The sequence below is a fragment of the Lacerta agilis genome, chromosome 9 (genome assembly GCF_009819535.1).
Source record: "Lacerta agilis isolate rLacAgi1 chromosome 9, rLacAgi1.pri, whole genome shotgun sequence".
In the NCBI taxonomy this organism is placed as follows: Eukaryota; Metazoa; Chordata; class Lepidosauria; order Squamata; family Lacertidae; genus Lacerta; species Lacerta agilis.
Window position 1 is genome coordinate 72,760,825 of NC_046320.1, and position 71,361 is coordinate 72,832,185.

At 45.1% G+C, this 71,361-nt stretch overlaps 2 protein-coding genes across 5 annotated transcripts in view; both read left to right on the forward strand.

Moving 5' to 3' along the window:
* The first annotated feature begins 2,167 nt into the window (after positions 1 to 2,167).
* LOC117053410 lies at positions 2,168 to 47,542 on the forward strand. Of its 4 annotated transcripts, none has more exons than XM_033161114.1 (11): positions 2,168 to 3,351; positions 4,830 to 5,002; positions 7,764 to 7,825; positions 13,780 to 13,821; positions 14,833 to 15,020; positions 16,115 to 16,437; positions 17,787 to 17,848; positions 19,932 to 20,161; positions 20,969 to 21,430; positions 25,325 to 25,456; positions 45,852 to 47,542. In XM_033161114.1, exons 1-11 carry the CDS (start codon positions 2,394 to 2,396, stop codon positions 46,457 to 46,459), a joined length of 3,240 nt encoding a protein of 1,079 aa, XP_033017005.1. In that variant the 5' UTR covers positions 2,168 to 2,393; the 3' UTR covers positions 46,460 to 47,542. The 4 variants fall into 4 exon arrangements, with proteins under 4 accessions (XP_033017005.1, XP_033017006.1, XP_033017008.1 ...); XM_033161115.1 differs by lacking the exon at positions 7,764 to 7,825 and adding an exon at positions 13,129 to 13,190; XM_033161117.1 differs by lacking the exons at positions 13,780 to 13,821; positions 14,833 to 15,020; positions 16,115 to 16,437; positions 17,787 to 17,848 and adding an exon at positions 8,631 to 8,669.
* An 18,507-nt stretch (positions 47,543 to 66,049) lies between these two features.
* LOC117053411 (zinc finger protein 638-like) overlaps positions 66,050 to 71,361 on the forward strand; it is a 13,328-nt gene continuing 8,016 nt past the window's right edge. Inside the window, exons 1-2 of the mRNA XM_033161118.1 lie at positions 66,050 to 66,891; positions 68,002 to 68,063. Of these exons, the coding sequence (XP_033017009.1) occupies positions 66,067 to 66,891; positions 68,002 to 68,063 (887 nt within the window). The 5' untranslated portion in view covers positions 66,050 to 66,066. The remainder of the gene's footprint in view (positions 66,892 to 68,001; positions 68,064 to 71,361) is intronic.

Below are 71,361 nucleotides of genomic sequence, written 5' to 3' on the forward strand. Positions count from 1 at the left end.
TCCTAGTCCTTTCCTGCTCCTGCTGCTCAGCAGCTGGCCTTGCTAACATCGAGGTAGACTGCCTCTGGAGCTGGAGATTGTGCTTGGCTATCCTAGAATACTTCTTTCATTCGTTTATTTTGCCTATTTCCCACGTTTCGTCTGTAAACCACCTTGTGGCCCTCGGATAAAGGGCAGCATATAAATAATAATAATAATAAATAATAATAATAATAATAATAATTCCCACGAAGGTGCTGTGCGCAAGTCTCCTCCTCCTGAGGGGCAGTGGCCGGGCGCCGTGCTCCCACCCAGGGCGTTTCAGGGACCGAGGGCGGCAGGATTCGAACTCTGGTCTCTTCCAGGTCCCAAACGCGACCAGCACTCTAATTCCCCAGGGCCAACAGCAGCCTCTGGTACGCGAGACAAGGAAGAGCCCTGCGGGCCCCGACCCCTTTCCCGCAGACGCCGCCAACCGGTCCCCGGAGATAGACTGCCTCTGGCCACGAAGGCTCCACCAGGCAGCAAGCAGGGGAAGCGGCGGCGCCTACAGCGCACGCGCAGGAAGTAACACGCGTGGCGCGCACGCGCACTTTCTCCCGGCGAGAGAGCGCGCGCACGCGAGCGCATTTGGTCGGCACCGCTCCCTCTGCCCGCTGGCCAATCCGCAGCCAGGGGCCCTCCGCGCACGCGCAGTACACCCCTCTCAGCGCCTCCGACGGCGATTGCGAGGGCTGGAAGAGGTCTCGTCTGAGGTAAGCTGTGCAAGATGGCGGCCGGTTAGGGGGCCGGAGAGGGAGGCCTCTTTCTCCTTCCCCCGCTCGCCGCCTTGGCTCCGAACTCTTCGTCCTCTGCCTGTGGGGCTTCTAGTCCTCAGGGAGGGAAAGAGCGGGCCCTGAATGGCTGCTCCGGGTAGGCCTTTCCCGTTGCCGAATGGCTGTCGCTGTAGTATTTATTATTATTATTGAAACAAAATAGAAAATTCCTTCCAGTAGCACCTTAGAGACCAACTGAGTTTGTTCTTGGTATGAGCTTTCGTGTGCATGCACACTTCTTCAGATTATTATTATTGTTATTGTTATTATTTTTTCCTCAGGGTTTCCTCAGCCACGCTGGGCGGCTTCTAACAAAATATTAAAATACTTATAACAATTCATTAAATATTCCTCAGGCATTAAAAGCTTCCCTAAACAGGGCTGCCTTATTGATGTTATTGTTGTTATTATTTATTGTTTTGTTGTTGTTACTACTACTATTACTACTATTAATGGCCCTCCAAGTTTCCCTGATATGATCCTGGAATCTCCCATTTTCCCTTAGGACAGTGGTGCCCAAACTATTTCTAAAGAGGGCCAGATTTGATGAAATGAAGGGCCATGAGGGCCAACCAAAGTTCTTGACCTTTTTTAAGGGTTGTAGTTGTTGAGGTTTTTTTAGGGCTGAAATTGTTGAGTTTTTTTTTTTTAGGATTTCACCCCAAGAAATAAACTGTCACATGGGCTGGATTAAACCGACCAGCGGGCCAAATTAGACCCCCGAAACGGACTTTGGACATGCCTGCCTTAGGACGTCCCAGTTTTTGTGGGAGAAATGTTGGAGGGGCTGGAGTTATCTGACCCCAGAGCCGTCTGAAAGCAATCCTGTAGAGGGAAGTTAATGATTTGTTATTATATTATTTACATGAGAGCAGGGTCTTTTCTGCAGAGGCCCTTAACTTTTGGGATGCTGTCCCCAGGGAGGCTTGCCTGGTGGCTTCCTTATTTTAGGCTCCAGGCAAAAAATTTCCTCAGCTGCTAAGACTTTGGCTGATTGACATCTGATGCCCTTTTAAACTATGTGTGGGAAATTATTGTTTGTTTCTTTGTTTTTATATTGTCAACCGCCCTGTAATCCTCCGATAAAGGGTAATACAGAAATCTAATAAATAACAGTATTAATAACTACGCACTGGAGACTTCATAGAGCTGAACAATACTCCTACCTTTTGACAATGGCCACCCAATTAGGGGAGCCTCATTGTCCACAGCAGCAGGGGAGCTATCATTCTGGCCTCAGAACCCAGTAGTGAAATGCCCAAATGCCACATCCCTCACCCTCTCTGCCTCTCTCAATTTCTCTACGTCAGCCACCCTGGCCTCAAGGACAGCCGATAGTCACGCATGCGGCGCACAGTGCAGTACACTGGAAAGCCTCTGCACCCCTCCTTCCTTTCTGATTACATTTTGTGTTTTTACTTTCAGCTTGGTGGTGATGTCTGCTGTGAATTGCTGCAGATTTGGCATTTCCCTCTGTAGTGTCCTCCTCTGCAGCTTGTTGAGTTTAAAACCAAGTGATCTCAGTGGTTGAACCCTGTTGCTTCTGACCATTCTGCCACACTTCATCCGTCCTTAAATTTGTCACCGGTGTAATTAGCCATGGTCAAGTCTAAAAAAAAGAAAAACCAACAGAAGAAGGGGGATTGCTGGGATTACAGCTGGGGACCTGGAGGAAATATGCCCCCATGGATGGGAGGTCCTTGCCCAGATGCCATGTGGGGACCTGGAGGAAATAGGCCCCCATGGATGGGAGGTCCTTGCCCAGATGACATGTGGGGACCTGGAGGAAATAGGCCCCCATGGATGGGAGGTCCTTGCCCAGGTGACAACTGGGGACCTGGAGGAAATATTGCCCCGTGTATGGGAGGCCGTTGCCCAGATGACATGTGGGGACCTGGAGGAGATATGCCCCCATGGATGGGAGGTTCTTGCCCAGATGACACATGGAGACCCGGAGGAGATATGAGCCCATGGATGAGAGATCCTTGTCCTGATGACATGTTGAAACCCGGAGGAGATACCGGTATGAGCCCATGGACGAGAGATCCTTGTCCAGATGACACATGGCAACCTAGAAAGAGGAAACACGGAAAATATATGCAGCCAAATATGAGAGACCCCTGTCCTAATATGGGTGAGCCTAGCGAGCCCATGTCTTCAGGACCTAATGCACCTGACCAAATGCAGTGTAGGACTTTTGGCGGGCCAGGAAAGAAGCAGCAGCCGATGGACCAATGTGGCACTAACAGTCGGGAGAATGGTCCATTGCCGCCTGGTAATTGTAGCTCAGATCAGACGGCTGCAGGAAATGCTTCAGATACTCAAAGGCATTACACAGAAGAGGGTGCTGCAAGAATTCTATCAAACTTTGGCTTATCTACTAAAGATTTGGAGGAATTTGGCCACTATTCAGATGAGCAGCTGAAGCCTGAAAACATGGCTATGATTTTGAGGGATATTGTGGAGCGCAAGAAGGCTCGTCAGTTGCCCACTTCATCTCAGGGCAAAGAAGAGGAAACCTCTGGCGGACATGGTGGATCTGATTCCCTGATGAAAAGTAAGTCCAGTTATGAATATGGAAGGAAGTGTGTAGAAACCAGGCTAACCAGTAATTCCATAGTTCCAGTTACAGGTAGGTAGCCGTGTTGGTCTGCCATAGTAAAAAAAAAATAAAAAAAAATTCCTTCCAGTAGCACCTTAGAGACCAACTAAGTTTGTTCTTGGTATGAGCTTTCATGTGCATGCACACGAAAGCTCATACCAAGAACAAACTTAGTTGGTCTCTAAGGTGCTACTGGCAGAAATTCCATGAAGACTTCAGGGTCAAGCTGGCATTTTCTACTACATGATGCAGTGACAGCCACCATTTGGATGGCTTCAAAAGCGGATTAGAGATATTCAGAGGGAACGACTTGTTATGATGGTTGCTTTTATGATGAGGGATGCTGCCTCCAGGACTGGAGGATTGGCACATCTGCATACTAGTTGCTGGGGAACAGAAGCGGGCAGTGCTGCTGACCTCTGTTCTTGCTTGTGAGCTCCGCAGAACTGGCTGCTGGACTAGATGGGCCGCTGGCCTGATCCAGTAGCTGGGCTCTTTTTTAAGCTCCTACAAACACTGGTGGAGAAGAAAGACAACAGATGGGGTTCCAGGAAAGCACCGTAGATATCTAGCCCTTTCACATACCCGTGGGTACTATAGGCAAGGAGGGGTTTTTCGGGGGGGTGTTTTTTGTTGTTACAGTTACAGTGGTTAAGTACGCATCAGGTTAAAAACTCCGCTTAAGATCAGAAATCTTGCTCTGGTGGCGCAGCGGCAGCGGGAGATCCCATTAGCTAAAGTGGTGCTTCAGGTTAAGTATGCTTCAGGTTAAGAACGGACCTCCAGAACGAATCAAGTTCTTAACCTGAGGTACCACTGTATTTATATCCTGCTTTTCTAGATCCTTATCCTTCCCGGTTGGTTTACAGGTGATGTTAACCTACCTTTTTTTTTAAGATACCTGAGTATAGAATCCCAACAATATCCTGCCTACTGGACAACGTCTGACAGAATTATTTCTTAGTTTATTTATTTCATTTCTATCCTTTTTATCCAAGGACCTTAAGGGAGCATGCATGGCTCTCCCTCTCCTCTTTTAGTTCTCACTACAACTCTGTGTGATAGGTTAGGTCGAGAGGCAGTGACTGGTCCAAGGTCCCTTTGCAAGCTTTGTGACCGAGTGGGGATTTGAACCCTGGTCTCCCAGGTCTGTGTCCGACACTCCCACCACTACACCACAGTGGCTCTTCAGAATGGCCCTGGAGGATGGGAGGGGCTCAGCTGAACGGACCCTGATGCATTATTTGCTTACTGCCCCCTCTACTGGGCACCTCACTGCACAGAGTAGTTGATGGGAAATGATCTTTTTGGGGGGCTGGAAGGGGATATCCAGTAGGAGCAAGCTCCGAGGTGGCCGTTGCCCTTGTCCCTTTCTCTCCTGGAATTTGGTTGGCATCCGTTTCCATGCTTAACAGAATCTTGTCTTCCTTCAGCAGGACCTCTGGTACCTTCAGCAGCTCAACCCGCAACAACACCTGCGGCTTCGGTTTTGCCTCAGTCTTCAGTATCTCCATCTCTGTCAATGATGAATGATTATCATGCTGTGTCGCCAACTGTACTTCCACACCTGTGTACTCTGTGTCAAATAGAATGTGCAAATATGACGGTGAGTTCTTAGTTTTGGCACAAACAAAAAAGTTTACACGGTTGTATTGAGCCCAGGAGGAGTGCATTTTCCACTCTGGGTTTCAAGCACATCTTACGCCATGATGACTGGTTGATATTATCCTGGGGAAGTCAACATGGTGCCCTCCAAATGTTATTGTACAGCATTACTGCAGCCTGTCTCCCCTCCCCTAAGCCCCAGTGCCCAATTTTTTCCCCAAGAGGGCCAGATTTGATGAAGTGAACATGCGTGAGGGAGTTTTTTAAGAATTGAAATTCTTGAGCAGGGGTCGGTAAGCTACGGCTCACAGGCCGGATCCGGTCCAATTGCCCTCAAGATCTGGCCCGCGGACGTTCCGTGGATCCTCACACACCGCAGTGCCTCCTCCCTCCCTGCTCCTGGCTTCTCCCCACCCTTCTCCCTGCCCTGCATAGAGCAGGAAGGGGGCTGAGCTGGCTGAGTGCCATTTTGGGCAACGCCTCTCCGGAGCCAGCCAGCGCTTTCGGGCCCCTCGTCCCTCCGCTGCCACCGCCCGCATCTTCCGCTCGCAAGGGCAGGCACAGGACCTGCAGTTGGCACAGCGCAGTGGCAATATGTTGCAGCCTCAGCTTCAGGATCTGTCCTTCCAGTGAGCACTCAGTGCTGATTTCCTTCAGAATGGATGGGTTTGATCTTCTTGCAGTCCCTGGGACTTCTTGCAGGCCATGGGACTAGGATAGTCTAGACCCAACCAAACTTTCGTATTTGAGCCCTGCTTGTATAATCATTTAAGCATTCCCATTGTTTTTCAATTACGGTTTTTGATTTGTGCCTTATTAAATCAGTCAATTTTGTCAACTCCAGGTACTCGCATAGCTTACTTAACAGTTCCCCCTTTTTTGGGATATACTGTGGTACCCCGGGTTACGTACGCGATCCGTTCCTGGTCACGGTACATAACGCGGGCGTGCGTATAACGAAAGCATCCCCAAAAAAAACCTCTGGAAGAAGCGCGATTTGAGCGAAGTGCGCAGAACACTTCTGTGCATCTGGGGGTCGCGCGCGCTCCGGAAACACTTCCGGGTCACAGGCGTTCACATCTCTAACATCTGCAACACCGGGTGTGCATAACCTGGCGTGCCACTGTAATTTCCGTTCCAGTGACTGGCTACCAACGTTCTTGCTGCTGTTGTTGCATACAGAAAGATGTTAATTTTATCTTTGGGGATATCCTTATTCAAAATTCCTAGTACATACACTTCTGTGCTTTTGGTATATGATACTTTTATCAATTTTTTAATCTCTTCATGTATCATCGCCCCCCAAAATTGATCTCTGGACCTGTCCACCACATATGGTATAGGGTTCCTATCATTCTATTACATCTCCAGCATTTGTTACTATTTGATCTATTCATTTTGGCCAATCTGTCTGGGGCCAAATACCATCTGTGGTGCATCTCTTGATGAGTAGCAGGCCTTAAAGTTTATATTTTTTTATCCAGAACTTTTTCCAGTCTTCATATTCAATTGTATACCCTAGACCTCGTTCCCACTTAAGCATGTTTCCCCCTTTGACTTCTTGGTCTGGGAGGACTTTATCTAATAATCTATACATTTTAGAGAGTGTTTTTTGATTATTTTGTAAAACCTCTTTTTCTAGTTTTGATATTCTATTCCCAAATCCCTTAGTTTTTCTGTCTTTCCATAGCTGTCAACCTTTCCCTTTATTTGCAGGAAATTCCCTTATTATAGCATTGGGAAACAGTTGGGAGTGTTGACAGCTATGGTCTTTCTCATATGTAGCCTTAAGCTGGGTTGCCACCTTTCTGTCTTTCTCATATGTAGGCTTAAGTTGATTAAAAAATTCCACGAATCAATGTCAAATGCCTTTTTGGCATCTACCCGCAGCATTGCTATTTTCTTACTTGGTTTCATTTCCACATATTCTAATAAGTCTGTAATTACTCTGTAATTACTCCGGCTTGATCTTTTCTTATTATTATTTTTAACAAAATTTTAATTCTACTTTCTAAAACACCTGTGAAGATTTTATAATCTATATTTAATAGGGAGATTGGTCTATAATTTTTAATTAATTTCAGATCTGCACATTGTTTTGGGAGTAGGGTTATTAGCGCTTCTTGCCAGGATACTGTTATCTCTCCTTTTTTCTAAAATTTCATTCATGATCAATTTTAATATAGGTTCAATTATTTCTTCCAATTTTTTAGAGTATGTTACTGAAATTCTGTCTGGGCCTGGTGATTTCCCTTCTTTCATATTTTTTATCACTTTTTTGATAGGGTATTAGTGTGTGAAAACTATCGCGATCCAGGGATCCCTAGGTAGGAACCTCCAGGTCATGGAGATGTCAGGTGCCATCCTGGCATCCAGCCATCTCCACTTAGTTGTAAGTGTCTGATAGCGAGGTGCAAAATGTGCTTGGCACCTGGCTGGTTTTGAACACTGCCACGGACTATCATGAATTTAAATGACGGGATTATGCAGTTTTATAGACGGAAGCCCCATCAATGGGTATTGGGCATATAACTAAGTGGATCTTAGTGTTTTATGTTTATAAAAAATGTATATACCGCTTTAAAAAGAAAAGTTGCTGGTGGGAGAAGCAGCAGCTGAGGACAGCCCTTCTGTGCGTTATTCAGAAGCATCTGGCTGACTGCCGCAGGAGATGGGATGCTGGACTAGGTGGCACTTGGTTCTCATCTAGCAGCCAGGCTTTTTTGTGTTCTCATCCTGATTTCTTTCCTCCCTCTCTGTAGGGCTGGAATCTGCACGTGGGCACTACTGCACACTCTGAGAAATGTGATCAGCTACGCCAGCAGTAAGGCCTTTCATTTTAATTTATTGGGAATAGATAGAGAATTTATATAGTTTAAAAAAAGACTGCCTGGGTACCTCAGGACTTTGCTAAAAGCAACAGAGCCATTGCTTACATGCCTTGCCACAAACCTAAGCCAAGGAAGTTGTGGGAGCTCACCTTTGAAGGAACGGTGCCTGCTCATGTATAAGTGGTCTGTAGGCCGATTATGGAGCTGAACCAGGGAAGAAGGCTGAAGCTCAGTGGCATCTCATCTTGTGTTCTGTGGCTTTTAGATGCCTGTGGAGCATGAGCAGAGTTTTAGGAGGTGTGGCTTCAGGACAAACTAGTTCTTTGGGGAGCTGGAACCTGAGTCTCACTCCAGGGAACTTTTGGAAACCTGGGTCAAAGAGTCAGGGAACCCTTGTGGAATTCACTTTTAAACTGCCCCAGAATATCAGTACAGTTGTACCTTTTTTTGCGACTGGGATGCGTTCCGGAGCTCCGGTCGCTAGCTGAAAAGGATGCTGGACAAAGCCACTCAGAGCGTTTTCTACTTTTGCGCATATGTGAAGCGCGATTTAGCTTTTTTGCACATGCCTGATCGGCGAACCCAGCGGTAACCTGTTCCTGTACTTCTGGGTTTCCCACGGACGTTCGCCGGAATGGACGCTCGACGGGGTGGACTTAAAATGACGTATGGCTGTAGTAAGAAATCAATAATTTGGACGAAAGGGAGAGAAATAAGTGACTGAATGAGAATTGAATGGAGTACATGTACTGTGTCAAATGAATAACACAGCGGTTTTGCTGGCTTTTCTTGAAACAGGTATCCTGACTGGAATCCAGACTGCTCGTTGTTACAGAGGTAACCTTTTAATCTCCACATGAATAGTTGACTTCTGTTTACAAAAAATAACATCTTGGCATATTTGATTTCTGCTTTTACATTTGAAAAGGAAATGTCATTCAAATCCTGTTTTTTTCTGCCTCTTGCAGACATGAAGGTGACAAGAAAGAAAAACATATTCAACTGCCATGCTCTACCAGTTCTAACCCGAACGCTTCACAACACTCAGTTCCTGGCCATGCCTTGAGTCAGACTCGGTCACAATCTAGGACTAGGTCCAGGTCTTCGGAGCGACCGAGCTCCCCCAGCTCAAGTTCTCAAATGTCTTCTAGCCAGAAGAGAGAACAGGGAACATCAACTAGATCTCCAGGTAAGGTTTATGTTACAGATGCTTCAGTGACTGGGCTTTGGTTTTTTGTAAACAGGATTGTGTGTGTGATAATGGCAGACGTGTTGCAGTGGCTTTAGCTCAGTGAATAGTTTGTTCTGGGTCCCGTCCCACGTCCCCCGGATTTGTCATTGTGTCAATATAATGCCTGCCAAGAAGACCAAGTTTGTTGCTATATTGGATTGTGTGAGTGACTCTGCAACCCATTTCAAAAGGGGATGTTGGTTGATCTCAGCCATTTCCCTGCTCTGGAGTGTCCCCCACCCGCTTTGTAGTTTTTACAGTAGCTTAGTACAGTAATACCTCATGTCACCAGCGCTGCAGGTTACATGTATTCGGGTTGCGTTCCGCCCTTAACCCGGAAGTACTTGAACCGGTTACCTGCGGGTTTCGGTGCTTGCGCAGGTGCAGAAGCGCTAAATCGCGCTTCGTGCATGCTCAGAAGCGGCGAATCGTGACCTTCGCATGTGCAGATGCGGTGCTGTGGGTTGTGGGTACTGCGGGTTGTGAACGCGCCTCCCGCACGGATCACGTTCGCAACTCGAGCGTCCACTGTACAATGATCCTCTTTCATTCATGCTATGCAGGGTAGAACTTTGTTGCAAATTCAGCTGTGACTAAGGATCAGGGGAGATACTCTGCTGCTTCACTGCAGTTCAATTATACCTTGGGTTGCGTTAGCTGCAGGTTGCATTCGCCACGGGTTACGAACGCGCCACACTCGGAAGTACCAGAACAGGTTGCTTCCGGGTTTCGGCGTGCGTGCGTTCGCAGAATCGCTAAATAGTGCTGCGTGTGTGTGTAGATTTGGTGCTTCTGATTGTGGACCTTTCAGTTTGCAAACAGGGCTTCGGAACGGATCCCGTTTGCAACCAGAGGTACCACTGTATTGTTGCCAAAGGTAGACCTCAAGTTGTTGCAATAGAGCGTTGATGAACTGCAGGGAGGAACCAAAATTGGTTTCATTTTGTCCTTGTTTTTGTTTTGTACCTTTTGGGTTTTTAATCTTGTATTTTTATGTTGTGAACCGCCCTGAGATGTATGGATGGTGGGCGGTATACCAATTTAATAAATACTACTGCTAATAATAATAATAATAATTATGAGCCATTGCTTTTTCTCCCCCTCCTTAGCATCCTCTGCAGAAGCAAGAAGTTCCAGGCAACCTCCAGCCAAATCTGATGTGGCAGAACAACCACCCAACAAGTCAGAAAATCCACTGCAGACGAATCCCGGCCATCAGGACCTGGCCAAGAAGGAAGTAGCAACGCAGGAAGAAGGAGACCGGCAACCCCCAGCCAAATCTGATGTGGCAGAACAACCATCTAACAAGTCAGAAAATCCACTGCAGACAATTCCCGGCCATCAGGAGCTGGCCAAGAAGGAAGTAGCAACGCAGGAACAAGGAGACCGGCAACCTCCAGCCAAATCTGATGTGGCAGAACAACCATCTAACAAGTCAGAAAATCCACTGCAGACAATTCCCGGCCATCAGGAGCTGCCCAAGAAGGAAGTAGCAACGCAGGAAGAAGGAGACTGGCAACCCCCAGCCAAATCTGATGTGGCAGAACAACCATCTAACAAGTCAGAAAATCGACTGCAGACAAATCCTGGCCATCAGGAGCTGGCCAAGAAGGAGGTAGCAACGCAGGAAGAAGGAGACCGGCAACCTCCAGCCAAATCTGATGTGGCAGAACAACCATCTAACAAGTCAGAAAATCCACTGCAGACAATTCCCGGCCATCAGGAGCTGGCCAAGAAGGAAGTAGCAATGCAGGAAGAAGGAGACCGGCAACCCCCAGCCAAATCTGATGTGGCAGAACAACCATCTAACAAGTCAGAAAATCCACTGCAGACAATTCCCGGCCATCAGGAGCTGCCCAAGAAGGAGGCAGCAACGCCGGAAGAAGGAGACCGGCAACCCCCAGCCAAATCTGATGTGGCAGAACAACCATCTAACAAGTCAGAAAATCCACTGCAGACAATTCCCGGCCATCAGGAGCTGGCCAAGAAGGAAGTAGCAATGCAGGAAGAAGGAGACCGGCAACCCCCAGCCAAATCTGATGTGGCAGAACAACCATCTAACAAGTCAGAAAATCCACTGCAGACAATTCCCGGCCATCAGGAGCTGGCCAAGAAGGAAGTAGCAACGCAGGAAGGAGGAGACCGGCAACCTCCAGCCAAATCTGATGTGGCAGAACAACCATCTAACAAGTCAGAAAATCCACTGCAGACAATTCCCGGCCATCAGGAGCTGGCCAAGAAGGAAGTAGCAATGCAGGAAGAAGGAGACCGGCAACCCCCAGCCAAATCTGATGTGGCAGAACAACCATCTAACAAGTCAGAAAATCCACAGCAGACAATTCCCGGCCATCAGGAGCTGCCCAAGAAGGAGGCAGCAACGCCGGAAGAAGGAGACCGGCAACCCCCAGCCAAATCTGATGTGGCAGAACAACCATCTAACAAGTCAGAAAATCCACTGCAGACAATTCCCGGCCATCAGGAGCTGGCCAAGAAGGAGACAGCAGCGCAGGAACAAGGAGACCAGCAACTTCCAGCCAAATCTGATGTGGCAGAACAACCACCCAAAAAGTCAGATGCCAAGAAGAGGAAGAGATTGCTAACTCTAAGAATATTTACACATGTGTGTTCTCTGTGTAATGTTAAATGTAGAAATTTGAAGGTGAGTCACTCCCCCCCCCCCCGCATGATTACATACTTTTGTACACAACGTGTTCTATGTACTGGGTTTAATTGACTTCTGGATATCTGTCAATTTTATTCCCGTAAGATGTCCAAAAGTTAATAAGTTTGTGAATAAATACTGTGTGTTTCTGATTTGCACAATGTGACTGGCTATTTCTGCAGGTTTCACCCGTAAAAGCTGCCTTATGATAGACATGTTCTCATTTCACTTTGGATTCCCAGTTCTCTCTACTGCTTCCTCTGTCTATAATTAAACTTGCTCTAGTAGCTTCTAGGATCAAAGGAAGTTGCACTTAAAGTAGACAGTGGTTTAAGGTTGAAATCTAGTCAGAAACATTGGTAAAGAAGACATTTACTATAGTGTTAGTATGATAGAAGACTATGTCTTATCTAACTTTGAGCTGCTGTTGTCTATTTGAATATTAAATGCATTGCACAATATTGAACATTGTCCAGTATTAAACTCATACACATGATTGAAGGGTGCGTGAGTGTGTAGTTCTACTCTGCTGTGGAAACTCTGATATATAAGCTAGGTGACAGATGGCTACTTAAATCAAGGTTGCAGTTGCCAAAACAGAATGTCCAGTTGCCATTTTGGGGCCAGGTGGATCTAAAGTCTTATTTTTCAAAAGGTGGGCTGACTGATTGATTCTCAGTTAAACATCTGGCTAGCTCAAGTAACAACCTTGAGCCAGGTTCAGAACTTTGAGAACTTAAAGAAGAAAAATCACTTGATGCAGGGACAGTCAAATATATATACCAGCCTATTCCGACCTCCTTTTCTGAATGGTGTCATGGACTAAAATATAACTATAATAAAATATAAAATAAAAAATTCCTTCCAGTAGCATCTTGGAGACCTACTAAGTTTGTAACTGATAGAATTCTACAAGAAGTGGTGTTGGTGTGTGAAAAATGTCGCGATCCAAGGATCCCCAGGAGGGCACCTCCAGGTTGTGAAAACGTCAGGTGCCATCCTGGCACCCGGTCATCTCCACTTGGTTGTAAGTGTCTGATAGCCAGGTGCAAAATGTGCTTGGCACCTGGCTAGTTTTGAACACTGCCACGGACGCTCTTGACCTTAAATGACGAGATTATGCAGTTTTAGAGACGGAGGCCCCATCAATGGGTATTGGGCGTATCACTAAGTGGAACTTAGTAGTTTATTTTTATAAAAAATGTATATAATGCTAGTAGTTATTTTAAAACAGTTGCTGGTGGGAGAAGCAGCAGCAGAGGAGAGCCCTTCTGTGGGTTTCTCAGAAGCATCAGGCTGACTGCCGCAGGAGATGGGATGCTGGACTAGGTGACGCTTTGTTCTCATCTAGCAGTCAGGCTTTTTTGTGTTCTCATCCTGATTTCTTCCCTTCCTCCCTGTAGGAGTGGAATCTGCACGTGAGCACTACTGCACACTCTGAGAAATGTGATCAGCTACGCCAGCAGTAAGGCCTTTCATTTTAATTTATTGGGAATAGATTGAGGATTTGAAATGGTTTGACAATGACTGCCTGGGTACCTCAGGACTTTGCTAAAAGCAGCAGAGCCATTGCTTACATGCCTTGTCTCAAATCTCAGCCAAGGAAGTTGTGGGAGCTCACCTTTGAAGGAACGGTGCCTGCTCTAGGTTCTGTTGCATGTATAAGTGGTCTGTAGGCCGATTATGGAGCTGGATCAGGGAAGAAGGCTGAAGCTCAGTGGCATCTCATCTTGTGTTCTGTGGCTTTTAGATGCCTGTGGAGCATGAGCAGAGTTTTAGGAGGTGTGGCTTCAGGACAAACGAGTTCTTTGAGGAGCTGGAACCTGAGTCTCACTCCAGGGAGCTTTTGGAAATCTGGGTCAAAGAGTCAGGGAACCCTTGTGGAATCACTTTTAAACTGCCCCAGAAGATCAGTAGTAAGAGACCAATAATTTGGACAAAAGGGAGAGAAGTAATTGACAGTTTTAGAAACTTGCCTGAATGAGAATTGAATGGAGTACATGTTCTGTGTCAAATGAATAACACAGCTGTTTTGCTGGCTTTTCTTGAAACAGGCCTCCTGACTGGATTGCAGAAGACTGCTCTTTGTTACAGAGGTAACCTTTTAATCTCCACATGAATACTCAGTAATGAGAATTAGGCTGCAGAAATCTCAATTCCCTGTTGTCCCCGATGGTTTGGGTTTTTGGAGACATTTTGAATGGGAAATATGCATCAGGGCATGCTGCACTTTGATATTTTCTGATGCTCCAGAAAGTGATCTGTGAGCTAATTCTGGTCTTTCATTGTATTTAGTAGAGAAAACTGTAAAGTGAAAAACTGTCAAGTATCTGCAGTTGGCCCCGTTCACTGCTGCTTAGGGACTATGTAACAAAAAACACTTCTGCAGAAAAAGTAACACAACACCCACACACCCCCGGATAATATTTTCCGCCCCAGGTTACTGGTTGTCACTGACCAGTACATGTAGGAGCTGCTTAACTCAGACTGCAGTCCCTCGTGTCTTCGTTCTAAGGCTCTGGGGGAGGCATAGGCAAACTCCGGCCCTCCAGATGTGTGGGACTACAATTCCCATCAACCCTGACTGCTGGTCCTGTTAGCTAGGGATGATGGGAATTGTAGTCCCCAACATCTGGAGGGCCAGAGTTTGCCTATGCCTGCTCTAGGGGCCAGCGGGCTGAGCAGCTGTGGGTTGCACTGGAGCAAAGCCACTAGCAGGCAGGTAGCCATTCCCTGTGCAGGTGGCAGCCATAATTATCTGGTATGATGCTGGGCATTCTGTTACCAGCATCTGAGTTCCTTTAGTCATTGGATGCTGCAGGCTCATGAGCCTGGAGCAGTCGAAGTGCAGAGATGATTTTTTTGGGGGGGTGGGGTGGGTGGGCTTTCCATGTTGCCTCTCTGTTTTTTAAACTTTAAGGAGTTAAATGGTTACTAAACACTGCAGCCTTATTTTGTAGGCTTTTGATGCTTTTAGCTTTAACTCTAAGAGTTCCTACTTCTAGTTGCTTTCTGTTTGCAAAAATAACATCTTGGCAGATCTGATTTCTGCTTTTCCATTTGAAAAGGAAAAGTCATTCAAATCCTGTTTTTTCTGCCTCTTGCAGACATGAAGTTGAAAAGCAGGAAAAACATATTGCAATGTCAGCAGTCCCTGGCCATACTCGGTCACGATCTAGGAAACGCAAACGCAAACGTAAGTCCAGGGCTTCAAAGCGACCGTGCTCCCCCTGCTGGAGTTCTGAAATGCCTTCTAGGGAGAAGAGACAACTGGGAAGATCAACTACATCTCCAGGTAAGTTGGATGTTACAGATGCTTCAGTGACTGGGCTTCGGTGTTTTGTAAACAGGATTGTGTGTGTGATAATGGCAGACGTGTTGCAGTGGCTTTGGCTCAGTGAATAGTTTGTTCTGTTCTGGGGGTCGTCCCCCCACCCCCGGCTTTGTCATTGTGTCAATATAATGCCTGCCAAGAAGAGCAAGCTTGTTCCTATATTGGATTTTGTGAGTGACGCTGCAACCCATTTCAAAAGGGGATGTTGGTTGATCTCAGCCATTTCCCTGCTCTAGAGTTTCCCACCCCAACTTCATAGTTTTTACAGTTGCTTAGTACAGTCATGCCTCATGTTGCGAACGCTGCAGGTTACATGTATTCGGGTTGTGCTCCACGCCGAACCCGGCAGTACTGGAACTGGTTACCTGCGGGTTTCGGTGCTTGCGCACGTGCAGAAGCGCTAAATCGCGCTTTGTGCATGCTCAAAAGTGACGCATCGTGACCTTCGCATATGCAGATGCGGTGCTGGGGGTTGCGGACGCTGGGGGTTGTGAACGCGCCTCCCGCATGGATCGCGTTCGCAACTCGAGCGTCCACTGTACAATGATCCTCTTTTGCTCATGCTATGCAGGGTAGAACTTTGTTGCAAATTCAGCTGTGACTAAGGATCAGGGGAGATACTCTGCTGCTTCACAGCTGTTCAGTTATACCTTGGGTTGCATTAGCTGCAGGTTGCATTCGCCACGGGTTACGAACGCGCCACACTCGGAAGTACCAGAACAGGTTGCTTCCGGTTTTCAGCGTGCAGAGAAGTGCTAAATAGTGCTGCACGCGTGTGCAGATTGGGTGCTTCAGATTGCGGACCTTTCAGTATTGTTGCCAAAGCTGGACCTCAAGTTGTTGCAATAGAGCGTTGATGAAGTGCAGGGAGGTGGGGGGTATTGGTTCCATTTTGTTCTTGTTTTTATTTTGTATCTTTTGGGTTTTTCATCTTGTATTTTTATGTTGTGAACTGCCCTGAGATGTATGGATGGAGGGCGCTATACCAATTTAATAAATACTAATGCTAATAATAATAGTAATGATGAGCCCTTGCTTTTTCTCCCCCTCTTTAGCGTCGTCTGCAGAAGCTGGAAGCTCCTGGCAACCTCCAGCCAAATCTGATGTTGCAGAACAACCACCGAACAAGTCAGAGCATCCACTGCAGACAATTCCTGGCCATCAGGAGCTGCCCAAGAAGGAGGCAGCAACACAGGAACAAGGAGACCGGCAACCTCCAGCCAAATCTGATGTGGCAGAAGAACCACCCAACAAGTCGGATGCCCAGAAGCTGAGGACATTGCCAACTCCGTCGATGATGAATGACTACTATGCTGCATCTCCGAGAATATTTCCACATGTGTGTTCTCTGTGTAATATGAAATGTAGACATTTGAAGGTGAGTTACTCCCCCCCCCCCATGATTACATACATTTGTACACAATGTGTTCTATGTACTAGATTTAATTGACTTCTGGATAGCTGTCGATTTTATTCCCGTAAGATGTCCAACATTCAAGAAGCTTGGGAATAAATACTGTGTGTGTCTGATTTGCACAATGTGACTGGCTATTCCTGCAGGTTTCACCTGTAAAAGCTTCCTTATGATAGACATGTTCTCATTTCGCTTTGGATTCCTAGTTCCCTATGCTGCTTCCTCTGCCTATAATTAAACTTGCTCTAGTAGCTTCTGGGATGAAAGGAAGTTGCACCTAAAGTGGACAGTGGATTAAGGTTGAAGTCTAGTCAGAAACATTGGTAAAGGAAGCATTAATTATAGTGTTAGAATGTAACATAAGAATGATAGAAGACTCTGTCTTATCTAACTTTGAGCTGCTGTTGTCTATTTGAATATTAAATGCATTGCACAATATTGAACATTGTCCAGTATTAAACTCATACACCGGATTTAAGGGTGGGTGAGTGCGTAGTTCTACTCTGCTGTTGAAAGTCTGATATATAAGCTAGGTGACAGATGGCTCCTTAAACCAAGGTTGCAGTTGCTAAAACAGAATGTCCAGTTGTCATTTTGGGGCCAGGTGGATCTAAAGTATTTTTCAAAAGGTGGGCTGACTGATTGATTCTCAGTTAAACATCTGGCTAGCTCAAGTAACAACCTTGAGCCAGGTTCACAACTTTGAGAACTTAAAGAAGAAAAATCACTTGATGCAGGGACAGTCCACATATATACCGGCCTATTCCTACCTCCTTTTCTGAATGGTGTCATGGGCCAAAATATAACTGATAGAATTCTACAGGATGTGGTGTTAGTGTGTGAAAACTATCGTCATCCAAGGATCCCCAGGCAGGCACCTCCAGGTTGTGGAGACGTCAGGTGCCATCCTGGCATCCGGGCATCTCCACTTGGTTGTAAGTGTCTGATAGCCAGGTGCAAAATGTGCTTGGCACCTGGCTAGTTTTGAACACTACCACGGACGCTCTTGACCTTAAATGACGAGATTATGCACTTTTATAGATGGAAGCCCCATCAATGGGTATTGGGCGTATCACTAAATGGAACTTAGTGTTTTATTTTTATATAAAATATGTATATAATGCTAGTAGTTATTTTAAAACAATTGCTGGTGGGAGAAGCAGCAGCAGAGGACAGCCCTTTTGTGCGTTATTCAGAAGCATCAGGCTGACTGCCGCAGGAGATGGGATGCTGGACTAGGTGGCACTTGATTCTCATCTAGCAGCCAGGCTTTTTTGTGTTCTCATCCTGATTTCTTCCCTTCCTCCCTGTAGGAGTGGAATCTGCACGTGAGCACTACTGCACACTCTGAGAAATGTGATCAGCTACGCCAGCAGTAAGGCCTTTCATTTTAATTTATTGGGAATAGATTGAGGATTTGAAATGGTTTGACAATGACTGCCTGGGTACCTCAGGACTTTGCTAAAAGCAACAGAGCCATTGCTTACATGCCTGGTCACAAATCTCAGCCAAGGAAGTTGTGGGAGCTCACCTTTGAAGGAACAGTGCCTGCTCTAGGTTCTGTTTCATATATAAATGGTCTGTAGGCTGATTATGGAGCTGGACCAGGGAAGAAGGCTGAAGCTCAGTGGCATCTCATCTTGTGTTCTGTGGCTTTTGAAAGGGAAATATGCATCAGGGCATGCTGCACTGGGACATTTTCTGATGCCCAAGAAAGTCATCTGTGATCTAATTCTGGTCTTTCATTGTATTTAAAACTGTCACAAGAATTGACATTCTTGCTCAGTGCCAAACAGCAGACAAGTTAAGATGGCATACATATATCTTAGATCAGCTACAAAAGCTCATGAATGCCTCAATGGAAGGAAGAATGCAAATACATCCGTACCTTGGTTTTTGAACAGATTAGGTCTTGAATGCAGGAGCTTCCTGCAGCCAATTAGAGGCCGTGCTTTGGTTTCTGAACGTTTTGTAATTCAAACCAACTTCCAGTACGGATTCTGTTCAACTTCCAAGGTATGACTGCATATCATTGTTTCTGCCCCTCAGTGGCTTAGCCTGAGTTCCAGACAAACTACTTGGCAATTAGGCAATTATGTGGCTGCATCTATACATCTGAACTATTTGATACACAAGCCTTGGCCCCTATTTGATACACAAGCCAGTTGGCCCCTGTTCACTGTTGCTTAGGAACTACGTAACAAAAAGCAGTTTTGTGGGAAAAGTACCCACCCACCCCTGCATAATGTTTTATGTTGGGAAAAGCCAAGGCCAATGCCTCTCTCCCAACGCAGCTCTTCCCGGTTTGATTCATCACTCCTGTTTCCCATCGCGCTGATGTGGCCCATACCCAAGGACATGAGCACACGACACTAGCAGAGTCCTAACAGAAGCTGAGCTTTGAGGAGTGACATCTAAGCCTAGTTTACAGTGTATTATGTACAAAATCATTCGTAACCAAACAAAGGAAACATGGCTCCTCTCTTTCTTCCACGGAGAGAAGAGTGAAAGCAAAAGCAACATGGAACGGAAAAGTGTATCTGAGCTTTCGTTCCCAGGACTCCCAACAATCAGTGCTGGAACGCACAGCAAAGACATGTGATGATAACAATCCCACACATCTGCAGCATGGAGGAATGAAATTCCCAACATTTTCCACCCCAGGTTATGGGTTGTACATGTAGGAGCTGTTTAACTCAGGCTGCAGGCCCTCGTGTCTTTGTTCTAAGGCTCTAGGGGCAAGCTGGCTGAGCAGCTGTGGGTTCCACTGGAGCTAAGCCACTAGCGGGCAGGTAGCCATTCCCTGTGCAGGTGGCAGCCATAATTTTCTGATATGAAGCTGGGCATTCTGTTGCCAGCATCTGAGTTCCTTTAACCATTGGGTGCAGCAGGCCCATCAGCTTGGAGCGGTCAAAGTGCAGAGATGATTTTTTTTGGGGGGGGAAGAGAGCTTACCAAGTGCCCCTCTCTCTTTGTTTTTTAATCTTTAAGGAATTAAATGTTTATTAAACAGCACAACTGTATTTTGTAGGCTTTTGATGCTTTTAGCTTTAACTCTAAGAGTTCCTACTTCTAGTTGATTTCTGTTTGCAAAAGCAACATCTTGGCAGATTTGATTTTTGCTCGCATTCTCTAGGGCCTGATTTAACGCCCTGCCCTCGGCGTTACTAGCCAGCAGATACCATCAGACACCGATAGATCAGAGGTTATGCCCTAGTGATAACGAGATTGAATCTATTGGGCATGTCCTTCTACATTGCACATTGCACCGCGACACGAGGAAGGAGTTGATTGAGCCGCTCCTAATGAAGTATATAGACATTACTGTATCTATGAATTGAATTGTTAACTGTTTTGCTGGTCTTCAACCGTATTAAAGATTTATTATTATTTGATTTCTTCTTTTACATTTGAGAAAGAAAAGTCATTCAAATCCTGTTTTTTTCTGCCTCTTGCAGACATGAAGGTGACAAGAAGGAAAAACATATTCCAATGCCATGCTCTACCACTTCTAACCCGAACGCTTCACAACACTCAGTCCCTGGCCATGCCTTGAGTCAGACTTGGTCACAATCTGAGAAACCCAGATGTAGGTCCAGGGCTTCAAAGCGACCGTGCTCCCCCAGCTTGAGTTCTCAAATGCCTTCTAGCCAGAAGAGAAAACTGGGAACATCAACTACATCTCCAGGTAAGGTGGATGTTACAGATGCTTCAGTGACTGGGCTTCGGTTTTTGGTAAACAGCATTATGTGTGTGATAATGGCAGATGTGGTGCAGTGGCTTTGGCTCAGTGAATAGTTTGTTCTGTTCTGGGTCGTCCCCCCCCCCCCCCGCCGGTTTTGTCATTGTATCAATATAATCCCTGCCAAGAAGACCAAGCTTGTTCCTGTATTGGATTCTGTGAGTGACTCTGCAACCCATTTCAAAAGGGGATGTTGGTTGATCTCAGCCAATTCCCTGCTCTGGAGTTTCCCACACCAACTTCGTAGTTTTTACAGTTGCTTAGTACAATGATCCTCTTTCACTCATGCTATGCAGGGTAGAACTTTGTTGCAAATTCAGCTTTGACGCAGGATCAGAGGAGATACTCTGCTGCTTCCCTGCAGTATTGTTGCCAAAGGTAGACCTGAAGTTGTTGCAATAGAGCGTTGATGAACTTCAGATTGCAGACCTTTCAGTTTGGAAATGGGGCTTTGGCACGGATCCCGTTTGCAACCAGAGATACCACTGTATTGTTGCCAAAGGTAGACCTGTAGTTGCTGCAATAGAGCGTTGATGAACTGCAGGCAGGTGGGGGGTATTGGTTCCATTTTGTCCTTGTTTTTGTTTTGTATCTTTTGGGTTTTTAATCTTGTATTTTTATGTTGTGAACCGCCCTGAGATGTATGGATGGTGGGCGGTATACCAATTTAATAAATACTACTGCTAATAATAATAATAATAATAATAATAATAATAATAATAATGAGCCATTGCTTTTTCTCCCCCTCCTTAGCCTCCTCTGCAGAAGCAGGAAGTTCAGAGCATCCACTGCAGACCAATCCTGGCCATCAGGAGCTGGCCACGATGGAGGCAGCAACGCAGGAACAAGGTGACCGGCAACGTGAAGATCTGTTGCGCTTGGCGTTGAGGCCTCTTGCAGAACAAAGTGTCATGCAGGCACTGTCACTGCTGCAGTCTGGAAGCGCAGTGGGTGCTGGACTCACCCAAGGAACGAGCTTGACACCACTTCCTCCTGTGCAGATCGATCCAGCATCCCTATCCCTTGTCTCCCTGATGCAGCTGGTTGCAACACAGGTGGTGCAAACTGTCTTAGCCTCCCAAGAGGTCTCATGTGTGCAGGGAAGCCCAGGTGTGGCTGGCCCCAGCCCCCAGTTATGTATTCCTGCAGGAAGAGAAGAAAAGAAGCAGGAGAGCAGTCAGAGAGTGGTGCCAGGAGTCGCTCCTTCTTGCTCAGGTGAGGAATTGTTGGGAAAGGGGCTGAGGGTGGGTCTGGCTGTAGAGGGAAGCTGTTCTGTGTTGGAGGTCTCCGTCAAGACTTGCATTGGTGATATAATGGAAGAGAAGCTTGCATGTGTAGCACAAACCCTGATCAAGTTGAGGACTGCCCTGAGATCCATCCGGCTTCTCTGGTAGTGGTGAACACACCTGTGCTGTTGCTTCTAGGGTGCAGGGATCTTGTCTGCAGTTGAAGAGGATTGTAAATGCACCAGAGATCAAGAGCCTCATGGCCTACCAACTGAGCTACATAGGCTGTACTCAAAGGGGTACTTGGAGGCATCAGTGGTGGCATCATGTTGACTTTGTTTCTGTTTGGTTGCAGCCCCTGCCCTTAAAGTTTTCTGGACACAGTTTTGTGCTGTGCAAGGAAGTGCATTCTGGCGTCTGGGAGAGGATCCCACCTTGGGCTGGGTCACAGGCTGCACGTCATGTGGCTGGGTTAGGAGGACATGAATTGGGAGCGACTGGTGCCCCTGCTTTGGCAGCAGGCAGCGGCCCTCCAGATGTTATTCTCCTGCAGCTGGGCGATAATAACTTGGGCACCCAGAAAGGCATAGATATCACCTGAAACATACAGAGGGACTTGGTCTGGTGCAGTGAGCAGTTCCCAGGAGCTGAGATCATCTGGCCTGATCTGTTGCAGAGGCTTTGTTGGAAAGACATCAGTGCGCAAAGATTAATCGCGCACGGGGAAAAATCAGGGCGATCGCGTTCTTTGTGAAGTCCCGTGGCTGGGGTGTCATTCAGCAGCCAGGCATTTATTTTGATCGGTCAGAACTACATGGAAGGTGGCTTCCAATCTCTCAGACAAGGTCATTGACATATGGCTGAAGAACATCTGTTCTGGTCTCTTGGAGCTCCTATAGCTTCCATTGGTGAGGCGTCAGCCCAGCTTGGACGTTGGGAAGAACTATAGTGGTGCTGCTGGGTATTGTGCATAGGGTACCTGAAGATGCCAAGGGAGAGGGATGCTTCCTTAAGGAGCCGTGGCACTTTGAGTACTACATGGGTTGGGAAAGTGAACAGCCGCAGTGAGGGGATCACAAAACATTCTGAATCTCTGAAGTCTGATCTCGTGGGAAAGCTGGACACCCAAACAGCTAGGAAGCTGCCAACGAGAAAAACATGGTCTTTTCCAACCAAGCTCTGGATTCCTCTTTCTTTCTTTTTTTTTGCATTTAAATAAGTCTTTATTTCAAAATGCAAGAAAATACAGAAAACAAAAACAAACATAAAATAAACATAAATGTAGAGAACATAAATACAAGCAAGTCCCCCCCTCCCACCACCCTATGTTAACTTCTAGCCTTTTTCTTGATTGTGGTTTATATATTGTAGTTCTTATGTATACCTATATATTTCCTTTTTTCTTTTAATTATTTTTTGAGCCCTTCACCCGTCTGCTAGAAGTTCGACTTTGTCTACAAAATTTGCTAAATATTCTTTAAACATTTTCCAATCTTTGTCTATTTTTCGGTCAGATATTCCTGGTTGTTTTTTTTGCTAAGTTTTGATATGTTATCAATTTGATTTGCCAATCTTCCTTTCTTGGTACTATATCGTTTTTCCATTTTTTGCGATTAAGAGTCTAGCGGCTGCAGTTGCATACATCATTGTACATTTATATTTTTCTTTAATTTCCTCATTTAACATTCCTAATAAGAATATTTCTGGGTCTTTTCTGAAGGAGTATTTAAGTATCTTTTTCAATTCTTTTTCAATTTCTTCCCAGAATTTTTTGATTTCTTTTTTTTTTTAATAAGATTTTTATTATTTTCCAATAAAACAAGAAAAAAACATAACATAACATAAACACCAACATTAACACAATAAAAAACACATTACATAAACACAATCGACAAAGAGAACAATTAGAACAAAACCAAAACCAATACATACCTAAACTGGAACACCAATCTATCTCTTACTACTTAACGAAATCTAGTTTCTGGTCTTCTAAAGGGACCTCCCCCGCTTTCCCTCCTCTGCCTTCAATACTAATATACTTTGGTAACATCCATTTATAACATTACAATTCATTATCCAACCTTTTACACTATCATAAAAACTTAACATCTTATAGTATCATGAAATAATTCTTAAATCAATCTTATACTTCTTTTCACTTAAACTGCTGCTATTAGTCAGTTACATATCTCTTCACTAATTCAAAATTCCCAAAATCGTAACATCAAAGTCTTAAAACTTAACATCAAAATCCTAAAGTCTTAACACGCTATCTTCAGGGTACCATAAATCCGTCCTAATTCAATTTTTATCATTTTCACCCTATTCCCCTTCTTACCATTTTTCTGCTCTCTCCCATGCCCCCCCACCATTCATCTTTACATTCCCCTCTGTTGTCCTTGTTCAGTGTCATCTTATAGTTTATAAATCTCCTCCTTGGGAGCCTCAAGAGGCACCAACTCTCCTCTCCCAGCAACTCCATTTCGCAATTTTGATTTTCTTCCACTTGTGTCTTCAGAAATCTTCTCACCTTCATCTCTGGACTCCCACTCCAGAGACAGGATCTTGTAGCTCCAGTCAAAACATCAGCCCTGTGTCTCTCACTACGCCAGGGCCGTCCATTTACCTGGGGTTGCTGAATCAGAATTTTTTGATTTCATTACATTGCCACCAAATGTGTAGGAATGTTCCAATTTCTTTATGGCACCTCCAACATATATTAGTGCTACCTTTGTATATTTTCGCTAGTTTCACCGGGGTTAAATACCACCTATATTGCATTTTAAATACGTTTTCTTTCAAATCATAATTTGGCGTAAAATTTGCATCCCTTTTCCATAATCTTTCCCATCTTTCTAACATTATTGTTTTCCCCAAATCTTGTGGCCATCTAATCATTACTTCTTTTATCTGCCCATATTTTGTTTCCCATACTAATAACAATTCATATAGGTTTTTTATATTTGCTTTTACCCACTAATAATATTTATCTCCAATTTTCATATCTTTTTGAAATCTTTAATTAATTTGGAAATATTGTAGCCAAACATTCAAATGTGGTTTTATCTCATAATATTCTCTCAATTTTAACTTACCTTATTGTTGTGTTTATCAGTTGTTAATGAGTTTGGCCAAACTGCAGGAGGCAGTGGAGGATAGGGGTGCCTGGTGTGCTCTGGTCCATGGAGTCACAAAAAGTCGAACACGACTGAACAACAACAACGAGGCATTAGGAGTTCTATTGCTGATTGTGAGCAACTGAGCTTCCTAAATTCTGGCTCTAGCACTGATTAGTTCTTGGGGTTCAGAGAAGACTAGAAGAGTACTCGCACCTTAAAGTGGCTAATTTGGCCTCCTCAGATGATGCTCAATTGCAACTCCCATCATCCTCACTTCTTTGCCTTGCTGGCCAGGGCTGTTGGGAGTTGAAGTCCAGCAACATCTGGAGTGCCAGAAATTAGCTACCCAGGTTTAGGGCCATGGCTGTAATGTAGATATTCTTGGAGAAGCTAGGCACCTGCATACAAACCCCTGACGTAAAACTAAAATGAGAGAGAAGGCACTTGCTTTTCTTGCAAAAGGCCTCAGGTTAATGCTTAATTATCCAGTTTGTTTGTGGGTTGGAGTAGGACCTGTGTAGGCCCCCTCCTGCAGTTACTTGCATAGTAGAGGGATTGTGATGGCATCTCGAGAAGGGAGCAGGAGGCAAGGGAGGCAAGGGCAATGCTCAAAAGCAGACCACCAAACAGCCTCAGGATTCTTCTTTCGAAGAGGAGGGAGGCCGAGACATGAGGTCTGCGGGAGGCCACGGAGTGGGTAGCGAGTAAGAAACCTTCCAAATCAAATAGAACGCCTACTAAACCACCTTTGCTTGATATTGCAGCATGCGTGGAAAGACCGGGGGCCTCAGGTAGTAAAGGGGACTTAACTCCCTCAACCTTGTCCACCGTGCCATGGCTTCAGAAGAAAGATGCAAGACCTCCGAAGCAGAATCTTCCAGCGGAGATACCTGCAGGTGAGGAGAATCTGGCACCCACCTACATAGTGGTGGGGCTGGCTGGCTTGGAGCGGGGCCCACGGGGCTCCTGTTGCTGGGGAGAAGGGATTATGCAAATTTGGCCATTGCCACAGCCAATTTAGGGGGAGGTACCAAAGGATGGGACAGAGCTGACTGAAGAGACGTTACTGGTGCAGCCAGGAGATGTGCGAGGAGAACTTTGTGCAGCCACCCAGACCGACAGAAAGTCAAATGGGTGCAGTCAGGTAAGAAGGTGGATCCAGTTATGACAGGTATCCCATACGGGGAGGCCTCGAGTGGGCCTGGATATCCTTTACTGTCTGCCACCAATGAGTAAATATGAAAAGGGGAGTTTGTGGGTGTGTTTGTCCTCTCTTGAGTTATTTGTGTTTTTTTCTTATTAAACATATTTGTCACTTTCTTACCAAAATAACTAAAAGCAGATTGCAATGTTTACGCAAGCAAGCAACAGAAACACACACACACACACATTTTAAAAATCTATGTTTACTTATAGGTGGTCTCTATATTTAGGGTAGCAGGACACATGAATAAAATCAAAGAGAATGTGAATGAGGAAATAAAAAGAAAAAGATGTATAGAAATTTATTTATTAAATTTGTATGCCACCCTTCATTCAAAGATCAAAGGCACCTCACAACATGAAAAATACAAAATGAGAATGCAAAACAGAAAAATGAGTCAACCTGGCCAGCAGGATTTTTGACACCTGGTGGAGCGATATGGAGAAACGGCCCAATAAAGGAAGAGTCCTGATGAAGTTGCTGCTGTTCAGTCGTTCAGTCGTGTCCGACTCTTCGTGACCCCATGGACCAGAGCACGCCAGGCACGCCTATCCTTCACTGCCTCCCGCAGTTTGGCCTGATGAAGTACATGGGCATAATATTGAGGGCTTATAATGAATTGGTGAGCCATTTAGGATGCAGGTAGCCTTGGGTGGTAGTTTTGTTATGGGATAGGCACAGTGTTCCAAGCTCCCATTGTTCTAGGGAATTTCATTAGCGCAAGCAGTTTCTGAGCTCTAGGTGCAATACTTTGCCTAAGATTTCAGATTAAAACTGCAGAGTGGAAGGAAAGGAGGGCCTTTTCCTGCCTTCCCACTTGAAGACTGAAGAAGAGACCCTGTTAAGAATATTAGGGAGGTGAGCAGGGGAAGGAGTAGACCATTTGAAAAATGAACATAAACCGAGGGGGCAGGTTTACTCGTTGTTTGGAGACTATCCCTGCTTCCAGGTCTGGTCCTGACCAGAAGGTTACAGGTATCAACATATGACCTTAAGGTGCTGCTGTTCTATGCCAGCTGAATGATCCAGAAGACCACTGCCCTCCATGACTTGATCGTGGATGGAGGACTTGAACTGGAATGTGTAACAGAACTTCCCCTTGTGCACAGCAGATGATGGCTGAACATTCCATCGCTCCGACTCTCACGGGGTAGAGGCTGAGGTGGGAGTAATCAGCCTCTCAAATCTTCCCAGGGGTAAGGAAAGACACTGCCTCATCTGCAGCTGCCCATTAACTTGGCTCCAAATTCCGAAGGAAGGAGGGTCTGGGGGGCCAGGATGGAAACTCCCCGAGAGGGTCCGGCTCTCCTGGACGCTATCTCTGCGGCACATGAGTTCCAATTCTTAAAATGAAAAATTGGATATAAGATTTGGACATGCTTCAAACAAGAAGGAGGAAAATACTTTGCTAAACAACCCAGCCACTGAGATGCTAAGAAAGATCAAGAGGAAGAAGATTCAACATCTAATCGGTATGTGGGAATGGAATGGAAATAGAGGGGAGCCTAATCTCTGTTATTGTATTTGTTTTTATTATATTACATTAATGGGCAAAAAAAAAACCTAGAAGAGCCGCTTTCATCATTTATAACAAGCAAGATTTGAAAGACTGGTAGTTTGATATTCATGGGCATAATTTGGCTCCAAAACTATAAACTGTGTGGAAATGAAAATATATAGCAGCAGTACCGTCCCTTATTTGTTGATATTGGCAGAGACAGAATCTCCTGACCACTGGATGTCTTTTTAGAGGATTTTGGATGGTTTCCCGGACATTCTTTGGCTTTGTGTGGTGTAGTGGTTAAGAGCGGTAGACTCATAATCTGGTGAACTGGGTTCGCGTCTCCGCTCCTCCACATGCAGCTGCTGGGTGACCTTGGGCTAGTCACACTTCTTTGAAGTTTCTCAGCCCCACTCACCTCACAGAGGGTTTGTTGTGGGGGGAGGAAGGGAAAGGAGAATGTCAGCCGCTTTGAGACGCCTTTGGGTAGTGATAAAGCGGGATATCAAATCCAAACTCTTCTTCTCCTCCTCTTATGGGCAGTGACACAGTTTTAATTAGGAATCTGCCATGCTGATGACGAAGACCGGGCTGCAAAACTTCAAAGCCATGGGGGGAGGCGAGCCTTTAAAAATATCCCATTATATGCAAACATACATTCTGATTTGGCAACCCTCCCCTGGAAAGGCTTGCTGTAAGTTTGATGCAGCCGGTTTGGAAAAGTTACTGCGCAGACGCTTTGTTTGGATTTTATCGGGACTGAGTGAAAATGGCGGCTGCTTGCAGTTGGACTTTTGGATTTGATAGAAACACCAGTGTGTCAGGGGGTACTGGAATTTTATGAAGGAGAACTATGGATATTAAATCCACACAGAAATACAGTTTGGTTTGTTTTATCTTGCTTGTTGGAACAACTCAGAGGCTGCGAAAGAAAGAATGAAGGATAATATCAGGAAGGATATGGGAATTATCGGAAGGACTATGGATGGCAACGGAAAATCGATGTTGATCAGAACTCAAGTTTGAAGCATGGGAAGTCCCAACCAAAAAAAATAATAATCGGCAGATTATTTGCAGTATTTGATATTCATATAAATAATTCGGAATATATAATGTGATTTTGATTGGTTTAAGTGGAAAATTTAATAAAAATGATATATATATAAAAAGAACTGGAATGTGTAGCAGAGACTTGGTTGGACTAGGCATATGAGCCTCTTCTTGCTGCTGTTTATCTGCCACGCTTCCCCGCCGGCCTTTGACAGCGCAGCGCAGCACCTCTCTCAGTCCTGGCTCCGATCTCTTGCGAGCGTCAGATGCGGGGGGCAGGCGGACGCTTTGCTTGCTTTACAGCGAAGTGAGTGAGCATCAGGAGCAATGGCTCCGGCGGCAGAGGCATCCCTCCGCTTGCAACTGCAGTGGCAGCCGAGGGATCCCGCTGCCGCCCAGTGCCTTCGCTCCATCAGACGCACAGACTTTCCCCCTTCCTTTTTAGGAGGAAAATAGTGCGTCTTATGGTGCAAAAAATACGGTAGTTCCAGGAGACTCTTCCAGGTGGTCTGGAGTTTAACAGATGCACCTTCACCATCTGAGTCCAGTGCGGACTGCAAAGGTCTCCTGTGATGACTTGACAAAGTTTTTGTGCAGATAAAAATCACTCGGATGCGGAGGGAGGTAGACGCCACCATGTGGCAGGCTTAGGGTGGGAGAGTGCCAGTGCTCTGTCTAGTCATGTCGCATGGGAGCAGTTCCAGTCTGTTACATCTGAGGATGTGGACAGGCTGCTTGGACGAGTGAAACTGACCTCCTGTTTCCTTGATCCTTGCCCATCCTGGCTTATAAAAGAGAGCTGGGAAGGGCTGGGCGATGGGCTGGGCAGGGTGGTGAATGCTTCCCTCTGTGAGGAAATCTTCCCAGACCAACTTAAAGAAGCAGTTATTAAACTGTTTATTAAAAATCTATCTTTGAGCCCAGCCATCATGCCAACTATCGCCCAGTCTGAAGTCTTCCATTTTTGAGCAAGGTAATTGAACAAGTGGTTGCTGAACAACTCCAGGCACATATGGAGGATGTGGACCATTTGGATCCCTTCCAATTGGGATTCGGGCCTTATGGGAATGAAACTGCCTTGGTCGTGCTGGTTGATGATCTCCAGCAGCCTAGGGCAGTGTTTTTCAACCTTTTTTGGGCAAAGGCACACTTGTTTCATGAAAAAAATCACGAGGCACACCACCATTAGAAAATGTTTAAAAAAATTAACTCTGTGCCTATATTGACTATATATAAAGTAATTCTCTTGAATTTTTCAATTTTTCCCACGGCACACGAGGCAACATCTCGCGGCACACTAGTGTGCCGTGGAACAGTGGTTGAAAAACACTGGCCTAGGGAAAAAAGTGAGAGCTGTTTCCTAGTTCTGCTGGATCTCTCAGCGTCCTTTGACACCATTGACCATGACAACCTTCTGGACCGACTAGAGCAGGCATGTCCAACAGGTAGATCTGGACGCCTGCGGTAGATCACTGGTAGATCATTGGCTCCCCCCAAAGAAGCTGAACAACTGTGGCTCCCCTAAAAAAAGCTAAACAATTTACCTCCTCCATAAAAAAGCTGAACAACTTTGACCTGAACCCCAAAAAAGGGGTTCACTGCCAGTTTTTAACTCTGTGAGCAGATTGGTAGATCACAGTCTCTTGGGAGTTGGCCACCCCTGGTCTAGAGGGGCTGAGAGCTGGGGGCACTGTTATACAGTGGTTCCGCTCCTTCCTCCTGGGCCATGTCCAGAAAGTGGTGTTGAGGGATGAATGTTCAGATCCCTAGGCACTCACTTTTGGGTGCCTCGGTTCCGTCCTCTCCCCCATGCTTTTCAACATCTATTTGAAGCCGCTGGGAGAGATCATCAGGGGGGTTGGGCTGGGAGTTCAGTATGCGGATGATGCCCAACTCTACCTCTCCTTCAAATCAGAACCAGTGAGAGTTCTGTGTGAGGGTCTGGAGGTGGTTGGAGGATGGATAGCGGCTAATGGATTAATGTTGAATCCTGACAAGACAGAAGTATTGATTTGGGTTGACAGGGTGGGCAGTTGTGGGGGACTCCCAGGTCCTGAATGGGGTAACTCTGCCCCTGAAAAATGAAGTGCGCAGCCTGGGTGTCATTTTGGACTCACAGCTGTCCATAGAGGCGCAGTTCAATTCTGTGTCCAGGGCGGCTGTCTACTAGCTCCATTGAGATCCTCTCTGCCTGTGCCCTGTCTCACAAGAGTGGTGCATGCTCTGGTTATCTTCCGCTTGGACTACTGCATTGCGCTCTACATGGGGTGACTCAGAAACTACAACTAATCCAGAATGCAACAGCTAGACTGGTGAGCGGGAGCAGCCTCCAAGGCCATATAACGCCGGTCCTGAAAGACCCACATTGGCTCCCAATACACTTCAAAGCACAAAGTGTTGGTGCTGAAATTTAAAGCCCTAAACAATCTCAGTCCAGTATACCTGAAGGAGCGTCTCCAGCGCCAAGGCCCTTCTGGCAGTTCCCTCACTGCGAGAAGTGAGGTTACAGGAAACCAGGTGGGGGCCTTCTCATTAGTGGTGCCTGCTCTGTGGAACGCCCTCCCACAGATGTCGAGGAGATAAACAACTATATGTTTTTAAAAGACTTTTGAAGGCAGCTCTGTATAGGGAAGCTTTTAAGGTTTGTTCGTTTGCTAAGTTTTTTATGTATTCTGGAAGCCTCCCAGAATGGCTAGGGAAACCTAGTCAGATGAGTAGGGTGTGAATAATAAATTATTGTTACTATTACATGAAATGGGGAGGCTTTGCCACTCCTGTGCATTCTGAGATTGCACATCCGCGACTACCAGGTTCCAGCGAGAGATCCCAAGAGGTCTGTGAGACCTCCCTGTAATCTGGAAGCCACAGCCACTTCTTGTTGTTTTTCTGGTGGAGCACTTCTTTGCCACAGGAGAAGTGAGGATCTATCTTGCTAGTGTTCTGTAGGAGCAGGCGGGGTGCCTTTGCAGTATTCCAGCTCCTTTGGAGGCTGATCCCTGCTCAGTGACTTTCCTCGAGGAATATGCAGAGTGTAGAGGCAACTCTCCAGGGATTTTAATTCATCATGCGCAAGGCCATCTTTGTCCAAAGTTTCAGTTCTGGACAGAAACTAAGAAAGCACTTGAGCAGCTTGTTCTGGTTGTGCTTGAGGCCCTTTGGGCCTGTTCATTTAGGATTATGGTGGCCCCAACTGCAGTACACCTGGAAATGCCTTTGAGAGGCATACAAAATATAAACAGGTCATGTTTAGCATCTTACCAAGCACCGTTAGGCATCTGAAAAGCCGGGGGAAAGGAAACTGTCCGGAGTTGCAATTTACTGATATTTTTTTGTTGACAGGTGGCTGGGACGGAGACAAGCGTGTCCAAGTCCTCATCGCAGGCCACCGTGTGGTTTCTCGGGCCAGACGTAGAGCACTACGCTCCATTCTGGGAACTGACTTGGGTTTGAGCCAGATGGCCTTTATTCACTGGTTTTACAGGAAGAAGTTGCTGTGTGGTCAAGTGTTGCCCACCTTGTTCCACAAGGCAGTCCGGCAGAAGCCAGACATGGTGGTTCTGCAGGCGGAGGACAATGAAATTGGGGTGATGAAGACTGAGGATATAGTTTGTCAAGTGGTAGCGGATTTGGAGGCGATTAGGCTAAGGTGGCCGGGGGCCCTTATCCTTTGGTCCAACATCTTGCCCAGGAGAGCCTGGAGCGACATCCCAAACATTAAGGTATTAGGCCAAATGCGGAGAGATGTTAATAGACAAGTGAGAATGGCGCTGTTTGCAACGGGGACGGAGTAATATCTCACCCCCAAATTAATCCCAGTAGGTGTGAACTTTACGAAAATGATGGGATTTCCTTGTCTGCTGCTGGAAACGACATTTTCCTCTCTAACCTCCGCACTGAAATAGAAGCACATATTTTGCGGCGGTGGGGGAAGAAAGACTAAGCCAAGCTATATCCTCCTGCGAACGGGGAGAAGTTCGCAGAACTGATGAGTACCCCAAATCACACTTCAGGTTGCTAAGCGGCTCCAGAGGGACCTGTGGGGCAGGAAAGGGATCTCTCTTGAGGTTGACCTGTGTCACTTGCTTGGATGTGTGGGGCTCCAAGGGTGCGCTCTTAAGGGGTGAGGTGGGGGGAGAGGAGGGCAATGGAGACCACCTTCCTCCCTGCAAGGTAGGCTTAGCCAATCACAACAGGATTTGGAGTCTCACAAGAGACTTGGACTCCTGCCCACACGTCGCCTCCTTTCCTGCCTGCGGTTTGTAAGTCAGCTGTAGTTAATAAAGTGACCCCCTTAAATCGCACACTTTGTGTCTTGCCTCTTTAGTCATGGCCTCCTCATACAGCTCATACAACTGATCTAGATCCGAGACCTACCTCTGACTAACAACAACAACAACAATTTTATTTTATTATTTGTATCCCATCCATCAGACTTGGTTACCATTCTGGGCTACTTCCGACAAATATAAAACATAATAAACAATAAACATTAAAAACTTCCCTATACAATTCTGCCTTCATGATAATCAACTTTATTCTTTATTCACACTTAATAGTGTTAACCATACGCCTTATTAATCACACAGAGCAATATAAAATAAAAAAATTCCTTCCAGTAGCACCTCAGAGACCAAAAGAGCAATGTACATCGTGGTACCTTAGTGTTAGGGATGTGGGTGGCGGTGTGGGTTAAAGCACAGAGCCTAGGGCTTGTCAATCAGAAGGTTGGCAGTTCGAATCCCCACGACGGGGTGAGCTCCCGTTGCTTGGTCCCTGTTCCTGCCAACCTAGCAGTTCGAAATCACGTCATAGTGCAAGTAGATAAATAGGTACCGCTCAGGCAGGAAGGTAAACGGCGTTTCCATGTGCTGCTCTGGTTCGCCAGAAACGGCTTAGTCATGCTGGCCACATGACCCAGAAGCTGTACGCTGGCTCCCTCAGCCAATAAAACAAGATGAGCGCCGCAACACCAGAGTCATCCGCGACTGGACCTAATGGTCAGGGGTCCCTTTACTTTTTACCTTAGTGTTACGTCTAAATAAGAACCCATGATTTTTATACTTTGCCAAAAGACTGGAAAGCATTTTAAAATCGGCCCTTGATATATTTGGCGATGGCTCTCATATATCCTCTCAGTCTCCGCTTTCCCAGGCTAAATATGGCCAGCTCCTTCAACCGTTCCTCATATGGCTTGTTTTCCAGACTCTTGATCATCTTGGTTGCCCTCTTATGCACATGCTCCAGCTTGTTTATATCTGGTGCCCAGAATTGGACACCGTATTCCAGGTGTGGTCCGACTAAGGCAGAATAGAGTGGGACTAGGACTCCCCTTAATCTGGACCCTATACTTCTGTTGATGCAGCCTAGAAGAGTGTTGCTGCTTGATTTCTTTTCGTTTGCCATTGTTCACTGCTTCAGGCTGCAGGAAATGTTTGCATTTTGGTCAGATGAGCAGGCTGAGGTCCTGACCTTGCCTCTTGGATGTTAAATCTACAGGAGGGCAGAGGGTATTTTTGCTGGAATCCCTTAGGTATCTTGTTGGCTACTGTGAGATCAGGATGCCGGTCTAGATGGGACACTAGCCTCATCCAGCAGGCTTCTCTCATGCAGCCTTAACAGCATCAACCTAGGGAGTATTTAGAACAGGGCAGCTGGCAGCTAAATTGGACATTCTGAGTGTGCCCTGCAATCGGGTGGTGTGTCCCATTTCCTCGCCTGAAATGAAATGGGGAGGCTTTGTCACTCCTATGCCAATACCTTGCATTATGGAATTGCGTGTCTGCAGGTTCCACCGATATATCCCCAGAGGTCTGGAATCTGGAAGCCACAGCCGCTTCTCCTTGCATCTCTGGTGGAGAAGTGAGGAGATGCTGCAGCCATGGTGCTATCTTGCAAGTGTTCAGTAGGAGCATTCAGTAGGCCTTTGCGGGATTCCAGCACCTGAGGAGGCTGCCTCAGTCCGCTTCATGTGTTGTCTGGCCCTGCCTATGATTTCCCGGTCTGGTGTTCTTGGAGGTTGGGGTTCTACTAAGGCCACCATCGGATACTGACCGAAGAGCTCGGTGGTGCCGTTAAGCCCATGGTTGGAGGCTGATCCCTGCGCGATGACTGTCATCAAGGAATATCCAGAGGGTGGAGGCAACTCTCCAGGGATTTTCATTCCTCGTGCGCATGGCCATCATCTTATGAAGTTCCAGTTCTGGACAGAAACTAAGAAAACACTTGAGCAGCTGGTGCTGGGTGTATTGGAGGTACTTAATGCCTGTATGTTTAGGATTGGGTCTCAATTTGGAAACACCTCTGCGAGGCTTCTGGAGCGTTGGACCTCTGAAAAGCTGGGGAAAAGAGAACTGTCCGGAGTTGCAATCTACTGACGATGTTTTTTTCTTGACAGGAGGCCTGGTTGGAGGCAAGCATGTCCGAGTCCTAATTGCAGGCCACAGTATTGTTCTTGGCGCCAGCCATAGAGCGAAACACTCCAGTCTGGGAACTGACTTGGGTCTCAGCCAGATGGCCTTTGTTCAGTGGTTGGGCAGGAAGAATTTGAAGTGGAGTCAACTGTTGCCCACAATCTTCCAGGACAAGGCAGTCCAGCAGAAGCCGGACATGGTGGTCCTGCACGCAGGTGGCAATGACCTTGGGTTGCTGAAGTATAACCAGTTGCTTAAGAAAGTGATAGAGGATTTGGAGGCGATTAGGCAAAGGTGGCCGGGGGTCGTTATCCTGTGGTCTTACATCTTGCCCAGGAGAGCCTGGAGCGGTATCCCGATCATGAAGTTATTGTGCAAAGTGCGGAAAAAGATTAATAGACAAATGAGAATAGCGCTGTTTGCAACGGGGGATGGAACGATACCTCACCCCCAAATTCATCCTGCTAGGAGCGAACTTTACGGAAAGGATGGGATTTCCTTGTCTGCTGCTGGGAACGATGTTTTCCTCTCTAACCTCCACACTGAAATAAAAGCACATATTTTGCGGCGGTGGGGGAAGAAGGACTAAGCTAAGCTTTATCCTCCTGTGGATCGGGAGAATTTGGCAAAACCGATGAGTACCCCAAATCACACTTCAGGTTGCTAAGCAGTTCCAGGGTCTTGCCCGCAGGGCTATGGGACCTGTGGGGCAGGAAAGGGATCACTTGAAGCTGACCCGTGTCACTCGCCTGGATTTGTGGGGCTCCAAGGGTGCATGAGCCAGCCAGAGCTCACCTTAAGGGGTACGGTGTGGGGGAGAGGAGAGCAATAGAGACCACCTTCCTCCCTGCAGGGTAGGCTTAGCCAATCACAACAGGATTTGGAGTCTCACAAGAGGCTTGGACTCCTGTCCACACGTCGCCTCCTTTCCTGTCTGCGGTTTCTAAGTTACTCACCTGTAGTTAATAAAGTGACCCTCTTTAAATCCCACACTTTGTGTCTTGCCTCTTTAATCTTGGCCTCCTCATACAGATGTCTTCAACTGATCCAGATCCGAGACCTACCTCCGACTAATAATAATAATTTTATTTTATTATTTGTATCCCATCCATCTGACGTGATTACCATTCTGGGCGGCTTCCAACAAATATAAAATGTGATAAATAATCAAACATTAAAAGCTTCCCTATACAGTTCTGCCTTCATGATACTCAACTTTATTTTTTATTCACACTTAAAATAGTCTTAACTGTACATATTTTTACTCGTACAGAGCAATACACATAGTGCTACCTTAGTGTTACTTTTAAATAAGAACCCATTATTTTTATACTTTGCCAAAAGACTGAAAAGCATTTTAAAATCAGATTTTTTATTTTTTGTTAAGAGTTGCCATTTCAGTGGACAGTTTTGTATCAATACGGGATGTTATTAAAAAGTCTAGTGATATCATGCATGTGCCTTTGCTGTGCTTTCCCCCCAGTCTGGTAAAATAATCTTTGCATATAGGCAAGCCTACCTGGATGTTCATAAAGATGGTGCGAGTTTAAATTTGTTTCCGTTTGAGATTTCTCAAAGCCTTAAATTGTTAGTAATTCTTCTTACTGATCATTTTATCATTTTAGCTTTTTCCGCTGTGTTTATTGGTTCGTACAATCGGACGGTGTGTACATTTTATGAAACAAGCAAATAATTAATAGATTGTGGGGTAGGTGTTACTGGGGAGAAGTGTGTCTGACCAAAAAGCAACAGCAAAGAAAGTTCTTGAGCAGGTTTTATGTCAGACCCAAAAACTGTTGTGGGCAGACGTGTTGCTAAGCTGAGTCAGTCAGAGTTGTGAATGACAACCCTGAACTGTAGCCTAGTGTGGCTCTTCTGTTGTGTTCCCATTGTAGTGGCATTGCACATTTGAACCAGGCAGTGGTGAACATTTTGGCAAAGCAGTCTTCACGCTCCAGCAGAGTCTCGGTCCTCTTACACGCTTTTGTTCTGCACTGCTTAAGGTTCAATATTGTGTTTTCTGCCTGGTTCATTCTGGGAGCTTCTGACAACATTGCTGATGCTCTGTCCCATTTTCATATTGATTGCTTCAGGTCCCTGGCTCCGGAAGCACAGCAGCTGCTGCCGAAGTTTCCCCTGGATCATCTATGGAACCTTGGCAGCATTTAGTTTTACAGGCAGTAGCAGCTTCCGTTTCCCGTTCTACACTTAGGTCTTATAAGAAAGCCTGGACTGACTTCTTAGCCTTTCACTCACAGTCCTTGGCTATCGATAGGAGTTTGTTCCCATCTATTGAGCAGGTGCTGCAGTATTTGGCGCACCTGTTGCAGCTTGGTCGTGCCATTAAGACTATCAGGATTCAGTCCGCTGTAATTTCATTTTTTAGCAAAACACTATTTTTTTTAGCAAAACTATTTTCATAGACGCTGCCACAACAGCAGCACATTGGGGCCTGTCGGTTGACAGGATAAAAAATATGGGATGCTGGAAGTCTGACGCTTCAAGGGTTATGTCAGGAAGCGTCACCAGCAGTGTGTGTTCTGATGCCTGCTTGTTATTCCCTTCTCAGGTCTAGCAGCCGTGCGTGTTTGGATTGTCGGCCACAGCATTGTGCACTTTGCCAGGCTGCGGGCTGTGAAATCCGGGCTTGGGAGCCGTCTTGGCCTTCCTGACCATGTGAGCGTATCCTGGATGTGCAGACATGGAATGCGATGGGATGAATTTCTCCCAATGGTGCGGGCGAAGGTGTCCTGTGAAGGACCTCCCACAGCGATGGTGGTGCAGCTGGGCGAAAATGATTTGGTGTTGGTGCACAGCTTAAGTTTGCGTTGCCGTATTAAAGAGGACTTGGAAGAGCTGGCGGCCGCTCACCCCGGACTCAAAATCTTTTGGTCGCAATTGCTACAGCGACGTGTGTGGCTTGGTAGCCACTGCCCAACTGCCATCGAAAGGGCCAGGAAGCGGACGGATGGCGCCGTGTCCAATAAGGTTCTTGAACTGGGAGGCGCTCTTATCCGCCATCCGGGCATTACCTTCAAGGATGTTGCCATGTACAAGGCAGATGGTGTAAATCTTTCCATTGCTGGAAATGATGTTTGGCTGAGCGAGGTGTCTGTGGGGTTGATGGGTTGGTTGCAGGTGTGAGTGGTTTGGTGGTGAGCACGGGTGTTCGTGTGGCAGTTAGGCGTTGGTTCAAGGTGTGGTCAAGGGGAGGTTGTCACACCTGCCCCTCCCTATGCGCAAAGGGGTATTCTGATAAAGGAATCCAGGGGCTTGTCTTGCTTTGGTCCGATTCCCTTTCAGGGGTTAGGGCCACGCCAGAGCCCATGGGAGCATTTGGGGTGAGCTTGAGACTGTGCCTGGTCCAATGCTGTGAGTCAATGTGTGAGTTTTTCAATGGGAACAAGCATCTATTGTATGCCCAAGAGTCTGAGGGTTTATATAGACTGAATTTTCGCACCTAATCACAACCACCTGTAAATTGCAGAGCAGCACAGTCAAGATGGGTTGAAAAATGTAAGACCACATTCCAGATGTGTCCATTAAGCACATAGATTTTTAGGACATTTGAATTTGCTGATGTAATTAAGACAAAGAGTATTGTTAATGGACTTAAAACCATGTAAATACTTTATGCAATGTTTATCCTGTTGCAAGAATAAGATTAGGTTTGCACACAAAGGTAGGTGATCAAATAGGAAGGTAACTGAGCCATTCGAGTGTGTACATTGTGATTTAGTTGAGGCACTCCCATAACCATTAGGAGGTTCTAAATACTGGCTTACTCTGATAACCAGTATAGTAGATATTGTTGGACTTATGCAATTGCTGAGAAATCACAAGCATTTGAGAAGTACAAAGTTTTTTGTAGCTGGATCAAAACGCACTTTAACAAGCCTATTAAGAACCTGTTTCCTGACGGGCAGGGAACTTGCTTCTGAGGATTTTCAGAATTTCCTGGAAGCGCAGGGGACTACTCATGAATTATCTTGCCCTGAGGTCCCTGGCAAAATGGGCTTGTTGAAGTTTTGCTGTGTGACCTGCAGGCAGATGTTTAAACATATCTGCATGATGCTAATCTGCCCAGATTTTTTTTTGGACTGAAGCTCTCCAAGCTTTTTGCTATGTCAATAATCATAGCTATCATTCCCGTTATAGATGTCACCCCCTATGGCATGTTGTTTAAATAACTCTCTAATCTGAAATACCTGCACATTTGGGGTTCAGATGTTGTTATGCATTATCCCACTAAGCAGAAATTGGGTGAGTGTAGTGTTAAGGGAAAATGAATGGGCTACCAGCAGGAGGCGTACAGAATTTACCGTACATACCAGCAACTGGCAAATTTCATATTACCAGATGCATGATACAAACTAAATTGGAATGGGGTTGCTGTTTTCCAAGATACTGACGGTATAGATACAGTGGTACCCCGCAAGACGAATGCCTCGCACAACGAAAAACTCGCTAGACGAAAGGCATTCACTAACGAAAGGGTGACTCGCAAGACGAATTTGTCTATGGGGCAGCCTCGCAAGACGAAAATTTCAATGCATTCCTATGGGAATTAAATTCCTATGCATTCCTATGGTCGTGCTTCGCAAGACGAATTTTTCGCAATACGAAACGACTCTCGGAACGAATTAATTTCGTCTTGCGAGGTACCACTGTAATACAGTGGTACCCCGTGTTATGTACGCGATCCGTTCTGGGTCGTGCCACGTAACCTGGGCGTACGTAACACAAACGAACCAAAAGAAAAAACCCGGAAGTTTGCAGGTTTTTGTGCTTCTGCGCATGCGTGAAGTGCACAGAATGCTTTTGCACACCCGCGCGTTGTGCGCGCTCCGTGGAGGACTTCCGGGTTGCAGAGGTGCGTAACTCTAACGTATGCAACACTGAGCGTATGCAACACGAGGTATGAGTGTACTGAGGAAGAAAGGGAAGATTATTCAGCAGGAGGAGGAGGAGGAGGAGGAGGGAATAATAGTGATTCTGAATTAATGGAAGAAGATGAAAAGCCTGTTGAGTCTGGTAATTTGAGGATTTAAAGTTACAGGCACCCGAGGGGAGGTTAAGTTCTCTCGAGTTTTCTGACCCTGAGCTTAGCCTACAGGCATCTCTTCAGTCTGACAATGATGATTTAAAACCTGAAACTAGTAGTTTACTTAGTCCCATTAAGTCTGAAGAGTCTAACTCTCCTTCCGGACTGAGATGTTCAAATAGAAAGAGACAGGAGCCACGTTTTACAGAGGAATATTTCAATACAGTCATACCTCAGGTTGCGATCGCTGCAGGTTGCGTTTGCTATGGGATACGAACGCGCAGAACCCGGAAATACCGGAACGGGTTACTTTCAGGTTTCGGTGCGCACGCATGTGCAGAAACACTAAATTGTGCTTTGTGCATGCGCAGAAGTGCTGCATCGGGCAGCACACATGCGCAGATACGGCACTTCAGGTTGCAGTCCTTTCATGTTGTGAACGGGCCTCCAGCACGGATCCCATTCACAACCATAGGTACCACTGTACTGTGTATGCCAATAAGGTGATTTTTCAGCCAAAAAGCTACAATGATGTTCAGAATTTACCTAAGCACCAAGCTGTGAATTGGTATAAACTAAAGCTATGAACTTTGAGATAGCTTCTTTAAAAGACCATAAAACTTGGTGTCTTGTACCATAAAGCCCAGATATGAGATGTATTGATTCAAAATGTGTTTATAAAGTTAAAATGAATGACAAAAATGAAGTTGTAAGGTACAAGGCTAGATTAGTTGCTTGGGGTTTTCAACAAATTCCAGGCGAAGATTATGATTTGTGTTATTTACCACGTGTAAAATATGAAAAAGTTAAGCTTTTGTTAAAAGATGCATCACAACATGGACATTCTGTTCATCATTCGGATATAAAAACTGCATATTTATTTGCAGATTTAAAATAAAAGTTTTTTTATGTGTGTTTCTGATGTCATAGACGCTGTTGAAGGATTGGTATGCAAATTAAATCCATTTATGGTCTGCACCAGAGCGGAAGGAATTGGCACCAAACTTTAGCGAAAGAATTGTTGGATATTGGTTTTCACAAGGAAGGGCAGACAACTGTGTGTATATTAAGGAAAGGGCAAACTCTGTAACAAAAATATGTGCGTGTGTAGATGATGTGTTCACTTCTACAAAGACTCAACAGGAATATGAACAGGTACTATCACAGTTGCAGAAGAAATTTGATGTCGAATTAGTCATAGCTAAAATTACTAATCCATGCAAATTGAGGAAGGCAAAAATGGATCTTTTCTGTTTCATCAAACTGTAAAAAATGATGATCTCAAAATGTTATGTTTAGAAAATGCAAATAGGAATGAAACACCTATGGTGTGCTGTTTCACATTTACAGGTGAAGATAAGCCATTTCTTGACAAGGCTTTGTATCGTTCTGCTATAGGCAAGCTAAATTTCATTCAAAGAATTTCGAGGCCAGATATAACTTATGCTTTTCACTTTCTAGCAACATTTGTGGAAAAGCCCACTATGCAATATTTCTTTGCTCTTAAGAGAGTTGTAATTTACCTTAAACATACCAAACATTATAGGTTGCTGTTTACGTCAAGTATTGACAAAGGTTTTGAAATTTTCTGCAATGCAAACTGGAACAAAATAATTACAGGGGTGTGTCTGGTATGGTGTTCTGTTATAATGGGTGTCCATTTGAATGGGAGTCCCAGAAACAAACCATTATTTGTCTCTCCACAACAGAGAGTGAATTATGCGCATGCATTCAGGCCATTCGTGATATAGAATGGGATCTATAAGTATTTGCAGATCTTCAGATGCAAGTAACACTACCAGTAGAAGTTTACCTTGATTCCCAGAGCGGACTCACTATCCTGTGTTCAGAGACCAATATGCAGCGCACTAGAATCTTAAGATTACGTTTACAGTTTGTAAAGAAACTGATTGCTGACAAAATAATTGTATTTCAATATGTTCCAGGGGACAATCAAATTGCGGACATTTTTACTGAAGCACTTCCGAAGGTTACACATGAAAGACATGTACAAAATGTGCTTTACGTTTTTGTTCCACAATAATGAACTGCAAGGGAAATGTTGAATGGTTTAAATATTAAGGTTCCTTATTGTTTCACAAGATGTGTATCTCTTTAAAGGCCAGAGGAAATATCATGACTTAGTTTTACAGCTGTGAAGCAGTATAGCAAGTGCTGTTAAGTTGTGTTAATGAAGCTGCGTCAGCAATGTGCCTCTCTCAGTACCCTGGTGAATGGGTTGAAGGAGTAAAGCCAAGCAAAAAATATTTTTGCATTTCTTCATTTTTTCCTGAATGTGTGGTCTCCCCAGCACGCTTTCTGCAGTGCAATTAATCTGCTAAATATGCAGCAGTAGCTGCTGCACACTAGCTGCCTTGGCGAAACACAACATAATCTCCCTGCTCCTCCTGGCAACCATGGACTGAGAGCAGAGGCTTAGAAGAGGGGATCAGGGTGGATAGGAGACGTTGATGGGTGAGGGGGCAATGTGCTTTGCAGCATGTTAGAGAGCCACACCCTGAGATCCACATAATGGTCACCGCCTTGGCCAGAAAGTGCCAGACCACTGCCAGCGTGCATTGAGCCTAGTTATGCTCTTACTTGGAGGTGACGCTCTTGAGGAGTTGCCAGCTTGCCCACAATCTCCAAATTGCTCTGGAGATGTTTTAGAGAGTCCTGCCGCGCTCCTGCCACCTTCATTTATGGCTCTGCAAAACAGACAGCTAAAAATAGCCAGGGGCTGGACTTCCGGCGAGGACGCCATTGCGGGCGGTCGTGGGTCGTTTCGGTAGCGAGACGACCCTGGCCTGTCCCGGGGGTAGGAGCTCCGCTACCGCACAGCGGGCTCCGCCGAACCGCGGGTCGAGCGTCCAGCGGGCCCACTATGGTGCTGAACCCTTCTCCCGTTCCCCTTGTAAAAGGGGTGTGGGAGTGAAGGGACAACGGCGCTGGGCTGTGGAGACTATGCCCCAACCGGGCAGGCGAAGTGGCGGCTGCCGCCTGCAATGAGCGTGTCGTTCTTACCTGATTTGAAGGGAAAAAAAGAACCCCGTAAGCCGTAAGTACGGAGTTAATTGGATCTAAAAATTTTGCAATTGGCACTCCGGGAGGAACATAAAAAGGAAGCCCGTTCCTCTCTTTGCTGAATGAAGAAAATAACAATGTTTCTAGCTGCTGCTGCATTAGCGGATACAATGTCTCTACGGAGCTTTTTGACAAGTGAGATCGGCTGAATCCCTGTTAGGGGAACTAAGATGTTGGAAATATTTCTTCTTTGAAGTTGTTGGATTATAATCTTTTCACCCTGATTCGGGGGGAAATGGCGGCTGAAACTTGTGGCTAAAGATGGAAAAGTACTGAAACTTGATACCATCTGCCTACTTCTACCATGCTTGGTTTCGTTTTTAAACTGGCTTTAGATCCGGGTATAACCCATGGACAAAGGATAATTCTTTTGAAGTTAGAACTGTTAAACCAGAAATTAGAATTGTTGAAGCAGAATGTTGAGGAAAAGTTTTATGCAACAGGAAAGACTCTTGAGAACTTTGCTAAACTGAAAGAAAACCTTGCTAGGGAACTTAAGGAAATATTTGAGGAACAAAATATAGTGACTATGCAACTCCAAGAAGATGGAAAATCCTGTTGGTGTGAGAGACCCAGGGTTGAAAGACAATTTATATCCGATTTCTGGGGTGAGAGCCTAGAAATGAAGGGAAAACGACTTTTGAAATTGCAATTTGAAGATGACTGGAACTTTGGAATGGAGATGCTGGAAGGTGATGCTTTGTGTTCCCTGGAGTTCTCTGCAAGGATGTTTACGGACTGCGGTCTGACTTTTGGCTATAAAGAAGAAGAGGACATTCTGGACAATGATGTTGGAGGGAGGTGGAGAGATTTCTGGTGGGTGATCCCGAGATGGCGAAGGAAAATGGTTAGAAGGGGGATAGGGTGAAAATACTTAAAATATAATTAGGACGGCTCATCATGGTACCCTGAAGTCAGTGTGTTAAGAATTTATGATTTTGAATTAGTGAAGAGATATGTGAATTGATTTATTTAAGTAAAGTAAGATGTAGGATTTGATTTAAGAAGTAATATGTTGTATTATGAAGTAAAAATAAATATTAAGAAGTTATATCTGGATATTTTGATGGTGATAGATTTAAATTTCAGAGATGAGAAGTTATAAAAGTAAATTAGAATTGGAAGCAAAGGAGAGAAAATGGGGGAAGTCCCCCAAGTAGATTCGAAACAAGACTTTTTTTATTAGTAAAAGGAATCTTGGTATTCCAGTCTAGGTTTGTATCTTTGTTTATTTTTGTTTTAGCTGTTGTATTTGTTGATGTTGTATTTGTTTTACTGTATTGTTTTTTGTCTTTGTGGAAAACCCATAAAATCTTTGTAAAAAAAAAAAAAAAAGCCAGGGGCTGGTGGTGATGAAACTGTAATTGCTCATTGCATGAAATGCCAGGGTATTCTGCCAAGGCGCTGAGCGCCCCTCGGTTCAAGACCTGGGGAAACGATTTAGAGTGAAGGGTTTGCAATAGGACAAGGTGTCCGGCCTCTGCTGGGTTATTTTAAGGCATAGCCAAGCAGGCGGCCCCGTCAAAGAAGCTGAGACGGCCTGGGTCTGGAGACTCCCAAGTTGGTCACAATGTTGAGTTCTTCTGCAAAGCTGCCTTTTAGGTTTTTGGTTTTCAACCGAAACTAAAGCAAAACACAGAAGAAGGCATTCTTCATCTGCAGTTTTTGAATCCCTCTGCAGGCAGCTAGGTAAATTGCACGTTAGATTGGGATCTGGAAGACAATGGAGGGGGTGAGGTCAAGCTGTTGGCAGGTTGCAGCATCTGCTGTGGTTGTAGAAGCCGATGCAGGAGAGACATGTTTTGTTGCAGCTGGGGCAGGTGAAGGCATCTGACAGATGCACCAGGGTGTTTCTTCTCTCTCTGCTCCTCCCAGTGGTCATTCCTCCTCTGTTACAGGTGGGTAGCCGTGTTGGTCTGCCATAGTCAAAACAAAATCGAAAATTCTTTCTAGTAGCACCTTAGAGACCAACTGAGTTTGTTCCTGGTATGAGCTTTCGTGTGCATGCACACTTCTTCAGATACACTGAAACAGAAGTCACCAGATCCTTAAATATAGTGGGGGAGTCACCAAACTTAAAACCATGGAGAAACCTGGTTTGAACAAAGACATTGGATTCTTATCTCATTATACATAACAAAGCCATCTTTAGCCATCTCACCCCTTGCCTTTCCCTGCAAGACTAATTGCAGCCGTTTAGAGTCGTCAACAGGTTTTCCACACTTATCAGCCTATCACCCATTCCCACCACCCTTCTGAGTAATACCCCTCCCCACTCCCCCACTATATTTAAGGATCTGGTGACTTCTGTTTCAGTGTATCTGAAGAAGTGTGCATGCACACGAAAGCTCATACCAGGAACAAACTCAGTTGGTCTCTAAGGTGCTACTAGAAAGAATTTTCGATTTTGTTTATTCCTCCTCTGGTCACTGCTTTGGATACACTGCTGCCTGTCTACAGTCACTGCAATTGTATCTCTGATGGTGGCAACTCAAGGAACTCCAAGGGCTTCCTCCTGGTGGGTGGGTGGGAATCGGGGAGGTGGGTAATTTGTGTTCTTTGTTCTGCTACATGCAAAGCCCTCTGTGTCCTTGGAGATAAGGGGGGTGGGGAGCTTAGTCCAGTAAGAAGGGCAAGCTCCTGAGATGCTTCTGCAGCCTCTGTCCTCTCCTCCTCTGCAACATTTGCTGAGTCTGAACCGCTTTCTGCACCTGGCTCTTCCGGCTCGAGAAAGCCTGTTGCCTCTTCATCACCTAACCATTCCTCTCCTCCTTTTCCCTCTGACCTGTGCTTGTGCCCCACCAAAACTCCCCAGGCTTTGAGCCTTCCTCCTCTGCCCGGCTGGTGCCTCCCACCACTGCTCATCAGCCAACCCCCCACATCACCACTAATTGGGGCTTACCAGCAGATAGAATTAAGTCCCTCAGGAGGAGGCATTCCAAGGCACACCTGCGCCCCTGAACTCACACTGTCTTGTTGATTTTCTTGGTTTTTTGAGGATTGGCCACCAAGAAGGTATGGATTTGCGGGCACAGCATTGTGTATTGGGCCGAAGTCCGTGCCGTTTCGTCCAACTGGGGCAGCAACCTGGGCTTCCCCTCGAATATAGACGTGTCGTGGATCGGCCAGAGGGGAATGAGGTGGCATCAGCTCCTACCATTGCTGACGGCTCGAATCTCCACGGTTGGCCCACCTGATATCATCATCTTTCAGCTGGGTGAGAACGACCTGGGCGAACAAAAGGACAACGACCTGATCATGGCTATCACTGAAGACTTGAAGACCTTGCACTTTCTATACCCGCATACCAGCCTCTGTTGGTCCGAGCTACTAGACAGGCAGTACTGGCCTATTATTCAGAAGCATGGCATCCCAGACCCGACCCCGGCAGCCGTGAACAGAGCAAGGAGCAGAACAAGGAAGAAAGTGAACCGAGACATAACGTACAATGTGCAGCTGCTGGGTGGCTGGGTGATCCGGCACCCTGACATCACATTCCAACGAGAGGCCTTATTCCGACAGGATGGCATAGACCTCTCCGATGAGGGTCTTGATATTTGGTTGGCTGACCTGGTGGGAGGCTTAAAGTATTGTTTTCAGATGTGAGCAGTTTGGCAGCGAGCATTTGATCGAGGGCTGGTTGAGGCATTGGATAGGCATAGTCAACGATGGAGAGGAGGCTGTAGCCTCTGCCTGCCCGCCGCTAAAAAGGATCCTGGAGAAATGCTTCTCCCCGGACACCCAGCTGGGGGCTAGGGCCACAGCACTCCCCAGGTACAATCCAGCAAGGGACTTACTTTTTGATGCAGGTCAAGAACTCGCTCACTTCCTGTCGACCCCAGTCTTTCCATAAGTAGTCAATAAAGTTGTGACCTGATTTGACCCAAATACTAGTTGCCTTGTCTTTTTATTCATTTAATTTGGGGTGGGGTAGTCCATAGGACAGGGGGATGCATGGGCACACAAGTCCACTCCCTGTCCTTGGTTGGTACCATTGAGTGCCGGCACTTCACCATGAATGATCCGATTAAAGAGACCCCTTGGGTCACTTTGTGGGTAGCAAAGGAGGTCCTTGGGCTGAGCTTGCTGCCCGGGAAGTGGATCCTGGCCGCTTGCTCAAGCTAGGGGGCAGACTCAGTCCGATCCCTGGGCATATAACCAAGGCCCCTGGCTTGGCTTAGCAGTCACCTCCTTGTTATTCTAGGATGCTTTTCAGAGGGGGGATTTCTGGAAAGGTAGGGAGGCATGGCGTTTGCTGCAGGATGAGTTGGAAGTTAGGGCTCACTCCCACTGATTAATTCTCCCGGGGGTCTGAGAATTTCTCTCCGTGCTTTGCAAAAGCTCAATCTTATGTGCCGAATTGGATCTTAACAGATTGTGTGGAAAATCCGAAGGTTTTCCATAACCCAAGCTTCAGTGCAGAGACGAGGAGGGGAAGGTACCAACTCCAGCAAGCCTGGCACCTCTTCAGGAGCAGCAGGGAATTTATGCAGTGAAGGAGAGTTCAGTGTTTTGGTTTTGAGATCCTTAGGAGGATAAGGGCCTGCAGCGTAACCAGGAATTTGAAGGCTGAAAAACAGTTAGAAAAACAAGTTTTTCTGCTGCATCCCCTCTCTCAAATTGGGAGGCGCTCTATCCTGTCTTCTGCCTTGGCACCAGGACACGATGCAAGATCTGATGTGCTATTACTTTGCTATGGATTAAATGGCTAAAGGTCCTGTGTCATGTCAGATTGGGTTGAAAGCTTTTCAATTTCCTTCAGAGGGAAAATGAGCACATCGGGGCAACAGCTAGGCTTCAACCCCTGTCCCTGACATGCTTGTTTTCTACATGCAAGGATTTTTAATTGCCCAGGAAGTACACTGTCTTCCTCCCTAATATACCCATCTGACAATATGGGGGCTATGCAGTAGCAGGTTGGATGGCTTCAAAAGGGATTAGACAAGTTTGTGGTGATGATTGGCCCTGTGGCAGAGCTAAGCGTCCTGGATTGCCCTTGATCTCCAGGCAGACATTTCTTCCTAAAAAGCCACAGAGGGCTGTCCACAAGTGCCACAAGGGTTGGACACGAACCCTCAAAGCTCGCTAAATGACAGCTGGCAAAATCTATTGGAGCTAATTTGATGCAGGGTAGTGGAGACATACCAAGAGAGGCTTTTGACAAATGGAAGCCAGGCAGCAAAACCAGAAAAGGGCCAGTGGAAACCGGAGCATCGGAAGAGTGAGCGCATGAATGGACATGCGAGAGCCTCCCAACCCTGCCTGCAATTCTATAATGACATCTGTTTTTGTAATTAAAGGCAGCATTCGTTTCATTACTTTAGCCTCTGCCAACCTGGTGCCCGCCAGCTCTTTTGTGCTGCAGTGCCCATCAGCCCAGGTTGGTGAAGGCCGCAGTACTTGTGGCCCAAGAAGAACCTGTTGCTTGAAAAGACTGGAAAATGTTTACTGAATGTATAGGTGGAAATTGTGTTGTATTTAAAAACGCTAGTAGCATTAAGATAAATTCAACAGCGTCAATAAGTTTTGATGGATGTAACAATGGATTACCAATGGTTTAGTTCATGTACAATATGCAGGGATGTATGATATGAACCACGGAAGGAGAAGAAGGGAAGTCATAGATGTAAGGTTGTTTAAATGAATATTTTGAAATGTAATTCAGAAAATTTAATAAAAATTATTATTTGTTTTTAAGAGCAATGTACTTTCACTTTTACTAGTTCCTGTTCTCTCGGAACAGGGACCATTATGCTTTTGTCTGTATAAAGTGTGTAAATAAATAGCAGGTTAGCTCTACTATGTCTCAAGCTTCTTGCTGTGTTTTGCCAAAAGATTAGTCTGCATATATCATTATGATGGGACACGGGTGGCGCTGGGATACTGGTGGCGCGGTGGTCTAAACCACAGAGCCTAGGGCTTGCCGATCTGAAGGTCGGCGGTTCGAATCCCCGTCACAGGGTGAGCTCCTGTTGTTCGGTCCCAGCTCCTGCCCACCTAGCAGTTCGAAAGCACGACTTTCCTGGGAGTGTTATGGGACTTTCTTTTCTTTTAAAAAAAATGTTTATTATGATTTATTATCTTACTTGCATATGTACAACACAAACTTAAATTCATTGTTATCAATAAACCAAATCATCCAGAAAAAATATAAATACTTTAACAATAATTTTTTCCCAAAGGTCTGGCCTCCCGTCCTTTCCATATTTCATTCATTTTAAAGCTGTTGCATATGTTTGTCTATTTGTTAAGTAATAAAGTATAGGTATCTATGCCATTTTCCTTTTACATGTATTATTTACAGAGGTTGTTCAAAAGCTACTACCGAGTTTAAATTACAGCAACTGTTCTCGAGATATCTCCTGAAGCCTTCCCAATTCAAGATGAACTGCTGCTGCGAGGATACGTATTGCTACACATTGGAAGAGTGATCAAATCCCTTCTAAATCAGAATGGCTAACACAGCTAGTAGAATATGCTGAGTTAGACAAACTGTCTGAAAAGATTAAAGAGACTCTCTTTCCTTAGCAGTTTTTTTTTTAAGTGGAGATGGAATTAGTATGTTGTGATTTTTGAAGGTGGGTGGGTTTCTTTTGGCTTGGTGAAGCACCATGTCACCTGGAAGAGCTCCTCTTCTCTTCCTGGCCTCGGGGTGGGGGTGGGGGGGGTAGGATGGCTTGCGGAGAGAGCCTCAGCTGGTGCATGGAGGTCAGGAAGGGGGAGAAGCTGCAGCCAAAGGGCACTGTGGGTAGTGCAGGAGGGATTCCTGGGCTTAGACCTCGCTCAGCTGCTGTTTCTCCACTGCACTCACCCCCACCCTGTGGTGAGGCACTGCGAGAGCCTTTATGGTGATGTCATTCCTGCATGGCTGGGGGTGGTCTGGATGACCCTAGGGTCCCTTCCAACTATTCAATTCTGTGATTTCATGACAATGAGAAGCAAGGCCTTCTGGGCGTTTATGCTGTGAGCCCCTCCATTGTAGGATCAGGGTGTGTGTACAGTGGTATCTTGGTTTTCAAACGTCATCTATTCCGGAAGTCAATTCTTAAAGCAAGGCGCACTTTCCCTAATGAAGCCTCCAGCCGCCGGTGCCCTTCCACCATTCGGATTCCGTTCTTAAACCAAGGTAAATTTCTCAAACCAAGACAGCTTCTGTTTTTGCGGACTGTTCTTAAACCGAGGTACCACTGTATGTTTGTATGTAAATAAACCATATATCCTAAAGACACCACAGTCTCCGCTGTGCCTCATTTCCAAAAGGAAACACGAACTCTGGAGAAGCACCTGGAACCTCACAACGCTCGGAGATTGGGGAGGCATGCTGCAAACTAATATACTTTTAAAAAGGAGTATTAATACTCGTATAGCTGCTTTGATACATATTGTGAAATGTGCCTCCAGACACCTTCTTTGGACCTTCTCGAATATACCAACAAGTGGGGAAAGGAGTGCCTGTTAGTGCCACTTTTTATAGTTATTTCAAATCCACACAAATGTAGGCACTTCGCATGCGCAGCACACACCGCAATGTGCCTCTTTGGGCAAGATGACAACCTCGATGGCTTTAAAAGACGACTGGAGGAACGGAGGGAGGAGATGGCTCTTTGCCAGGGTGGTTGGAGGCATCAAGAAGAGACCTGCGGGACCCGGAAGCTTGCACGCTTCGCCGGGCGAATTCTTTGAGTCGGCCTTGCGGCGTCTCCGCCTGCGCATGCGTGGCTTTGTCCCGCGCATGCTCGGTCCCTTTCCCGCCGTCGCCCGGCGGCTGCTTTCTCCCTGCCTCGCATGCGCAAAGGCTCTCGGCCCCGCCAGGCTTTCCCTCGCTCCGATCCGGGAACTCCGGGGCGCGCATGCGCAGCGCTGCCGCCGTCCGTGTCGCTTGTTCCCCTCAGAGCAGCGGCCGCGTCGGGGGCGAGGCAGGAGGAGCCGGAGGAGGAGGAGCAGCGCGGCCTTCGCTGGAGCCTCTCTCTCGCCCTCTCCCTCCGCGCAGGTAAAGCGGCGCCCAGGGGGACAGGCCTCGGACTCTGAGGGCCCCTGAGGGTTGAGGTTGGATGCGGCCCTCAGCTCCTGGCGGGAATGGGGCCCTTTCTATGTCCAGCTGCCCCTTTTTTGTGCTGAATCGATGCTCTGAGGTAATTTTATGGACCCCAGAGGGAGCTAAACAAATAGGAGCCTCCGCAACACAAAAACACTCTGGCTGCCTGTAGGTTTTATTTGTTTTTCCCCCTTCATATTTTGGGGGGTGGGTGGGGCTTAAGCTGTAGCTTGTTTAGCTTATACGTAAATGCGGCACTGACTCTAAACATGTTGTGAATCTGAGTTTGGCCTCATTGAGGGGCAATATTTCAGTATGAGTGGGAAAATGAGAGTATTCCTAAACATATTTTCAGGAAAAAAGCACTGAATTTCCTTGAATTTTGAAGATTAAAACCTTTGGGTAGGGACAGCCCGTTATTTTTTGCAATGTGCCTAGTCTACTTTTAGATGTTTAATAAAATGCATACTTATATACAGTGCTTTTTTTCTGGGGGACTCATACCTCTAAACATGTTGTGAATCTTAAGTTTGGCTTCATTCAGGGGCAGTATTTCAATATGAGTGGGAAAATGAGAGTACCCCCTAAACAAGTTAAGAGCCCACAAAATCTGTGAAGAAATTTCCTGTGGCTTCCAGGGTGTAACTGAATGTTTCAGTTCTTGGCATGTGGTTTGCACTCCCCAGATCAAAATCTCATTCGCTAGTGGAAAAGGGCCTCACATGCTCCCCCCCCCCCCGTTGCATTTCTACATGTTGAAATTTTATTATCATGGTGGCAACATCTCATGCACAGAGGTGAGGGAGGCTGGAGGGTGGACTTTTTTGGTGTGGGAGCTGCTGGCTGGCTGCTTCTGGGTTGAGGCTGTGGCGCTCAAGGGGTTTCTCTCGCCAATTCTATGCTTTGAGCCAGGTACTACTGCAAAAAATGGCATCCTGCAGTGCTACTTCTACACCTGCCTGGTTATATGTTCCTGAAGCACATGTGCTTTCACCTTCTGTGTAGACCAGGAGAAGCAAACTTACCATGGCACTGCATGTGAGACATGCAGAGCAAAACAAAATGTGAAGTCACCTGGTGAACTTGAGGCCAAATAGGAAGCCAGAGTTCATGCCCTCTTCTGGCAGATCTTGTTTTTTTATTTTAGAAATATTTTATTATTATTTTCGCATTAAACAACAAAAACACCATACACACACAAATACACAATAAAAAAACATAATAAACACATCAAATAAAAACAACAGAGAATAAAAAGAAAAAACTTATACATACCTACATAAACCAAAACAGTAAGCTATCATTATTTAATTCTAGTTTCAATCTTCTTTAAGGGGGGACTTCCCCCGCTCCCTCAACTGCGTTCAATATCAATATACTTTAGTAACTATATATCTTTTTTCTTAACATTAACCACTCTTCTTAATAGTCTATAAGACATTAATTAATCAAATATAATTCATTACTTAAACTACATATCCTAAGACATTCTTAAACATTTAAATCATTCATAACAATGCTTCTTATATACAATTTTTGTAACATCAACCAGCTAAAGCCAATTCACCATGCTAATTCTGCTCAAATATCCAATTTTACACGATTTTTTAGATAATCCTTAAATTTCTTCCAGTCCTGTTGCACCTTCTCCTCCCTCTGGTCTCGGAGTCTCGCGGTCCGTTCAGCGAGTTCCATAAAGTCCATTAGCTTCATCTGCCATTCTTCCACTGTCGGGATCTCTTCGCCTTTCCAGTTTCTTGCAAGTAAAATTCTAGCAGCTGTTGTGGCATACATAAAAAACACTCTGTCCTGACTGGGTATCTCATGATTGATCATGCTCAAAAGGCAGGCCTCTGGTTTCTTGCTAAAAGTAATTTTCATTACCTTCTTGAGTTCATTATAAATCTTCTCCCAGAAAGCCTTAACCTTTGGGCATGTCCACCACATATGATAAAAGGTACCTTCCGCAGTTTTACACTTCCAACACACATTACTTGTGACATGATATATCTTAGCTATCTTCACTGGTGTCAAATACCACCTATATACCATTTTCATAATATTTTCTCTTAATGCATTACAAGCAGTGAATTTGATACCTTCCTTCCACAGCCGCTCCCAGTCATCCATCATAATATTATGTCCCACATCTTTTGCCCAATCTATCATTACAGATTTAACCAATTTGTCTTTCGTATGCCACTCTAGCAACAAATTATACATCCTGGAAAGGTTTTTGGAGTTCGGTTCAATTAACTCTGTTTCCAGCTTTGATTTCTCTGTTTGAAAACCAATCTTTTTGTCTAATCTAAAAGTTTCATAAATTTGATGATACTGCAGCCAGTCGGTTACTTCTTCTTTCATTTGATCATAACTTTTCAGCTTAAACGTCTCACCTTCTTGCTGCAGTATATCTACATATCTTGGCCATTTTGCAGACATGTTAGGTCTTTTATAGGCCTTGGCCTCTACAGGTGAAATCCATCTAGGAGTCTTTCTCTCCAACAAATCTTTATTTCTCATCCAAACCTGAAAAAGGGCTTTTCTAACTATATGATTTTTAAAGGCTTTATCATACCAAAGATAAGCATGTCATCCAAACACGTTATCAAACCCTTCCAAGTCCAACACATCAGTATTATCCAGTTTGAACCAATCCTTCAACCAGCAAAAGGCTGCTGCCTCAAAATAAATCCGTAAATCTGGCAGGGCAAAGCCTCCTCTCTCCTTAGAATCCGTTAATATTTTAAATTTAATTCTTGGCTTCTTCCCCTGCCAGATAAATTTCGTCAAATCCTTTTGCCATATCTTAAAACAATCTAGTTTATCTAAAATTGGTAACACTTGGAATAAAAACAGCATCCTTGGTAATACGTTCATTTTAACGGCAGCTATTCTGCCCGTCAATGAAAGTTTCAATCTTGTCCACGTTTCTAAGTCTCTTTTTATCTCTGCCCATATTTTTTTCATAATTGTCCTTAAACAGGTTTAGGTTCTTTGCGGTTAAATTAACTCCTAAATACTTTACTTTTTAAACAAAATTAAGGCCAGTACAGTCCTGTAACTTCTGTATCTGCACAGGGTTCATATTTTTGGTCAATACTTTGGTCTTCACCTTATTTAATTTAAAGCCGGCTACACGTCCAAAGAGTTCAATTATTTCTAAGGCTTTGGGGACACTGCTTTCAGGTTCTTGTAGGGATAACATCAGATCATCTGCATAGGCTTGTAGTTTATATTCCTTCTCCCCCACCTTTATTCCTCTAATCTGTTTCTCCTCTCGTATCATATTTAAAAGGACCTCCAGGACCGTGATAAACAACAAAGGGGAGATAGGGCACCCTTGTCTTGTTCCCTTTTCAACTCTAATTTCCTCCGATATCACACTGTTAATTATAATTTTTGCTTTTTGTTCTGTATAAATGGCATTAATGCCATTAAGAAATCGTTGACCAACTGCCATCTTTTCTAGGTTTTTCTTCCAAGATATATTATCAAAGGCTTTTTCTGCATCTATAAACATTAATGCTGAGTCCGTATTTATGTTTTTTTCCAGTTTTTCTAAAATATCAACAATAATTCTCGTGTTATTGCTTATTTGTCTTCCTGGTAAAAAACCTGCTTGATCCTTATGAATATAGTCTTTCAGCACTCTTCTGAATCTCGTAGCCATGACATTAGCAAATATTTTATAATCCACATTCAAAAGCGAAATCGGACGGTAGTTTTTCATCATAGTCTTATCTGAATCAGGTTTCAAAATCAGTGTGATATAGGCCTCTTTCCATGTCTCCGGTGCCCTACCTCCTTCTAATAAGTCATTGCAAACATCTTTCAAAGGCTGTGACAGCCAATCTTTTAATGATTTATAGTACTTTGCAGTTAATCCATCTGGTACTGGTGCCTTTCCTAGCTGCATATTGTTAATTGCGTCTTCTATCTCTTGCATTGTAATCGGGTGGTTGAGCATGTTTATTTTATCCTCTGGGACTTTATGTAATCCATTTTTTTCTAGAAACTGGTTCATTTCAGATTCTTCTATTTCATCTTCCTTATACAGTTGTTTATAATATCTTTGAAAACACCATCTAATTTCCTCTGGATCTCTTCTGGCAGATCTTGAGCCTGGAGGAAATCTTGGGCTTTATTTGCTTGTCAGATACTGACTGAGCTCTCACCGTGACGAAGGTGGTCCAGCTTGTCAAACGATGTTCATTGTCAATGTAACTTACTGAATTGAACTCCTTTAGAATTGGTAAACATTTGATCCTTGCGGTAACTTGGTTTTGCATTGAGCAGCTGTGTTCCTTTCCCTGGCTGTGTTTCCTTCCCTGATTTCTAGCGCCTGACCATCTTGACCGATCCATAGTGGGATATAACACATGTACAAGTGTGTGGTCTGAGCATGTCCTATCTCGGTGAGGTCACATGGTGAAAGAGAATGAACAAAGGAGGAAAATTAACTTCCTTCCAGGTGACCTAGCTGAGTCTAGGAATACAGTTGTGTGGTCTCAACCTTTTTGTCCATTAACTAGTCTTAAACTTGCTAGTTATATTTGACTACAGTTTCCCACACTTAATTTCATTGGTTAATTTCATAAAATGTATACACCGCTTGATTGTGAGAGAAAGCCACAAAGTGGTTTACAAAAAATATAAAACAATAAAATTGTTCATTAAAAAACCAGTCATGTAAAACATTCAAAACATTAAAATCAACCTAAAACTAAAAACATATTAAAACATGTTTCAGCATCACTTTAAATATTGGGGCAGGCTTATGTAAACAAAAGTAGGCGCCCAAAAGGATACAATGAAGGCACCTCAATTCTGTTGTGTCATGCTATTTGTAGTTCAGTAGGTTGAAGTGGTTGCCGTGTGGCAACTGAATGCTAGCAACAGGCTTTTAAAGGCAGCAGGGAAAGGCAGAAAATGAGTTCCCTCCTTTCCCTGGAACTGTACTAAATGATGCTGTGCCTCTTCGGTTCTTAAAAGTTGAAAATAGACACCGCTGGATAAAGGAGGCAAGTGGTCATTCACAAGCAACAAAAAGACCTGTGTGCTCTTCTCAGTGATAGCCCTCTAGGTGCAGAAATGCACCTTTGAATGCTTTAAATGGCCTTTAAAAGTCCTCAAACTGCATATTTTCAGTCAGTAAAATCTTGTCTTAAAATGCATTTGGCTCGCTTTAAGGGAGAAAGTAATTCATAGGGTTTAATCGCCATCTTCCAATATCTAAAGCAGGCATGTCCAACAGGTAGACCACTGGACGTCTGCGGTACATCACTGGCTTCCCCCAAAGAAGCCGAGCAACTGTGGCTCCCCTAAAAAAGCTCAACATTTTACCTCGTCCCTGAAAAAACTCGGAACAACTTTCACCCGACCCCCCCCCAAATGGGCCTTCCTCCTTCCTAAAAAAAGCTCAAGAACTTAGACCTGAACCCCCAAAAAGGAGGTAGATCACTGCCAGTTTTTAACTGTGAGCAAGTCACAGTCTCTTGGGAGTTGGCCACCCCTGATCTAAAGGGCTGTCTGTCACATGGAAGATGGAGCAAGCTTGTTTTTTGCTGCTCTGGAGAGTAGGACCCCAAAAAATTGATTCAAGTTAACAAGAGGAGATTCTGAATTAACATCAGGAAGAACTTTCTGATGGTAAGCACTGTGGAAGGGAATTCCTCAGAAAGTTAAGGACTCCTTCCTTGGAGGTTTTTAAGCAGAGGTTGTTTGGGCTCTTGTCAGGGATTCTTTAATTGAGATTACTGCATTGCAGGGGGTTGGACTAGATGACCCTTGAATGTACCTTCCAACTCTACAATTCTATGATTCTGTGCTGTGTGCCTGGGGTGTGGGAATGGAGTATCCTAAAACTAGGTTAGAACACTGAACAGAAAGCAATGCAGTGTTTTATTGTGTGTCCACCTTGGAAAATCCAACAAGTAACTGCTAAATGTTTCTTTAAAAAGTCTTGTTTCTGATCTGGGGTTTATGCTGTAACTATGGTGGATATTTAAAGATCTTCTAATCTAATCCATGAATTTATGGTGGACTTCTTTAAACTAAATAATATTAATTTAGGCCACAAGGTGGCAGCAAAATTGTGCAGCTGTAATCTGTGGTTTAAACAACTGTGCCGCTTGGACTTGCGGTTCAAAGGTTGGCAGTTCGAGGCCTCGCGACGGGGTGAGCTCCCGTTGTTTGGTCCCTGCTCCTGCCCACCTAGTAGTTCGAAAGCACGTCAAAGTGCAAGTAGATAAATAGGTACCGCGGGAAGGTAAATGGTGTTTCCATGTGCTGCTCTGGTTTGCCACAAGCGGCTTAGTCATGCTGGCCACATGACCCAGACGCTGTACGCCGGCTCCCTCGGCCAGTAAATTGAGATGACCACGCAACCCCAGAGTCGTCCGTGACTGGACTTAACTGCCAGGGGTCTCTTTAACTTTAAGCACAATATTGCATGGGTCTAGAGGTGAATTTGCTCATGCTCTGCATTCCTAAGAAGACTAACCCAATTCTAACTTCCCTGACTGATCGGCAGATTGAAACATACATATATACTTCAGATTTTGCATTTATCTGAATTTTATGGTGCAGTACTTGACTTAAAATACCAAAACAGATACGATAATAGTTACAGATAGTACTGTATTAGTATTATTCATTGGTATTACCCAAAGATCTCCAAGGATCTTAGAACACATTAAAAAAATGTAAAATATGTTTAGAAATGCATACGTTGAGGTAAAACACGTTTGATTATTTTGTGGTAATATTCAGGAATAGTGTGGTTTAGTGGTTATTGCGTTGGGCTAGGATGGGGCCCCCCGAAATTAGCGCTGCTGTTTCTCCATAAAGCACAGTGGGTGGCCATGGGCCAGTGTCTCTTTCACTGCTTAATCCTCCTCACCATCTTTCTTTGAGGAGAAGTGAGGGGGGGAGGACAAAGGAGGCCACTGAGCTCCTTGTAGGAAATGCCAGATAGAGGTGCAGCACTTGATTCCTGTATGGATAAAGTCACTCTGTCTCTGTATGGATAATGTCTCTGTATGGATAAAGTCACTCTCATTCCAAATGCCACAAAGCCGAAAGGACGCTCGGTTGCGGATATGCCTGGAAGCGAAAGGAAAGTCCAATGCTGTAAAGAAAAGTATTGCATAGGAACCTGGAATGTAAGAACCATGAACCTTGGTAAGCTGGATGTGGTCAAAAATGAGATGGCAAGAATAAACATTGACATCCTAGGCATCAGTGAACTAAAATGGACGGGAATGGGCGAATTCAGTTCAGATGACTATCATATCTACTACTGCGGGCAGGAATCCCGTAAAAGAAATGGAGTGGCTCTCATAGTCAACAAAAGAGTGGCGAAAGCTGTACTGGGATGCAATTTCAAAAATGATAGATTGATCTCGATACGAATCCAAGGCAGTCCTTTTAACATCACAGTAATCCAAGTTTATGCACCAACTTCCAGTGCTGAAGAAACTGAAATTGACCAATTCTATGAAGACTTACAACACCTTATAGAAATGACACCAAAGAAGGATGTTCTTCTCATTATAGGGGATTGGAATGCTAAAGTAGGGAGTCAAGAGATAAAAGGAACAACCGGCAAGTTTGGCCTTGGAGTTCAAAATGAAGCAGGGCAAAGGCTAATAGAGTTCTGTCAAGAGAACAAGCTGGTCATCACAAACACTCTTTTCCAACAACACAAGAGACGACTCTACACATGGACATCACCAGATGGGCAACATCGAAATCAGATTGATTATATTCTCTGCAGCCAAAGATGGAGAAGCTCTATACACTCAGCAAAAACAAGACCTGGAGCTGACTGTGGCTCTGATCATCAGCTTCTTATAGCAAAATTCCAGCTTAAACTGAAGAAAGTAGGAAAAACCACTGGGCCAGTAAGATACAATCTAAATCAAATTCCTTATGAATACACAGTTGAAGTGAAAAACAGGTTTAAGGACTTAGATTTGGTGGATAGAGTGCCTGAAGAACTGTGGATGGAGGCTCGTAACATTATACAGGAGGCAGCAACGAAAACCATCCCAATGAAAAAGAAATGCAAGAAAGCAAAGTGGCTGTCCAATGAGGCCTTAAAAATAGCGGGGGAGAGAAGGCAAGCAAAATGCGAGGGAGATAGTGAAAGATACAGGAAATTGAATGCAGATTTCCAAAGAATAGCAAGGAGAGACAAGAGGGCCTTTCTAAACGAACAATGCAAAGAAATAGAGGAAAATAACAGAATGGGAAAAACCAGAGATCTGTTCAAGAAAATTGGAGATATGAAAGGAACATTTCGTACAAAGATTACCACAATTAAGGACAAAAGTGGAAAGGACCTAACAGAAGCAGAAGACATCAAGAAGAGGTGGCAAGAATACACAGAGGAACTATACCAGAAAGATATAGAGGTCTCATACACCCCAGGTAGTGTGGTTGCTGACCTTGAGCCAGACATCCTGGAGAGTGAAGTCAAATGGGCCTTAGAAAGCCTTGCTAACAACAAGGCCAGTGGAAGTGATGATATTCCAGCTGAACTATTTAAAATCCTAAAAGATGATGCTGTTAAGGTGCTACACTCAATATGCCAACAAGTTTGGAAAACTCAGCAGTGGCCAGAGGATTGGAGAAGATCAGTTTACATCCCAATCCCAAAGAAGGGCAGTGCCAAAGAATGCTCTAACTACCGCACAATTGCACTCATTTCACACGCTAGCAAGGTTATGCTTAAAATTCTACAAGGCAGGCTTAAGCAGTACGTGGACCGAGAACTCCCAGAAGTGCAAGCTGGATTTCGAAGGGGCAGAGGAACCAGAGACCAAATTGCAAACATGCGCTGGATTATGGAGAAAGCTAGAGAGTTCCAGAAAAACATCTACTTCTGCTTCATTGACTACGCAAAAGCATTTGACTGTGTCGACCACAGCAAACTATGGCAAGTTCTTAAAGAAATGGGAGTGCCTGATCACCTCATCCGTCTCCTGAGAAATCTGTATGTGGGACAAGAAGCTACAGTTAGAACTGGATATGGAATAACTGATTGGTTCAAAATTGGGAAAGGAGTACGACAAGGCTGTATATTGTCCCCCTGCTTATTTAACTTATATGCAGAATTCATCATGCGAAAGGCTGGGCTGGATGAACCCCAAACCGGAATTAAGATTGCCGGAAAAAATATCAACAACCTCAGATATGCTGATGATACAACCTTGATGGCAGAAAGTGAGGAGGAATTGAAGAACCTTTTAATGAGGGTGAAAGAGGAAAGCGCAAAATATGGTCTGAAGCTCAACATCAAAAAAACTAAGATCATGGCCACTGGCCCCATCACCTCCTGGCAAATAGAAGGGGAAGAAATGGAGGCAGTGAGAGATTTCACTTTCTTGGGTTCCATGATCACTGCAGATGGTGACAGCAGTCACGAAATTAGAAGACGCCTGCTTCTTGGGAGAAAAGCAATGACAAACCTAGACAGCATCTTAAAAGCAAAGACATCACCTTGCCGACAAAGGTCCGTATAGTTAAAGCTATGGTTTTTCCAGTAGTAATGTACGGAAGTGAGAGCTGGACCATCAAGAAGGCTGATCGCCGAAGAATTGATGCTTTTGAATTATGGTGCTGGAGGAGACTCTTGAGAGTCCCATGGACTGCAAGAAGATCAAACCTATCCATTCTCAAGGAAATCGGCCCTGAGTGCTCACTAGAAGGACAGATCCTGAAGTTGAGGCTCCAGTACTTTGGCCACCTCATGAGAAGAGAAGACTCCCTGGAAAAGACCCTGATGTTGGGAAAGATTGAGGGCACAAGGAGAAGGGGACGACAGAGGATGAGATGGTTGGACAGTATTCTCGAAGCTACTAACATGAGTTTGGCCAAACTGCGGGAGGCAGTGAAGGATAGGCGTGCCTGGCGTGCTCTGGTCCATGGGGTCACGAAGAGTCGGACACGACTGAACGACTGAACAACAACAACACTTGATTCCTTAGATAAATAAGCACACATTGCTGGGGGATGTTGCACTGCTCTCAGCAAAGTGGTTTTTAATTAATTATACAATTCCCAATTAAAACAATTCCAATTATGCCAAATTTTTATAATTTTTGGACTTCCCATGTCTCGGACTCCAGAGCGATCTTCACATCTCTTTCAGTTGCATTCACAGTCCAATACTTTCACAGCCTCTGATATATGCCAGCAAGCAGACGCGATTATAATAAATAATGTCTCTGTATGGATAAAGTCACTCTCATTCCAAATGCCACATTCCGGTCAGCGCCATCTTCTCCGTATCCTGTCTCCACACAATCCTTTCTGCACTGCTGTATCACTTTACAAACGAAACTCCAGTTATCAGAAGAGGAAAAAGCGCCGCACACAAATGTATAAGGACCCTACCAGTTCCCCATCACCCCTCCTTGCATCCTTATGGTCCCTTCTGACCCCAGAGCGGACTGTACCATGCATCAGGTTTCCAGAGGGGGGGAGGAGATGGTAAATCTAGGGCAAGGGTTTAATTCTATTAAAGGGGCATTTAAGAGAGAGACCAGGGTTCGAATCTCGCTACTAAGCTCGCCGAGTGACCCTGGGCCAGCCTGAGCTACAACACAGGCTGGGACAAACCAGACGTCAGCCTGGGGTACAAATAATAATAATAATAATAATAATAATAATAATTAAATGAGATGGAGGGAACCATTTATACCCACTTGAACTCCTTGGAGAAAATGGGGGCCTACATATGCTATGAGCAGCCTCACACTACAAACCTCCTGAGGAGCCGCCTTTCACACACAAAAACCTGGGGTTGCTGTGGTTTTTGAAATGTCTTTGTAATGCTTAGGTGTAATGTTGAGTTTATGTTAGGTTAGGTTTTTGTGTGTGAAAGGCAGCTCCTCAGGAGGTTTGTAGGCCCCCTTTTTCTCCAGGGAGTTTAAGTGGGTATAAATGGTTCCCTGCACCTCATTTAATAATAAGAATTATAATAAGAATTATTTTATTATTTGTACCCCGGGCTTACGTCTGGTTTGTCCCAGCCACAATAACCCTATGTTGTAGCTCAGGCTGGCCCAGGGTCACTCGGTGAGCTTCGAACCCTGGTCTCTCTTAAATGCGTGCCTGCCCCTTTAATAGAATTAAACCCTTGCCCTAGATTTACCATCTCCTCCCCCCCAAAAAAGCTGATGCATGATACAGTCCGCTCTGGCATTGAGCCTGGGGTCAGAAGGGACCATAACAATGCAAGAAGGGGTGATGGGGAACTGGTAGGGTCCTTATACATTTGTGTGTGGTGCTTTTTCCTCTTCTGATAACTGGAGTTTTGTTTGTAAAGCGATACAGCAGTTCAGAAAGGATTGTGTGTGGAGACAGGATAGGGAGTGAAGCATAGTTGCTGAGCTTTCTCATCCTACACCCCCCCCCCCCGCCATAAGGAATGGTATGGCCCGGGCCTAAAAACCTCCTGCCCGGAGCCAAAACTACTAAGGAGAGTTTAGGCCTTCCTCTTAACTGTTTTCTGAGTGCCCCCTTGGCAGAGGCTGGGGCTAGGGAGATTAATGGGGGCTGTCCCTGCTCTCATTTCCTCTGGTGGTTGCACACAGGAAAATGGAGGACTGAGGTGAAGGAGGTTTTTTGGTCTGCGCACAGTCTGTGATGCTGCCCTGCCATGAGCCTTTCTATTGGTTGTTGCTCAAAGTCTTCAGTTCTGTTGCCGGTGACACATAATGAGGGCGCCATTTTTTTTGGCCTTTATTCTATATTTTAGGCATGATAGGTGTGTTTTGTTTTAATTTTTATTATGCCAGATCCTTCCTTGATGGTCATGTTACGCTGTGTCCTAAATTTGATGCACTTTGGTCCAGTGGTTACGGAGAACATTGGTTTCCGGCGTACACGCAGTGGGAACATTTACAAATATATATAGATTAGAAAAGACCCAAAAATAAGAGGCATTAGCATAGGCAATCTATATATATATATCTATATGTATCTATATATATCTGTATATATATTCCCATTGCGTGCGCGCAGGACAGAACCGTGCTCCGTAACTGCTGGACCAAATTGCATCGAATTAGTAGAAAGCGTAACATGACCATCAAGGAAGGATCTGGCATCATAAAAATTCAAAAAATACCACACCTGATATACCTAAAATAAAGAATAAACGCAAAAAAAGTGGCGCACACATTAGACATCACCAGCAAAACAGTGCCCTCTAGCGACGGCTATACTGGTACTGCAGCCACAAAAGCTAACATGGGCACCACTATTATATGTCACAACTGGTATTGCAGCTAATACAGCTTCCCCCTGGCAGAGCTTCCTTAGCCATTTGCAATATCGCAAACCGGTAATTGAAAAGGGCCCCAAAATAGGGTAATTGAAAATGGGGGGTGCCGCAAAGAGGGTATTTGAAAAGGGGGTGTGTGGCCGCAAAGAGGGTAATTGAAAAGGGCCCCCCGAAAAGAGATTAATACAAAATGGGGATAGGGGAATGGAAAAGAGGGTAATTGAAAACGGAGGGGGGGAGAGAGAAGGGGTAGACAGAAGTTGAACAGAGGAACTTCTTCAGTTTCACAAAATCATTGAAAGTGGGGACAGAAAAGAGGGTAATTGAAAACAGGGATCAGAGAAGGGGCAGGTGGAAGTTGAACAGGGGAACTTCTTCAATTTCACTAAATCAATACAGTCATAAAAAACCATTAAAAAAACCACAGCAACGTGTGGCCGGGTCAGCTAGTTGTTTATAAAAATTGCTCTAAATCGGATTTTGCTCATCTTTCTGAAATAAAACAAGTCATAAGAGGCTTTTACTTTCCCCTGCATCCCATTCCCCCATTTTATTTCCCAGGTGTCTGAAGAAAACTATTCTCGTGGATTTTTATGGGCCTTCACATTCATGTTTCATGCCTGTTTGAAAACATTAACGGTATGTAACATGTGCACCAACTCCATGGAGCCGAGGTGTCTTTGGCCCCCTCAAAATCTGTTGGGAGGGGGCCAGGCCTCCTCAATGTTGAGGGGGTGGAGGCGGCAAAGCATGAAGCCAAATGAGGTGCGGCTTCAGTGGCAGGCTCCTGAGCGAGAGAGAGGAGGAGCTGCTAGCCATCGAAGCTGGGCTGGGCTGGGCTTCTCACTGGGATCCTCCTGGCGATGCGACTTTGCACGTGCAACGCGTGTCACGTGCATGACCTCATATGAGCATAATGTGTTCTGAGTGCGCGATGTCACACACATGCTGGGCCGCCTTGATCTTGGGCACAAGTTGACACTTCTGGTATGTAACACGTCTGGTCTAAGAGAGAAAAGGTTTTGGGACATATTAAGGCTGGAATCTCCTGATGGAGGGCTATGGAATTATATTGGATAGCAATGGTAGGTAAACCTTCAGAAGAATTTCCTAAGGATTGATACGTGACCTATATAGCAGATTACTGAGACTGACAACTTACTTGATATGGGATTGTGGGGATAACCAACTTCTGGGATAACCAGTAATCCTGGAGAGCCTGTTCCCACTGGTTATGATGGGTCCGCTGGTTATGAGGTTTTACTGAAGGTCGTGAGAAGTTTTCTGGAGTTCTGAAGGTTGTTGCTGAAGTTCCGAAGAGGAAAAGATAGGAAGCGAAAAGAATAGCAAAAGGTGCGGCCAAAAGCAGGAAAGCGGCCAAATAAATATAAGAAATAAAGAATAAGAGACTGCAGTCGTTTGTTGGGGTGCGCTCTCCCAACTACTCTCTGTGCGCGTTCTTTCTTTTTAGTTTCTCTTTCGTTTCTCTCTGTGCTTGTCCCGCATGCTTGTTCTCTCTTTGCTTGTCTCGTGTTTCTGCACACCGCTACAGAGAGCAGGGGCCATTTATTAACAAACTGAACAGTATCATAACATTAGCATAAACCAATCAGAGCATTGCAACAGTCTGTATTTCCGGGCGGCAAACAAGCTTTCGGCTGTTACCGAGAGGCTTCCTGGTGCGCTTTCTAGCAAGCGCGGAGCGATCCAGGCAGCAGTCAGCAGCCGGAACTACTTTCTTCCGTGCAGTAGCGCGGAAGGTTTTTGTGAAGCGGCAAAGCGCGGGAAGTCCCAAAAACGTATTCCCACATGGGATGGACCAGGTGGTCTGTTAATGCACTTTCTGTGCTACTCTTCTGTGATTTTCCCCTGCCCACATAGTATCTTCAAGTAATTTCTGTTTTGAAATTGTTGAAGCCATTTAGTTGGGAAATCGTATGTAGCTCTTGCCGTTAAGTTCCAAACATCCTCTAGTTTTGTTAGTGAATGAGGTCACATCAATAGTGCTTGTAGCACATCTTCATTGTCAAATACATTGTTTTATAAGACAATCCTTTACCTAATTACTTGGAAGTAAGTCACATTGAATTGAATGGAGATTGCTGCCTAGTATCTCTGCATATCGTTGTAGTGTAAATTATCTTATTTTTCTAACGGCTTAATTAAATTACATTTGATAAGTGGCTAGAATGCATTAAAATCACATGGGTTTTCAATTGAAAATGCTTGTTTGCATGGTTGGTTTAGAGTGGGATGTAAAGCTTTCTAAATTCAAAAGCTGTAGTGCGTTGAAACACATATGAAATAACTTTCAGTTGACAAGTGTGTAAAACCCCCAACCCCTTTGTTAAAACAAGTTGTTAGTGAGGAAAAAACCTAAACCGTTGTGTTTTTCAAACAATTTACTTACAGGCAGTAGAACCATTTTAGAAAGTAGATTAAAAATAAATGTAATCTAATTTTTGTGTGTTTAACTTTCAGCTTTGTGGTGTTCTTGGAAAATTTTGCACCTTTTGTGAATTCTCTGAACCTTGGCATTGCCAGCCCACTCCTGTTGGGCCCTCCTCCTCCTCCTTTGCAGCTTGCTCAGATTAAGACACAATTGGCTTTTCACCAGTTGAACTCGGTAGCTTCAACCCATTCTATAGCATCTTATGCTTTGTTAAATGAAGCATTTCTAGAGGAAACATGCCTCCAAAGCCGAGGGGACCTAATGCACCTGGTCAATTGCCGCATGGCCCTTTTCCGGGGCCGGGACCTGGACCGGATGGTCATCAAAGGCAACACCCGTCTGCCCCTCCCAGAATGCCTCAAAGGGTCATGGAACCAGAAATGAGGGCAAGATTCCCAAGGCCAAATGTTCAGGTCACACAACATGGAATGAATCCTAGACAAGAGCGGCACCAGAAGAAAGGGAGACGTGCTACTCGCTGGGACAATCCATTGCCGCCTGTAAATAGTAGCCAGATGACTTCAGGAAAGTTTGCAGAAGAAGCCACACGTATCCAGAACCGTTATACAATTGAGAATGCTTCGGGGATCTTAGCAAGCTTTGGCTTATCTGATGAAGACTTGGAGGAACTTAGTCGGTATCCGGATGATCAGCTGACGTCAGAAAACATGCCTTTAATTTTGAGGGACATCCGAATGCGCAAAATGACTCATCAGTTACCAAGTTTACCTTCTCAGAGCACAGAAAAGGAAATGTTTCACAGTGACGATGGTTGTGGTACCATGGTGAAGTGCAAGGTAATCGATTACGGGCATAAAAGCAAGTTTGAATATACTGAAACTCCTCTTGAGGTCAAAGACTACAATTCTGATGCATCAACTGAGGGGAGCGTGAAAGGATTTTCCAACACAGTGTCTTCGGCGCTCTCCGGTTTAACCAGTAGTCAAATGAATGCGGTAGAAGAGCTGATACGAAAGATGGGATTCCAGAGAAGCACATCAAGTACACAGTCCTTTCCCCCCATGGATGCTTCCAACAAGGGGCCAGGGGAAGGCCTCCCTCCAGCAGGAGCCGGGATGCCTCCTCCTTTTGGTGTGGTGAAAGCCTCTTGGCTACCAGTTATTTCACAGGCAGATGCCCAGAAGCTGAAGAAATTGCCAACTCCGTCGATGATGCATGATTACTATGCTGCATCTCCAAGAATATTTCCACATGTGTGTTCTCTCTGTAATGTAGAATGTGGACATTTGAAGGTGAGTCACTCCCCACCCACCCCCATGATTACACACATTTGTACACAACATGTTCTATGTACTGGGTTTAATTGACTTCTGGATATCTGTCGATTTTATTCCCGTAATATGTCCAACAATCAAGAATCTTGGGAATAAATACTGTGTGTGTGTCTGATTTGCACAATGTGTCTGGCTATTTCTGCAGGTTTCACCCATAAAAGCTGCCTTATGATAGACATGTTCGCATTTCGCTTTGGATTCCCAGTACCCTCTACTGCTTCCTCTGTCTAAAATTAAACTTGCTCTAGTAGCTTCTGGGATCAAAGGAAGTTGGACTTAAAGTAGACAGTGGATTAAGGTTGAAGTCTAGTGAGAAACATTGGTAAAGAAAGCATTTATTATAGTGTTAGAATGATAGAAGACTCTGTCTTATCTAACTTTGAACTGCTGTTGTCTATTTGAATATTAAATGCATTGCACAATATTGAACATTGTCCAGTATTAAATTCATACACAGGATTGAAGGGTGGATGATGAGTGTGTAGTTCTATTCTGCTGTAGAAACTCTGATATATAAGCTAGGTGACAAATGGCTCCTTAAACCAAGGTTGCACTTGCCAAATGGAATGTGCAGTTGCCATTTTGGGGCCAGGTGGATGTAAGGAGGGGTCCCCAAACTAAGGCCCGGGGGCCGGATGCGGCCCAATTGCCTTCTACAGGTGAAACTCGAAAAATTAGAATATAATGAAAAGGTTCATTTCTTTCAGTAATTCAACTTGAAAGGTGAAACTAATATATGAGATAGACTCATGACATGCCAAGCGAGATATGGCAAGCCTTTATTTGTTAAAATTGTGATGATTATGGCGTACAGCTGATGAGAACCCCAAATTAACAATTTCAACTTTGGGGTTTTTATTAGCTGTACGCCATAATCATCACAATTATAACAGATTATAATTTGGTGGGAGAAGCAGCAGCAGAGGAGGGCCTTTCTTTGGGTTTCTCAGAAGCATCAGGCTGACTGCCGCAGGAGATGGGATGCTGGACTAGGTGACGCTTTGTTCTCATCTAGCAGTCAGGCTTTTTTTGTGTTCTCATCCTGATTTCTTCCCTCCCTCCCTGTAGGAGTGGAATCTGCACGTGGGCACTACTGCACACTCCGAGAAATGTGATCAGCTACGCCAGCAGTAAGGCCTTTCATTTTAATTTATTGGGAATAGGTTGAGGATTTGAAATGGTTTGACAATGACTGCCTGGGTACCTCAGGATTTTGCTAAAAGCAGCAAAGTCATTGCTTACATGCATTGCCACAAACCTCAGCAAGGAAGTTGTGGGAGCTCAACTTTGAAGGAACGGTGCGTGCTCTAGGTTCTGTTCATGTATAAGTGATCTGTGGGCCAATTATGGAGCTGAACCAGGAAGAAGGCTGAAGCTCAGTGGCATCTCATCTGTGTTCTGTGACTTTAGATGCCTGTGGAGCATGAGCAGTGTTTTAGGAGGTGTGGCTTCAGGACGAACCAGTTCTTGGAGGAGCTGGAGCCTGAGTCTCTTTCCATTCTCTGGGTCAAAGAGTCAGGGAACCCTTGTGGAATCACTTTTAAACTGCCCCAGAAGATCAGTAGTAAGACATCAATAATTTGGACACAAGGGAGAGAATAATTGACAGTTTTAGAAACTTGCCTGAATGAGAATTGAATGGAGTACATGTACTGTGTCAATCAATAACACAGCTCTTTTGCTGGCTTTTCTTGAACAGGATCCTGACTGGAATGCAGAAGACTGCTCTTTGTTACAGAGGTAACCTTTAATCTCCACATGAATACTCAGTAATGAGAATTAGGCTGCAGTAATCTCAATTCCCTGTTGTCCCCGATGGTTTGGGTTTTTGGAGACATTTTGAATGGGAAATATGCATCAGGACATGCTGCACTGGGACATTTTCTGATGCCCCAGAAAGTGATCTGTGAGCTAATTCTGGTCTTTCATTGTATTGAGTAGAGAAAACTGTAAAGTGAAAACTTTCAAGTATCTGCAGTTGGCCCCGTTCACTGCTGCTTAGGAACTATGTAGGAAGAACAACCTTCTGCAGAAAAAGTAACACAACACCCACCACACCCAGGATAATATTTTCTGGCCCAGGTTACCCACTGACCCAGTACAATGTAGGAGCTCCTTAATCAGACTGCAGGCCTTTGTGTCTTAGTTCCAAGGCCCTGATGCAGGAATAGGCAAAACTCAGGCCCTCCGATGTGTGGGACTACAATTCCCATCATCCCTGACCGCTGGTCATGTTAGCTAGGGATGATGGGAATTGTAGTCCCAGCATCTGGAGTGCCAGAGTTTGCCTATGCCTGCTCTAGGGGCCAGAGGGCTGAGCAGCTGTGGGTTGCACCGGAGCTAAGCCACTAGCAGGCAGGTAGCCATTCCCTGTGCAGGTGGCAGCCATGATTTTCTGGTATGAAGCTGGGCATTGTGTGGCCAGCATCTGAGTTCCTTTAGTCATTGGATGCTGCAGGCTCATGAGCTTGGGACAGTCGAAGTGCAGAGATGATTTTTGGGGGGGTGGGGTTTGGGTTCTTTCCAAGTTGCCTCTCTCTGTTTTTTTAACTTTAAGGAGTTACGGTAATTGGTTACTAAACACTGCAGCCTTATTTTGTAGGCTTTTGATGCTTTTAGCTTTAACTCTAAGAGTTCCTACTTCTAGTTGATTTCCGTTTGCAAAAATAACATCTTGGCAGATGTTTTCTGCTTTTACATTTGAAAAAGAAAAGTCATTCAAATCCTGTTTTTTCTGCCGCTTGCAGACATGAAGGTGACAAGAAGGAAAAACATATTGCCATGCAAGGTCTGCCAGTTCAACCCGAACGGTTTCACAACACACACGTCACCTGGCCATGCCCTCAAGTCAAACACGGTCACAATGTAGGAGCCCTGGGTCCCACAGCAGAAAACGGTCACGATCTAGGAGTTCTGAAGCTTTCAGAGAGACAACGATCACGATCTAGGAGTTTTGAACTTTGCAGGAGAAAACGGTCACGATCTAGGAGTTTCTGAACGTTGCCAGGAGAAAAGGTCACACTTAGGAGTTCTGAACGTTGCAGGAGAAAACGGTCACGATCTAGGAGTTCTGAAACGTTGCAGGAGAAAACGGTCACCTCTAGGAGTTCTGAAACGTTGCAGGAGGAAATAGGTCACAACTAGGAGTTCTGAAACGTTGCAGGAGAAAACGGTCCCATCTAGGTGGTCCCAGATGTAATTCCAGGTCTTCAAAGCAACCAAGCTCCCCCGCTCGAGTTCTCAAAGCTCTTCTAGCCGGAAGAGAGAACTGAGAAGATCAACTAGATCTCCAGGGTAAGGTGGATGTTAAGACACTTCAGTTTTTTTGTAAACAGGATTATGTGTGTGATAATGGCAGGCGTGTTGCAGTGGCTTTGGCTCAGTGAATAGTTTGTTCTGTTTTGCGGGGTCGTCCCCCACCCCCCGGCTTTGTCATTGTGTCAATATAATGCCTGCCAAGAAGAGCAAGCTGTGTTCCTATATTGGCTTTTGTGAGTGATGCTGCAACCCATTTCAAAAGGGGATGTTGGTTGATCTCAGCCATTTCCATGCTCTAGAGTTTCCCACCCCAACTTCATAGTTTTTACAGTTGCTTAGTACAGTCATGCCTCATGTTGGGAACGCTGCAGGTTACATGTATTCGGGTTGTGCTCCACGCCGAACCCGGCAGTAATGGAACCGGTACCTGCGGGTTTCGGCGCATGCGCAGAAGCGCTATATCGTGCTGCGCGCTTCTGCAGATTCACGTGCTTCAGATTGCGGACTTTCAGTTTGCAAACGGGGCTTCGGAATGCATCCCGTTGCACCAGGGGTTGCCATTGTATTGTTGCCAAAAGTAGAGCTGTAGTGTGGCAATAGAGCGTTGATGAATTTTAGGGAGGTTGGGGTATTGGTTGTATTTTGTTCTTGTTTTTATTTTGTATCTTTTGGGATTTTCATCTGTATTTTTATGTCTGAACCACCATGAGATGTATGGATGGAGGGCGGTATACCAATTTAATAAATACTAATGCTAATATAATAGTAATGATGAGCCATTGCTTTTTCTCCCCCTCTTTAGCGTTGTCTGCAGAAGCTGGAAGCTCCAGGCAACCTCCAGCCAAATCTGATGTGGCAGAAAGAATCACCCAAGAAGTGTGGATGCCCAGAAGCTGAAGACTTTGCCAACTCCGTCGATTGATGAATGACTACTATGCTGCATGTCCAAGAATATATCCACATGTGTGTTCTCTCTGTAATATAAATGTAGACATTTGAAGGTGAGTCACTTCCCACCCCCACCCCATGATTACATACATTGTACACAAGTGTGCTATGTACTGGGTTTAATTGACTTTTGGCTAATCTGTCGATTTTATTCCCGTAGATTTCCAACAATCAAGAAGCTTGGGAATAACTACTGTGTGTGTCTGATTTGCACAATGTGTC

What these genes read in the sequence shown, in the direction of transcription:
- LOC117053410 (XM_033161114.1), top strand. Translation starts at nt 2,394, where the DNA reads ATGGTCAAGTCTAAAAAAAAGAAAAACCAACAGAAGAAGGGGGATTGC. An exon ending in GACTGCTCTTTGTTACAGAG is followed by an intron (nt 13,822 to 14,832) that starts GTAACCTTTTAA and finishes TGCCTCTTGCAG; the next exon opens with ACATGAAGTTGAAAAGCAGG. An exon ending in TGAAATGTAGACATTTGAAG is followed by an intron (nt 16,438 to 17,786) that starts GTGAGTTACTCC and finishes TCCTCCCTGTAG; the next exon opens with GAGTGGAATCTGCACGTGAG.